This window comes from Salvia hispanica, chromosome 4 (genome assembly GCF_029641045.1).
Source record: "Salvia hispanica isolate PSC_SH4W2 chromosome 4, Shi_PSC_v1, whole genome shotgun sequence".
Taxonomy (NCBI): Eukaryota; Viridiplantae; Streptophyta; class Magnoliopsida; order Lamiales; family Lamiaceae; genus Salvia; species Salvia hispanica.
In genome coordinates this window covers 52845524-52900227 of record NC_142695.1, presented here as the reverse complement: position 1 = coordinate 52900227, position 54704 = coordinate 52845524, and the positions used below count along the sequence as shown (strand labels likewise).

Genomic DNA, 54704 nt, shown 5'->3' with positions numbered 1-54704 from the left:
GATCAGAACACACATTTCAGATTATTTTTTGTTATAACTCCAGGATAGATGAGGCAAAATGTGACATTTAATTGCAAACGGAGAGAGTAATATTATTACAAGCTTATGCATGAAAACATAAGATCAGTACCATGTTTGGAAGCGGATACTTATCAAACAAACATTCAGCAACATAGGAGTAGAGTAACTGATCTAAGAATGTAAGTAGATTTTGCAGTCCAAACATGGAAACAACAGAGCTTATCAGGCTTCGCCTTTCCACGATTCCAACGGGGGCGTGTCTGCATTTTTCCACGTTTTCGCCATGGAAGCGTACCTTTCTCCCTTGACGTTGTCAGCCAAAGTAGAGAGCTGAGCCATTTCCTCCCGAGCCAGTTTCACAGAGAGCGCTCCGACATTGTCCTTGAGGTTGTCGATCTTGGTGGTGCCCGGTATAGGAGACACATCGTCTCCTCGGTGATGAACCCATGCTAACGCCAGTTGTGACGGGCTGCACCCTTTACTTGCTGCTATTACACATATCTTCTCATAAATCAGCTTGTTGCTCTCAAGATTTTTGTCGTGAAACCTCGGATAAAAGGCCTAGCATATAAACCAGACAGATCTGGTTCATCATTTTTCACAAATAAAACAAACTGAACAAAGTCATTGATATGCACCAACCTTACGAATGTCGCCCTGTGAAGCAGTCTCGAACATCTTGGGTCCGACTGAAAGGAAGCCACTTCCAAGTGGGCTATACGGGACAATTCCAATACCGAGCTCTCTGAAATTCATCACACAAGCCAAATGAAATGCTGATACAACATCAGAAATCAACAAAAAGGGAACTTAGTTACCTGCAAGTAGGAATCAGCTCTTCTTCAGCATCTCTCGACCACAACGACCATTCGATTTGAACAGCAGTTATTGGATGAACAGCATGAGCTCTTCTAATAGTTGAAGGAGAGGCCTCTGAGAGGCCAATGTATTTTACTTTTCCTTCTTCAACCAGTTTCTTAAGTTCCCCCATCTTCATAATCATGGGATGGGAAACATTCAGGCCAGGAAAAATGAGGAAATCGAATTTGAGATGGAGCTGCTTACTGTGATTTCAATGGGCACGCTTGTGTCAATCCGATGAACATAATACAGATCAATGCAGTCGACATCAAGACGTTTCAAGCTGGACTCGCATGCCAGCCTGACATAGGCAGGGTCGCCACGAATCTCCCATTTGCCATCCTGATGGAATACAGCAAACTTGGAAGCAAGTTGCACTTTTTCCCTCATTCCCCCTTTCAAAGCCTGCAGGATGATTAATAGAAACGGGAAGAGTTGTGGCGCGAATAGTTATGGGGTCGGAGGTGGAGATGACATAGATTTCTGGCCATTTAACGGACGACAGAAAAGTCAATCAAAGAGAAGAGTACCTTTCCGATCAGGACTTCGTTGGTGTGAGGGCCGTAGACGTCAGAGGTGTCGAGAAAGGTGACACCAGAGTTGATGGCGTGGTGGATGAGTTTGATCATGTCTGACTCGGACTTCGGAGGCCCGTGAATAGCCGACATGCCCATGCAGCCGAGGCCTTGTTTGGACACCTCAAGGCCCTGAGACCCCAGCTTGATTCTCGGCACAATCATCCCCATTTTTCAGAATTTTGAGTGATTGGTCGGCTGGAACTGGATTGAGCATTGGTGCATCTGTTGATCTTTAAATAAAGACATCACCATCGCTGCCGCATCAATGTTGTCGCCAATAAACCTTTTTGTATGTTTGTTTTTTTGTATATAAGCCGCCTTTGGCTATTGGAAACAGAGAAAATTAACAACATAATTGCTGAGTTTGATAAGAACAACACAAAACAGTACCGATAAAATTCGAACCAGAAAGCAACATAAAAAAAAGAACAGCAAATATTATTGCAAAAAAATCAATGCCTCCCTTTATTCCACAGCTCAAGAAATACTAGAGTAACAAACAAACACAAAGGGAAGAATTGGATTCTCAAGTAGTTAACAATACTACAAGAATGATTGGAGTGTTGAGGAGCATGCATATCAACACTCAGCTTTCCACGATTCCAATGGGGGCGTGTCTGAGTTGTTCCATGTGTAACTCATGGCCATATACCTTTCTCCTTTGACATTCTCAGCCAAAGAAGATAGAAGCGACATCTCTTCTGGAGTTAGTTTCACAGAGAGCGCTCCTATATTATCGTTAAAATTGTCGATCTTGGTGGTGCCCGGTATAGGAACCACGTCATCACCTTGGTGATGCACCCAAGCCAACGCCAATTGGGATGTGCTGCAACCTTTACTTGTAGCCATTTCGCAGATCTTTTCGTATATGAGCTTGTTGCTTTCGAGATTTTCACCATTGAACCTCGGAAAATAGGTCTAGCAAATGCAAAAAAAATAAAAATAAATAAATTAGACATTGTCCTTGTTTTTAGGGAGATACGAGATGCATATCATATCACGAACAAAGCTAACCTTGCGAACGTCACCCTCTGATGCCTCATCTAGCAACTTGGGACCTACTGAAAGGAAGCCGCGCCCAAGTGGACTATATGGAACAATTCCAATACCAAGTTCTCTGAAAATCACAAGACAAACCTATTGTTTCTTCTTTTTCTTTAAAATATCAGAATTCAACAAAATTTATCCCTCTTTACCTGCATGTAGGAACCAATTCTTCTTCCACGTCTCTTGACCACAATGACCATTCGATTTGAACAGCAGTTATTGGATGAACAGCATGAGCCCTTCTAATTGTTGAAGGCGATGCTTCTGAGAGGCCAATGTATTTTATTTTTCCTTCTTTGACCAGTTTCTTGAGTTCCCCTATCTATGAAATCATGAAACAAAATTTAATCAAATGTAGTTTGTAATTTCCATTCCTATCTGCATAGATATGCATATGAAGAAACATGGAGTAGTATTATTCTGGTTTTGCAATGAATTGTAAAGGACGGCTTTACACAGCACCGAGATTTCAGTTTCAAATACAATCGTAATAATTCACTTCTCAGACAAACAAAAAGTCTTTTCCCACATACGTTCGAGCCTTCTCTCAATAGGCAATCTGTACATCATTACATCAAATTATAGGTTTCACCAGCATTGAACCAAGTTTTCTTCTCAAAGAATTAACAGGTTAAGAAGTAAGAACTTAACACAGACACAGTATTCCTCTATATGCTACTGCTACAACAGAATGCACATTCAAAACAGTACTCACAGTGACTTCTATAAGTAAACGGGTGCCAAACCGATGACCATAAAAGAGATCAATACAAAATCACTAGGATTCAATCATCATTCATCACCACACTCAATACAATCACAAAAGTTCAGATAGAGCTTACTGTGATTTCAATGGGCATGCGTGTGTCAATCCGATGAACATAATACAGATCAATGCAGTCGACATCAAGACGCTTCAAGCTTGACTCGCACGCTGACCTGACATACGCAGGGTCACCACGAATCTCCCTCTTGCCATCCTGATTAACAGCACCAAACTTGGAAGCAAGCTGCACTTTTTCCCTCATTCCCCCTTTCAAAGCCTGCAATCATGACTCATTCAACCCCAAGCCCCATTGGAACACACAGAGAGACAGAATTATATACTAATCTCTAAACAAACCACACAGAGAATTAATTATATGAGGAGAAGTAAGAAATTCAAAAACAAGTTGGAGTTACTCTTATTTCTGGAAAAACATGATTATCAGATATACGACAACTAAGAATCAATCAAAATGAGTTTTCAAATCAATTAAAAGAGAAGAGTACCTTTCCGATAAGGATTTCGTTCGTGTGAGGGCCGTAGACGTCGGAGGTGTCGAGAAAGGTGACGCCGGAGTTGATGGCGTGGTGGATGAGTTTGATCATGTCGGGCTCGGGCTTCGGAGGCCCGTAGGAAGCCGACATGCCCATGCAGCCGAGGCCTTGTTTGGACACCTCAAGGCCCTGCGAGCCTAGCTTGATTCTCGGCAAATTCACCCCCATTTTGTTAAATTAGGGTTTGAGAATTTCGAGTGATTGAACTGAATTGAGCATTGGTGCAACCGTTGATCTTTAAATAAAGTACTGGAGATAATGACGCTAACGCTGCCGGCATCAATGCTGTCGCCATTCCACTTTTTTGTTTTACTTTTTTGTAGGTAACCCGCCATTGTTGCTTGCTGCCCAGATTCTTCAAAGTTCAAATTCATTTTTCAGACACGGGTCCCATTTATTTTTATTTCATTATTTATTACATATTACTATTATTTGATAAATAACTAAATAGTGAGTAAATTTTAAAATTAAATATTGTTTTCGATTTAAAAAAAAAGGGTAAAAATGAAGCTTAAATACGTAAAATAGATGTTCTTTTTAAAAGTATCAAAAATATTAGAATATTGCTAGAACTTCTATGCACGAGTTTTGTTATTAGTCTTGCTTGTTCCCCTTTCTTGTTTTGTTTTGTCATGAAAACTATCGCTAAAATAGTCCATTCTCATTATTATTTAGGCTTTTGTTTGTAATATTCAATCTTTTAAATATTCGTGAGTTCCACATGTTTATTTTTTATTCATTTTTTTCTTTAAGTTTATTTATCATGCATTCTAATAAAATTATTTTTTCAATTTATTAATACACTAATAAACATTTTTAAAAACTTAGCAAAAGACCCAATTCCAAAGAAACAAAAATAAATAAACATAAAACTATGAATTCGATAAATTCAAAACTTATTTAAAATATGGCACTCAGATATATTTTCTGGAGTAATACATGAGTACAGAGCCATCTTACAGAAAATGTTCACACCGATATAAAGCAAGAAAGTACTATCAAACTATCTTCGAAGTGTAAAAACGATCAATTACCCATCTTACTGCCCCAACTCAAACAAAAAACTCACAAACAAACAGAAAGGGAAGAAGATAGATTTTCATGTAGTTAACTATACTACAACAACTATTGGAGGCGTGGACGTAGCAGGTGCAGTCATGCATATCAACCCTCGGCTTTCCACGATTCCAACGGTGGCGTGTCTGCATCTTTCCATGTACGAACCATGGCTATGTACCTATCTCCTTTGACATTCTCAGCCAAAGAAGAGAGAAGGGTCATCTCTTCAGGAGTTAGTTTCACAGAGAGTGCTCCTATATTGTCGTTGAAATTGTCGATCTTGGTGGTGCCTGGTATAGGAACCACATCATCTCCTTGGTGATGAACCCAAGCCAACGCCAATTGGGATGGGCTGCAACCTTTACTTGTAGCCATTTCACAAATCTTGTCATATATGAGCTTGTTGCTTTCAAGATTTTCACCCTGGAACCTCGGGAAATAGGTCTAGCAAATGCAACAAAAATTTTAGACATTATCCTTGTTTTTTTCGAACAGAGCTATTAGATAAGAACCAACCTTGCGAGCGTCACCCTCAGATGCCTCCTCCAGCACCTTGGGACCAACTGAAAGGAAGCCGCGTCCAAGTGGACTATATGGGACAATTCCAATTCCAAGTTCTCTGAAAATCAAAAGACAAGCCAAAGGCTGATATAGTTTTCTGTTTTTCTTCAAAACATCAGAATTCAACAACATACATATGTATTTTACCTGCATGTAGGAATCAAATCTTCTTCCACGTCTCTTGACCACAGTGACCATTCGATTTGAAGGGCAGTTATTGGATGGACAGCATGAGCCCTTCTAATTGTTGAAGCAGATGCCTCTGAGAGTCCAATGTAGTTAATTTTCCCTTCTTCAACCAATTTCTTGAGTTCCCCCATCTACGCAATCATGAACCACATTAAGAAATACATCCACTCTTTTTAAGTTAAAACGAATGTATCTTCGAGAGAGTACTCACAGTGACTTCTATGGGCACACGGGTGTCTATCTGATGAACATAATAGAGATCAATGCAGTCCACATCAAGACGCTTCAAGCTCGCCTCACATGCTGACCTCACATATGCTGGGTCACCACATGCCTCACTCTTCCCGTCCCGGTATACTAAACCAAACTTAGTAGCAAGTTGCACCTTTTCCCTCACTCCCCCTTTCAAAGCCTGCAACAATTCCGAAACATCAAATCCGGTAACAACGCAGCTCATTCAACACTAAACTCTACACACACATGATCCATGTAATGTTTCAGGTATGTATGTATAAACAGTGAGTTTTCATTCAATCAAAATTGAAACACAAATATGGAAATTAACAGCATGGATATGAACAACTCATAGCACAAACGATCAAAGAAATGTTTGATAAGAAAGTAGAATCAAATTAAAGTGATTGAACAGAATTAACATGACAGAGCATGGCAAGTAAAAGGCCTGAATATCAGACTTTTCCGATGAGGATCTCGTTGGTGTGGGGACCGTAAAAGTCGGAGGTGTCGAGAAAGGTGACGCCGGAGTGGATGGCGTGGTGGATAAGTTTGATCATGTCAGGTTCGGGCTTGGGCAGGCCGTAAAAGGCGGACATACCCATGCATCCAAGCCCTTGTTTGGAGACCTCAAGGCCCTGCGATCCGAGCTTCATCTTCGGTCCCATTTTAATTGAGAAAATCGCAGTGGAATGGTGACCTTAATATAGAGAGAAGGTGAATGAGAAGAGCAAGTGCGTCATCGATGCCGTAAACGATTTTGACATGTTGTCAAATCTTCCTCCTCCTTTTCTTCGATGATTATTCTTCAATCAACGTGTAGACTTATCTAATGAAGCACTACTGTTTGAATTCAGCCGCCTTTCTCAGCAGCACGACACAGTGGAAAGTGGAAATATACTCCGTTCGTGATTAAATGTCTTATATTTGACAGGCACAGATTTTAAGAAATTATTTGACTTTATGTAGTAAAATTGGTAGAAAAATTAGTGGAATGTGTAACTTACTTTTATATATATTTGTTTTATAATAAAATGTGAGTGAAATGAGTTAGTGGGATGTAGTGTCCACTTACCAAATATAGTAAAGTGAAGTGGGACATTTATTGGCGGACGGACGAAAAAGGAAAAATGAGACATTTAATGGCGGACGGAGGAACCAAGCAGTGGCGGATCTAGGGGGGCAGGAGGGGGCGGTCGCCCCTCCGTGCGACTATTTCCCCTTATCGAGACGTAAAATTACCATGTCCGCCCCCCGTTTGCCTCCAGCGTCGCCCCAAACAACGAAAAAAATAGTCATGTCCGCACTAAATCAAGCTAATACTATATATTCTGCCCCCTCCATTTCTGTATCCTGGATCCGCCACTGGAACCAAGGTAGTCCAGTCTAGGGCTGGGGAATTATACCGAAATACCGGAATACCGGACTTACCGTACCGAAAAAATACCGAAAATACCGTTTTTTCGGTATACCGTAGTTTTCGGTACGGTATGATACCTTACCGATAGAGATCGGTACGGTAACGGTATAAGATTTCCCATACCGCGGTATACCGCGGTATACCGAAGATTCGGTATGCTGGTATATACCGGTATACCGAAGATTGGTATATACCGATGCTTCGGTATACCGTGGTATACCGGTATACCGATTGATATATATAATATATAAATATAGAGTCCTATTGTCCACAAATCCACTCTTAAAGACCGAACCACCGAACCCTACCAAATTAGGGCTTTTAGATCTAGTTTTTTATGGATAAGATACAGAAATTTATAAATTATTTTCGCCTTCATCACGAGCCTATTTTAATTCATCTGAAGGTAAATAAGTCATACTAACATGTTACGAAGATTTAACTTCGTTCCAGAATATATTACTTCATTCTAGTAGGTTTTTACTTCATTCGAGTAGGTTTTTACTTCATTTCAGTACGTAAATGTGGTTTCGCCGTCGCGTGTCGGTCTTTCTCTCTACAATATCTATCACCAACGCCATGACGCTAATATGGTTTAATAAACACATGGAATAATGTAATAAATTGTTGGAATGAAGTATGTGTAGAAGCATTTGAAGTGCAGAATGAAGTAATAAACCTATATAATGAAGTAAAATGGGCTTGTAATGAAGTCGAAAAAAATTTCACAGCAGCATATCTCATCAAAAAAACTAGATCTAATGGCCAAGATTTGGTCTCTAGTTCGGTCTTTAAAATTGGTTCGACATTGATCACAACTCTTATATTTATATATGTTATATTTAAAATAAATTTTAAAAAATAAGAATTTTTATTATACAAAAAATAAAAGAATCAAAATTGGGAACCCTATTTTTTGAAGTAGTTGAAAACAAGATTTTATTTTAATATTTTGGATATAATAGATTTTTTCACGGTATAATGGTATAACGGTATGTCGTACCGCAAAACACGGTACAACGGTATATCGGAATGTCATATCGCAGTTCGGTATATACCGAAATGCGGTACGGTATACCGATAACACGGTATGGTAACGGTATGGAAAACTGCCATACCGAATTTCCGGTATACCGAACTCCGGTATACCGAAACTTACGGTACGGTATCGGTATGGTTTTTTTCATACCGTAATTTTTGGTACGGTATACGGTATGGCACTCTCGGTACGGTATACCGTACCGAACCACCCCTAGTCCAGTCTAGGGTATCCACCCGAACTTCCGAATATGAGTGTAGGAACCCGTGGATCGAGGTTGCAGTTTTAAATTAAAAAATATTATACTTGCTAAGTTTTATGGTTTTTGTTGTACTTTTGAATTTCATGGGCCATAGTTGCAAATCTTGGTCTTCTTCGATCTTTATTCCACGTCTTTCCACTCGATTCCACATCTTTATTTTTTATTGGTTTGCCTCTTCGGTTTGGGCATGAATCTAGCCTTGAATTAGCTAATACGAGGCAAAAAATACATCAAGACACAAAAAAAATCTTTTTTTTTGGAATCACATGATATAATCTGCCCACAAGAATAACACATTATGTGGCTACTTCATTTGTCCAGTATACAAAGCAAGGTAGTAATACAGAACCAAATATTTCAACCTAATACAACTGGAGTATCAAACTTTTGGCAGCAAATTTCACACTATATTGGCAGCAAATATTATTCAAACAATCCATTACCTTCCTTATTCCCCAACTCAATTAAAACACTCACAAACAAACAGAAAGGGAAGAAGATAGATTATCAAGTAGTACTATAGTTAACTATTCTACTACAAGAACAATTGGAGGCGTGGAAGGAGCAGGTGCAGTAATGTATATCAACCCTCGGCTTTCCATGATTCCAACGAGGGAGTGTCTGCATCTTTCCATGTCATCACCATGGTCCTTTCCCCTTTGACATTCTCAGCCAAAGAAGATAGCAAGGTCATCTCTTCTGGAGTTAGTTTCACAGAAAGTGCTCCTATGTTGTCGTTAAAATGGTCTATATTGGTGGTGCCCGGTATCGGAACCACATCATCTCCTTGGTGATAAACCCAAGCCAATGCCAATTGGGATGAGCTGCAACCTTTACTTGTTGCCATTTCACAAATCTTTTCGTATATGAGCTTGTTGCTTTCAAGATTTTCACCTTGAAACCTCCGAAAATAGATCTATAACAAATGCAATATAATTTTATGAGAGATACAAGATACATATCATATCACTAACAATGCTAACTGACCTTGCGAACGTCACCCTCCAATGGATCCTCTAGCAACTTGGGACCTACTGAAAAGAAGCCGCGACCAAGTGGACTATACGGGACAATTCCAATACCAAGTTCTCTGCAAATAACAAGACAAACCTATTTTTTTCCCCTTCAAATCATCATAATTCAACAAAACTTATGCCTATTACCTGCATGTAGGAATTAAATCTTTTTCCACGTCTCTTGACCACAATGACCATTCAAATTGAACGGCAGTTATGGGATGAACCGCATGAGCCCTTCTAATTGTTGAAGCAGATGCCTCTGGGAGGCCAATGTATTTTATTTTTCCTTCTTCAACCAGTTTCTTGAGTTCCCCCATCTACAGAATCATGAACCACATTCAGCATTAGGAACAAGGCAAGAAACCAGCATTGAACCAAGGTTTCTCCACATGAAAAGAAACCACCAGAGGCACTGCATACCTTTAAATAGACAGTAAAAAAGGCAGAAAAATGCCACTCATTTCAAGTACTATATGCTGCTAAAAAAGAATGTACTGTATCTTCAAGAGAGTACTCACAGTGACTTCAATGGGCACACGGGTGTCAATCCGGTTAACATAATAGAGATCAATGCACTCAACATCAAGACGTTTCAAGCTCGATTCACATGCTGATCTCACATATGCTGGGTCACCGCGTACCTCACCCTTCCCACCCCGGTGTATTATCCCAAACTTAGTAGCAAGTTGCACTTTTTCCCTCATCCCCCCTTTCAAAGCCTGCAACAATTCCGAAACATTAACTCTGGGAACATCGCCACTCATTCATCACTATGATCTGTAAACAAGTCCACCTATGACCTATCAATTCTTCATATGTATAAATAGTGAGTCTCAATAGTTTCCATCCAATCAAAATTTGAAACTCATGTATGGAAATTAGGCAAAATTCTACTGGAAACAGAGTAAATTAACAGCACAATTAAGAGTTTGACTCTAACAAATTAGATAAGCACAAATTATGAATTAAACTGGACAGAGATCAGCGCCACAAAATCCATACATCACAAAAAAAATTGGAGGGAAGGAAGAAGAGTCTCACTTTTCCGATGAGGATCTCATTGATGTGGGGACCGAAGAGGTCGGAGGTGTCGAGAAAGGTGACGCCGGAGTGGATGGCGTGGTGGATAAGTTTGATCATATCGGCGTCGGGCTTGGGCAGCCCATAGAAAGCCGACATACCCATGCATCCGAGCCCTAGCTTCGAGACCTCAAGGCCCTGCGATCCGAGCTTGATTTTGGGGACGTTTACTCCCATTTTGGCGGAAATGGTGATAAATCGAAGTGAATTGAGGAATGGCGAGCTTAAAATAGGGGATTGTGAAGTGGAATTGCGTCATCGCTGCCGCAACCCTCTTACATCATCTTCGCCCTTATCGTTTTATTCTTGGGCGATCATTCAACATTTCAACCTATGTAGTCTGTAGAGAATTAATCCAGCCGCCGATCTCAGATTCTCGCCACGTCACAACATTTATTCACGATGTTAAGAGAATCCACGTAGGGTATCTCAAATGCGTGGGCATTGAAATTCACGAGCTTGATGAAGCATTTGACGCGCCATTTCTTCGCCTGCTTCTTCTTGCGAGGGAATGGATACATTTTGAATAATGGATAATTTTAAAATCAAATATTAGTAATACTAGTAGTATTTTATTATTAGCCGTGAATCGTGATTGTTCATCTTATTTGTATTTTGTACTAATATGATGACATTCTCAGTAGTATGTCATTGAAACGGTTCATTCTCTTCACTATTTATGATCTTCGGGGCTTTTTAAATAACCCATCACTTAAAATTCACCTTATATTACCTTCGTCCTAGTTATGACACAGGTTTTAGGAAATTATTGGAGTGTGTAATGATTGAAGTAAGGTAGTGGTTGTTCGAACGCAATGATTGAAGTGAGGTAGCGGAAAGTGAGACCCTTTTGACTTCTAGTATGTCTAGGATTTTGTTTTGTTTTATTTTTATGAAAATAATGGTATTTGAGTGTAAATTCTATCAACAATACGAATAAATTTTATGTCCAAATATGGTAAATTCTAAATGAGACTCTTAAACTGGGACGGACCGAAATGACAAAACATGACTCTTAAACTGGGACGGAGGGAGTATAACGAAAACTCGGAAAGTGAGTTAAGGGGTCTCACTTTATAGATTTGTTTTATAGTAATATGCGTTAGTGAAATGTGTGACCTACTTACTATTTATAGTAAAAGTGAAAGTGAATTCTTATTGTTGGACGGACTAGAATAACAAAAATGGACTCTTATTGTGGGACAGAGGTAGTATATTCGTAAGTTTCATATTTTTATTTTCCATTCATTTCTTACTTCATTAATTCATTAAGTGTTTAGTAAAAAAAAATTTAATTTATTAAAATACAAAATTCATTAAAAATTGAATTCAAATCCAGAAGAAAATAATTTTTTTTTGAAGATTGATATTCTGATTAAATTAATAGCCAAATTAAATGCATAAAATTATAAAAATTTTCTAAAACTTAGGAAAAAGTACAAGAGAAAATGCAAAACTAACGGAAAAACGAAACTAAGTAAAATAAATAAATAAAAACAAAAATGAGTATTGTGAATTCAATAAATTCAATATGTATCCTAAATATGACACTCGATATATTTTCTAGAAGTCAACTCTGTATTTGGTCTCAGAGATTTCAGGTAACAGTTTAAGATACTAGGTAACACAGTACCATCTATAGAAAAAGTTCACACAAATTTACCAAACTATATTGGAAGAATTATTCAAACAAGCCATTTCCTTTCATAAACAAACAAAAAGGGAAGAAGGATAGATTTTCAAGTAGTTAACTATACTACAAGAACTATTGGAGGAATGGAAGGAGAGGAGCAGTTATGCATATCAACCCTCGGGTTTCCACGATTCCAACGGGGGCGTGTCTGCGTCTTTCCATGTGTGCTCCATGGTTATGAGCCTTTCTCCTTTGACATTCTCAGCCAAAGAAGATAGAAGGGTCATCTCTTCTGGTGATAGTTCCACAGATAGTGCTCCTATATTGTCGTTGAAATTTTCGATCTTGGTGGTGCCCGGTATAGGAACCACATCATCTCCTTGGTGATGAACCCAAGCCAACGCCAATTGGGATGGGCTGCAACCTTTACTTGTAGCCATTTCACGAATCTTTTCGTATAAGAGCTTGTTGCTTTCAAGATTTTCACCCTGGAACCTCGGAAAATAGGCGGTCTAGCAAATGCAACAGATATTTTAGACATTATCCTTTTTTTTTGGGTTAGATAACGAGATACATATCATATCACGAACAATCACTAACCTTGCGAACATCACCCTCTGATGCCTCCTCTAGAAACTTGGGACCTACTGAAAGGAAGCCGCGTCCAAGTGGACTATATGGGACAATTCCAATACCAAGTTCTCTGAAAATCACAGGACAAACCTATTGTCTTTTTTCCAATCAAAACATCATAATTCAGCAAAATGTATACCTCTTACCTGCATGTAGGAATCAATTCTTCTTCCACATCTCTTGAAAACAATGACCATTCAATTTGAAGGGCAGTTATTGGATGAACAGCATGAGCCCTTCTAATTGTTGAAGCAGATGCCTCTGAGAGGCCTATGTATTTTATCTTTCCTTCTTCGACCAATTTCTTGAGTTCCCCCATCTACGAAATCATGAACCACATTCAGCATTAGGAACAAGGCAAGAAAAATTGAATCAAAGCCATGGCTTTATACTGCATGAAAATTTTTGTTCCAAACACAATCGTCATAATTCACGTCTCAGACATAAGCACTTTGTCTTTCAGTGCATCAAATTATATGTTTTACCAGTATTGAACCAAGTTTTCTTCTCCAAATATTAACAGGAAAAGAAACCACCAGAGGCACTGCAAGTTTGAAATACAGTAAAAGAGGCAGAAATATCCATTCTTTTCAAGCATATGCTGCTAAAACAAAAAGTACTCACAGTGACTTCTATGGGCACGCTTGTGTCAATCCGATGAGCATAATAGAGATCAATGCAGTCCACATCAAGACGCTTCAAGCTCGACTCACATGATGACCTCACATATGCTGGGTCACCACATATCTCACCCTTCCCATCTCGGTAAATTATCCCAAACTTAGTAGCAAGTTGCACTTTATCCCTCATCCCCCCTTTCAAAGCCTGCAACAACTCCGTAACATCAAATCCAGTAACATCGCGACTTATTTAAGTATTCAACACTAAACTCCACACACACACACACACACACACACATGCCATGTAATGTTTCAGCTTCAACTGGAATAATCTGTAAACATAACATACAAAGGAGAATGGTAGACCTCAACCAATCAACACTTTATATGTATAAATAGTCAATCTTAAAAGTTTCCATCCAGTCAAAAATTGAAACATACATATGGAAATTAAGAGCATGATTATGAGTTTGACTAACAAATCAGTACGAACAGTATAGCACACATTATCAAACGAGCAGAACATAAACATTTCAACCTCTCTGATATGAAATTAGAAACAGATTAACATCACAGAGCAACTAAATCGGATTTATCCATCTCTTTTCTGGCATATAAGAGCAGCACAGAACAAAACCCCTAAAATCTAAATCGAATTAAACAGAGATCGAGAAACGCTGACTTTTCCGATGAGGATCTCGTTGGTGTGGGGACCGTAGAGGTCGGAGGTGTCGAGAAAGGTAACGCCGGAGTGGATGGCGTGGTGGATAAGCTTGATCATATCGGCGTCGGGCTTGGGCGGGCCGTAAAAGGCCGACATACTCATGCATCCGAGGCCTTGCTTGGAGACCTCAAAGCCTTGCGATCCGAGCTTGATTTTGGGCACGTTTACTCCCATTTTGGCGGAATTGAGAATTCGAGTGATGAATCCAAGTGAACTGAAGTGGCGGACTTAAAATAGGGGACAAGTGTAGTTCGTCATCGCTGCCGTAAACGATTTTGTCGCCACACACCTCAAATCTTCCTCCTCCACTCCTCCTTCAATGATTACTCTTTTTCCAACATAGCTTTCTCAGCTGCACGACACACAGTGACACATCATGGACTATTTTACTACTAAGCTTCCCTGAGACCTTGACCATATCTCAAATGGTGTGTTCAACCAATCATCGAGTATTAGATATCGAATCAGGTTTGGGTATTTATATTTCGAAAAAATCTAGTAACGGATAATACTCAAGTGACTAATTTCACAATATAATTATTACCTCTGTCGCGGAAAGTAAGTCCACCACATATCGCCATTTCCATCTGTCACATTTCGTGTTTATTATTTTTGGCTGCAGGCCCTACATTTCACTAACGCGCATTCTGTATCACATTTTATTACTATTAGGGCTCGTCTGGTAGGTGGGTAAATAATTAACATGAATGTATGGTTATGGGCTTTTCATGAGTTGATGGGTAGAATTGTTAGTTGTTTGGTTGAGTCCAAGAAATTAGTATAGCCCAATTTGGAGAGTTTGGTTGAATGGGAGTAGGGCTGAAAACAATTTTTACATACTAAACTACCCCTCTTCTGCTCCTTTACATGCCTAGCACTCTTCATCCCCAACATCACCCTTCCTTCTCCGTCTTCGTCTCTGCGCTGTTTATTCCTTCACCCTCTGCCGCCGCCGCCTCTTCTTCCTTCACCTTCCTCCGCCTCCCCTCCCCCCCCCCCAATCTCTCGCTCAACTCCAATTAAGCAAATCGAACAGATCGATGTTAAAGCTCAACAAGTCGAACGAATTGAACGGCGCAATCGTAGATTCTGATTTGGATTTCAACACCAAAATGTGTGACGGTCTGAAATTGGGGAGACGGTGATGACGATACCGTCAATTGGAGAAATAGTACCGCCAAAAAAAGAGGGAGAGACGAGAGCAACGGTTGCTTCTTTGTGGAGGGAGCTGAGGGTAAAAATGGGTAAGAAATTATATTTCAGCCAAACCGTTTCTAATACCTGCTTTCAACCCTGATTCAGTTTCTCACATACATGAATACTAGTATACAGAAGCCTGAAACCCGCTTGCTTTTACCGGGTCCTTTGAGTAGTTTTGGTGCTACCAAACGGAAGATTAGCCCTGTTGGAAGAGGTGTTTCATGGCTAATGAGGGTTACCAGACGAGCCCTTATAAAATTAGAATCTACATTTCACTAAGTTTTTAATCTATTTTTTATTAAACTCTCTTCTTTCTTTGTTTGTTAATTAAGTCACTCCTTTTCGGTATGGAGATCATAAAAAACTGTTTAGTATCTTAAGTGGATGAAGAATAAAAGTATGTGAGATCATAAAAATAAAGTAAGAGAGTGCATTACTTTTTGCCAAAATAAAAAATTACGCAATTATTTTAATGAAAAATAATTTAATTAATCAAGAACTGGAGTATTTTTAATAAACCACGTCGAGTCAAAGTGTGGTAAAGTTTATGAAATGGAGTTTGGAGTCCTATTCAATGTTTTAAAAAACGGATCGGTGTACGAACCAGGGTAGGTACTGATTCACACTTCAACTGGTGCGATTGATCGAACTACTGATTGAGCCAAAATATTGTAGCAACATTTATATATATTTAATTAAATATATTTTATACAAATAATTATAAACATTAATAAACAAAATTGACAATTATAATGCATAAATTTGGGCATTTGTAATGTGAAACATCAATAAGCCAATGATATATATGTATAAGAATGTACTCTCTCTATTTCTTTATAGTTGAGGCGAAATTTTTTGGCATAGAGTTTTAGGTCATCCACAGTGGTGGTTCTCTTGAGCATGCTCAACAAATTTGGTCCTGCCCATGAAAACTTGGCCACTACAATGGTGGCCCAAAGGGCCACCATTTTTTGTTATATTTCAAAAATTAAAATTATTTTCATACATTTTTTATTATATTTGAATATTACTAAATAAAAATTATATGCCTATAATAATTTTTTAAAAATGCATACTTTAAAAATGAGTGAATTGAAACCAAATTTTCGAAAGAATATTTATTATATTTGAATTAAAAATGCATACTTTAGAATTGAGAATGATAAAAAATGCATACTTTAGAATTGAGAATTAAAAATGCATACTTTAGAATTGAGAATTGAGAATTGAGACCAAATTGAAACCAAATTTTTTTTATTATATTTTGAATTAAAAATGCATACTTTAGAATTGAGAATGATAAAAAAATCGGAGGAAGGAATATTTATAAAATAATTTAAAAAAAAAAAAATCGGAAATGGGGGAGGGCCGCGGCTCTCGGCCCGTGCAGTGGCGAGCCGCGCCTCGCGCCCAAGGGCCTCGGCCTAGCCGAGAGCTCGCCTCTCTCTCGTCCACCCCCTTGGCTGACTCCTTCTCTCACCTCGGTAGTGGGGGGCCGCGCCTGGGCCGACTCTGGGCCAAGGGCCGCGGTCCTCCCACTGTGGATGCTCTTAGAAAAGAATGTTAGGTGTTTTAAATAAATAGATAAAAAAATAAGAGAGAGAATAAAGTAGAGAGAATAAAGTAAGAGAGAGTAAGTAAGAAGGAGAAAAAAAGTTACCATATATGAAAATGACTCAACTACGAAGAAACTTTCCGAAATGGAAAAATGACTCAACTATGAAGAAACGGAGGGAGTAGTACTTACTGGCGTTTGGAGATTTCTAAAAATAATCATAATACAAGACGGAAAAGAAAACGTTTTTAAATTGAAGACAAATTATCTTAATCTTTTGTTCATTTTAGGATGTTTCTATTTGTGTACCCTATTTTTAGTTGGGACACCGGACACCAACAATAAGAACATTTTATGAAGTGTTGTTGGTATAATTAGACACTCAAATTAGTGTCCTTAGTTGCATTAAAAAGTGTCCTTAATAATAAATATAATTAAATCTATTATAGTATTAAAAATATTAACTGAAATTGATTTTTAACAATATACAATCAAACACGAATAATATTGGGCTTATAATAATATTAACTGAAATTTAATTATAAACAATATACAATCTCTTAGTCGTGACCTAGTATTTGTTTAGTTTGACACTTATGATCCTGTGGAGCTTTTTACATCATTCATCACTTAACATTCACAACCTTCCCTTAAATATACGTAAGTTTCATATGTTTATTTTCCATTCATCTTACTACTTCATTTATTCATTAAGTGTTTAGTAAAAATAATTTTTTAATTTATTAAAATACAAAATTCATTAAAAATTGAATTCGACAAATCTAGAAGAAAATATTTTTTTTTGAAAGATTGATATTCTGATTAAATTAATAGCCTAATTAAATGCATACAATATTTTCTAAAATTTAGCAAAAAGTACAAGAGAAAATGCAAAACTAATGGAAAAACGAAAGTAAGTAAAAATAAATAACCCAAAAAAAAAAATGAGTACTATAAAATTGTGAATTCAATAAATTCAGAATGCATCCTAAATATTATATTTTCTATAGAAACTACGTATTTGGTCTCAAAAAGAGATTTTAGGTAACAGTTTAAGATACAACAAGATGTCAGGTAACACAGAACCATCTTATAGAAAAAAGTCACAAAAATACACATATCAAACTATCTTGGAAGCATTATTCAAGCAAGGCATTACCTCTCACAAGCAAACAAAAAGGAAAGAAGGATAGATTTTCAAGTAGTTTACTACAAGAACTATTGGAGGCATGGAAGGAGCAGGTGCAGTCATTCATATCAACCGTCGGGTTTCCATGATTCCAACGGGGGTGTGTCTGCGTCCTTCCATGTGTGCACCGTGGTTATGAGCCTTTCTCCTTTGACATTCTCAGCCAAAGAAGAGAGAATGGTCATCACTTCTGGAGTCAGTTTCACAGATAGTGCTCCTATATTGTCGTTAAAATTTTCGATCTTGGTGGTGCCCGGTATAGGAACCACATCATCTCCTTGGTGATGAACCCAAGCCAAAGCCAATTGGGATGGGCTGCAACCTTTACTTGTAGCCATTTCACGAATCTTTTCGTATAATAGCTTGTTGCTTTCAACATTTTCACCCTGGAACCTCGGAAAATAGGCACTCTAGCAAATGCAACAGAAATTTTAGACATTATCCTTGTTTTATTGGGGATATAGGAGATACATATCATACACGAACAATCACTAACCTTGCGAAAGTCACCCTCCCTTGCCTCCTCTAGATACTTGGGACCTACTGAAAGGAAGCCGAGTCCAAGTGGACTATATGAGACAATTCCAATACCAAGTTCTCTGAAAATCACAAAACAAACCTATTGTTTTTATTTCCTTCAAAACATCATAAAAGAGCGAAATGTATCCCTCTTACCTGCATGTAGGAATCAATTCTTCTTCCACATCTCTTGAGAACAATGACCATTCGATTTGAAGGGCAGTTATTGGATGAACAGCATGAGCCCTTCTAATTGTTGCAGCAGATGCCTCTGAGAGGCCAATGTATTTTATCTTTCCTTCTTCGACCAATTTCTTGAGTTCTCCCATCTACGAAATCATGAACCACATTCAGCATTAGGAATAGGCAAGAAATACTGAATCAAAGGTAGTTTATTTGAGTCTTTTCTATTTGTGATGGATGTGCATATGAAGAAACATGGAGGATTATTAATCTTTTTTTATTTGTGATGCATGGCTTTATACTGCACAAATATTTCTGTTACAAATACAATCGTCATAATTAGCGTCTCAGCATAAGTGATGTGTATATCAATACATCAAATTATAGGTTTCACCAGCATTGAACCAAGTTTTCTTCTCCAAAAATTAACAGGAAAAGACACCACCACAGGCACTGCATAAGTTTAAATACACAGTGAAAGAGGTAGAAATATCCACTATTTTCAAGTATATGCTGCTAAAAAAGGGAGGACTCACAGTGACTTCTATGGGCACACGGGTGTCAATCCGATGAACATAATAGAGATCAATGCAGTCCACATCAAGACGCTTCAAGCTCGACTCACATGATGACCTCACATATGCTGGGTCACCACAAATCTCACCCTTCTCATCCCGACCCCGGTATATTATCCCAAACTTAGTAGCAAGTTGCACTTTATCCCTCATCCCCCCTTTCAAAGCCTGCAACAACTCCGAAACATCAAATCCAGTAACATCGCGACTTATTCAAGTATTCAACACTAAACTCCACACACATGATCCATGTAATGTTTCAGCTTCAACTGGAATAATCTGTAAATATAACATACAGTATAAAAGAGAATGATAGACCTCAACCAATCAACACTTTATATTGAAATTAACGGCATGATTATGAGTTTGTCTAACAAATCAGTACTAACAGTATAGCACAAAATTATCAAACGGACAGAACATAAACATTTCAGTTTCACCCTCTCTGAATTGAAAGTAGAAACAGATTAACATCACAGAGCAACTAAATCTAATTTATCCATCTCTTTTCTGGCAAATAAAAGCAGCACAGAACAAAACCCCTAAAATCTGAATCGAATTAAACAGAGATCGAGAAACGCTGACTTTTCCGATGAGGATCTCGTTGGTGTGGGGACCGTAAAGGTCGGAGGTGTCGAGAAAGGTGACGCCAGAGTCGATAGCGTGGTGGATAAGCTTGATCATATCGGCGTCGGGCTTGGGCGGGCCGTAAAAGAACGACATACCCATGCATCCGAGGCCTTGCTTGGAGACCTCAAAGCCCTGCGATCCGAGCTTGATTTTGGGCACGTTGACTGCCATTTTGGCGGAACTGATGATGAATCGAAGTGAAGTGAAGTGAAGTGAGAAATAGCGACGTTAAAATAGGGGACAAATGCGTCATCGCTGGCGTAAACGATTGTGGCGCCTGAAATGGATTGAGAAATAGCGACGTTGTGCTTGTGCGTCATCGCTGCCGAAACGATTTTGTCACCACGCACCTCAAATCTTCCTCCTCAACTACTTCTTCAATGATTGTTCTTTAATTATAATGTGTGTTGACTTATGACTAAATCAAAGTAATTCGCTCCGCGACACAAAGCAACATATTTTAAATGGCGTGTCGATCAAATCCGAAAATCACCCGGTATCCCCTATATCGAATATTCCCGTCTCTTGATAAAAAAAAATATGGGTGTTTCTATTTATACAAAATTTTCGTAGTTATTTATAAATTATAATGCATACCACGATCAAACAGCTAATAATAATAATAATATGGTTTAAATAACGCTATTTTAAAAACTATTTTCTTGTCTCTCTTATTTTATCAATTTTTTTTTAATTTTTGTGTCATATCAAACGCTCATATCTTTATGGGACAAAGGAAGTGTCAGATATCAATCAGATCAGGTTCAATATTTGTATTTCAGGAAAATCTAGTATCAGATAATACTCAATTCCCTAATTTCACAATTTATTGTCAAATTTATTATTTCATCCTTCACATAAAGTTTGTCAAATTTCATGATTACTATTATTTTTTTGTTATAGACCCCACATTTCACTGGAGCAGATCTCCTACTCCACCTTTCCTATTCCCACCTCTCACAACTTAATAAAATAATTTCATCCCGTCATCACTTAACCATCACTTACATGTTATTCCCTCCGTCCCAGATTTGTAGTGACATTTTGCCATAAAAGTCCGTCCCACATTTGGAGTAACATTTAGAATTTACCATATTTGCACATAAAATTTTACCCCCATTATTCACTAAAATTACACCCAAATGTCATTATCTATATTAAAATAAATCAAAACAAAAATAAAAAACCAAAAAGTCAAAGAGGGACCCACTTTCAACCAACTCACTTAATTTATTACACACTCCATCATCTCACTTCATTTATTACACACTTCATCATCTCACTCCACCATCTCATTTCATTTATTACACATTCCACCTCTCACTTCATTCATTACACACTCCACCAATTCCTTAAAATCCGTGCCATAACTAATTGTCACTTCAAATATGGGACGGAGGGAGTATAAGATTATTTTATTAAGTTGTGGGAGGTGGAGTAGGAGATCCACGCTGATATTTTACTGACTCATTCCACGTCTCATTCACTAACTTTTCAATACTCTCTTTTTTCTTTGTTAATTGAGTCGCTTCTTTTTAGTATTGAAATTAAAAAAAAATAAAATGAGAATAAAATAATAGAATATTACTTTTTATCAAAATAAAAATTACTTAAGTATATTAGAATTTTACAAAATGAAAAATATAATTTAATTACTAAAGAACTGGTTTGTTTTAAAAATCTCCGTGTTTTTAAAAATCTCCGTTGGGTCAAAGTGTTGTAAAGTTTACCGCATGGAGACATTAATTTACAGTTGGTTAGATTTTCTAATGTTCTTTATTCTGAAAAACACATCCATGCGTCACCATTTCTCTCCCTACGTTTCTACAATTTCCAGTTGATATTGTTTAGAGTTAACCTCAGTTACTTGTTTATTGAGGTATCCACGAGAAATAGACAAGATTGTGAATGCTACGGGTTTTAATTTATAATTGGTAAAGTAAAAGAGAAATAGGAAAAAGTAAGAGAGAGGGAGGAAAAAGGCAGTTGAATGAGTGTTAGTGGATTGTGAGATCCACATTTAGAAGTGTAGGGTTAGTATTAGTTGAAAATTTTTCTTTTTAAACTTTGTTTATTTTTGTCGTGGACAGACCAAAATAGCAAAACTTGCTTATTTTCCGTGGATGGAGGGAGTATTATTTTACTGGAAAAGTGAGGGATTTAATAAGGCTGTGGGACTAAACCCTCTACAAGTCTATATACACGTTTTCTGAGTGTGAAGCTCACGTCCAATTATCAGCCCTTTATTAAGTCTTAACATTATTTTCTGCACAATAAAGTTAGTAAATGACACAACCTATAACATTGATTTCTGTTCAAACTTGGCTCAGGCATTTCAGATACATTATTGACTGGGGTACGAATACATTCATCGAGTAATCGGGTATCCAATATAAGTTTGGAGTCGGATGTTGGGTATAGACTCGCGCAAATTTTGGGATCGGGTATCCAAGGATACTCTATTTGACACACCTAGTCATGTCTTATGTGTTGTGAGAGAAAGGTCAATGTGCTAGGTTGGGGGTAGAACCGCATGTTTCTTCACTTGCACATCCATCACAAATAAAAAAGACTCAAATAAACTACCTTTGATTCAATATTTTCTAGAGGTGAACTGTGTATTTGGTGTCGGAGAGAGAGGGAGAGGATTTAGGTAACAGTTTAAGATACAATAAGATGCTAGATAACACAGAACCATCTTATAGAAAAAGTTCACGCAAATATATCAACCTATCTTGGAAGCATTATTCAAGCAAGGCATTACCTCTCACAAACAAACCAAAAGGGAAGAAAGATAGATTTTCAAGTAGTTAGCTATAGTACAAGAACTATTGGAGGCATGGAAGGAGCAGGTGCAGTCATGCATATCAACCCTCGGGTTTCCACGATTCCAACGGGGGCGTGTCTGCGTCTTTCCATGTGTGCACCGTGGTTATGAGCCTTTCTCCTTTGACATTTTCAGCCAAAGAAGATAGAAGGGTCATCTCTTCTGGAGATAGTTTCACAGATAGTGGTCCTATATTGTCGTTAAAATTTTCGATCTTGGTGGTGCCCAGTATAGGAACCACATCATCTCCTTGGTGATGAACCCAAGCCAAAGCCAATTGGATGGGCTGCAACCTTTACTTGTAGCCATTTCACGAATCTTTTCGTATAAGATCTTGTTGCTTTCAAGATTTTCACCCTGGAACCTCGGAATTTAGGCGCTCTAGCAAATGCTACATAAGTTTTAGACATTATCCTTGTTTTTTGGGGGGAGATACGAAATTCAAATCATATCACGAACAATCACTAACCTTGCGAAAGTCACCCTCTGATGCCTCCTCTAGACACTTGGGACCTACTGAAAGGAAGCCACGTCCAAGTGGACTATATGGGACAATTCCAATACCAAGTTGTTCTCTGAAAATCACAAGACAAACCTATTGTTTTTTTTTAACTTGAAAACATCAAAATTCAGCATAATGCATCCCTCTTACCTGCATGTAGGAATCAATTCTTCTTCCACATCTCTTGAAAACAATGTCCATTCGATTTGAAGGGCAATTATTGGATGAACAGCATGAGCTCTTCTAATTGTTGAAGCAGATGCCTCTGAGAGTCCAATGTATTTTATCTTTCCTTCTTCGACCAATTTCTTGAGTTCCCCCATCTACGAAATCATGAACCACATTCAGCATTAGGAAAAAGGCAAGAAAAATTTAATCTATAATACATGTTATTACTATAAAATTATAATCTACATTTCACTGCCTTTTTAATCTACTACTCCCTCAGTCCGTGAAATATTGTTCAGTTTTGCCATTTTGGTTCGTCCGTGAAATATTGTCCACTTTATTTTTTTTTCCATTTTTGGTAAATGGACCCACTTTCCACTAACTCATTACACTCACATTTTATTATAAAACTAATATATAAATGTGAGACCTACATTCTCCGTATGCCAACTGCCTAATTGCCGTTGTGCACTTCTGCAGTGGTGATAGTCCAGGCTTGCCGGCGGCATCCCAACGCTGCTGGAAGTCCAGGTAACGCGCCGACAACTCGTTAACCATGCGCAAGAATAGCTCTTTCCGCATTCTGAAACGCTGACGGAAAATCATCGGGCCCCAACATGGGTCATCGGCAAAGTAATCCGCGTACAGCCGGTTGTGAGCATCAGTGTGGTCACGGTCAACCGATTGACGGCGGATTGGCCTTGGAACCGCCTCCTGGTTCGCTTCTTCACGACGTCGTGCTGCCCTTGCAAGCACGCGCTGCACCACTCGGTTTATGACTTCATCATTGGAATCACTGATGGAAGACATTCATAGTGTACTAGAGAGAGAAAGTGTGTTGAGATAAACTGAGAGAAGATAAGATGTTGGTGTGGGAAATGTAAATAATGAGATTTACTACCCTTGTCCCCCAAATTTTGACACAGTTTACTATTTCGGTCCGTGCCTGAAAATTTGACACACTTCACTTTTTATCATTTTTGGTACATATTCCACTAACTCATTTCTATACTCACATTTTATTATAAAACTAATACTTTAAAAGCAGGACCCACATCTCACCAACTTTTTCAATTAACTTTCCATTACTTTTCTTAAAACCCGTGCCGGGTCAAAGTGTGTCAAAATTTGGGGGACAGAGGTAATAGTATTTATAGTAGAAAAAATGGAATAAAAATAAATATAAATAAAAAACGAAAAAAAGGGAAGGGCTGATGATCGGCTCATCCTCCACAATGGATGGCCGATCATCGCCTCATTTCATCGGCTTTGGCCGATGTATCGGCCCTTGGGAGGGGGCGGTTGATCGGCCCACTTCCTGCAATGGTTGGTCGATAGGGCCGATCGGGAGGGCCTCTCCATCAACCAACCATTGCTAATGCTCTTAGTCAGGATTGTTCACCTATTTGTTTAGTTTGACACATACGATCCTGTGGAGCTTTTTTACATCATTCATCACTGAACATTCACAACCTTCCTTTAAATATTCGTAAGTTTGGTAAAAATATTTTTTTAATTAATTAACATACAAAATTCATTAAAAATTGAATTCGACAAATCTAAAAGAAAATAAATTTTTTGAAAGATTGAATAATAAAAATTTTCTTAAACTTAGCAAAAAGTACAAGAGAAAATGCAAAACTAATGAAAAACGAAAGTAAAAATAAATAACCAAAAACAAAAATGAGTACTATAAAATTGTGAATTCAATAAATTCAGAATGCATCCTAAATATGGCACTCGATGTATTTTCTAGAGAAACTACGTATTTGGTCTCAAAAAGAGATTTTAGGTAACAGTTTAAGATACAACAAGATGTCAGGTAACACACAAGTGACAGAACCATCTTATACATATCAAACTATCTTGGAAGCATTATTCAAACAAGCCATTACCTCTCACAAATAAACAAAAAGGGAAGAAGGATAGATTTTCAAGTAGTTTGCTACAAGAACTATTGGAGGCATGGAAGGAGCAGGTGCACTCATTCATATCAACACTCGGGTTTCCACGATTCCAACGGGGGCGTGTCTGCGTGTTTCCATGAGTGCACCGTGGTTATGAGCCTTTCTCCTTTGACATTCTCAGCCAAAGAAGATAGAAGGGTCATCTCTTCTGGAGATAGTTTCACAGAGAGTGCTCCTATATTGTCGTTAAAATGTTCGATCTTGGTGGTGCCCGGTATAGGAACCACATCATCTCCTTGGTGATGAACCCAAGCCAACGCCAATTGGGATGGGCTGCAACCTTTACTTGTAGCCATTTCACGAATCTTTTCGTATAAGAGCTTGTTGCTTTCAAGATTTTCACCCTGGAACCTCGGATAATAGGCGGTCTAGCAAATGCAACAGAAATTTTAGACATTATCCTTGTTTTATTGGGGATACAGAAGATACATATCATACACGAACAATCACTAACCTTGCGAAAGTCACCCTCTGATGCCTCCTCTAAACATCTGGGACCTACTGAAAGGAAGCCGAGTCCAAGTGGACTATATGAGACAATTCCAATACCAAGTTCTCTGAAAATCACAAAACAAACCTATTGATTTTTTTCCTTCAGAACATCATAATTCAGCAAAATGTATCCCTCTTACCTGCATGTAGGAATCAATTCTTCTTCCACATCTCTTGACCACAGTGACCATTCGATTTGAAGGGCAGTTATTGGATGAACAGCACGAGCCCTTCTAATTGTCGAAGCAGATGCCTCTGAGAGGCCTATGTATTTTATCTTTCCTTCTTCGACCAATTTCTTGAGTTCCCCCATCTATGAAATCATGAACCACATTCAGCATTAGGAACAAGGCAAGAAATACTGAATCAAAGGTAGTTTATTTGAGTCTTTTTTATTTGTGATGGATGTGCATATGAAGAAACATGGAGGATTATTAGTCTTTTTAATTTGTGATGCATGGCTTTATACTGCACAAATATTTCTGTTACAAATACAATCGTCATTATTAGCGTCTCAGACATAAGTAACATGTATATCAATACATCAAATTATAGGTTTCACCAGCATTGAACCAAGTTTTCTTCTCCAAAAATTAACAGGAAAAGACACCACCACAGGCACTGCATACGTTTAAATACACAGTGAAAGAGGTAGAAATATCCACTCTTTTCAAGTATACGCTGCTAAAAAAGGGAGTACTCACAGTGACTTCTATGGGCACACGGGTGTCAATCCGATGAGCATAATAGAGATCAATGCAGTCCACATCAAGACGCTTCAAGCTCGACTCACATGATGACCTCACATATGCTGGGTCACCACGTACCTCAACCTTCCCATCCTGGAATATCATCCCAAACTTAGTAGCAAGTTGCACTTTATCCCTCATCCTCCCTTTTGAAGCCTGCAACAACTTCCAAACATCAAATCCAGTAACATCGCAACTCATTCAAGTATTCAACACTAAACTCCACACACACACACACACGATCCATGTAATGTTTCAGCTTCAACTGGAATAATCTGTAAACATAACATACAAAGGAGAATGGTAGACCTCAACCAATCAACACTTCATATGTACAAATAGTCAATCTTAACAGTTTCCATCCAATCAAAATTTGAAACATACATATGGAAATTAACAGCATGATTATGAGTTTGTCTAACAAATCAGTACTAACAGTATAGCACAAATTATCAAACGGACAGAACATAAACATTTCAACCTCTCTGATATGAATGTAGAAACAGATTAACATCACAGAGCAACTAAATCTGATTTATCCATCTCTTTTCTGGCAAATAAAAGCAGCACAGAAGAAAACTCCTAAAATCTGAATCGAATTAAACAGAGATCGAGAAACGCTGACTTTTCCGATGAGGATCTCGTTGGCGTGGGGACCGTAAAGGTCGGAGGTGTCGAGAAAGGTGACGCCGGAGTGGATGGCGTGGTGGATAAGCTTGATCATATCGGCGTCGGGCTTGGGCGGGCCGTAAAAGGCCGACATACCCAAGCATCCGAGGCCTTGCTTGGAGACCTCAAAGCCCTGCGATCCGAGCTTGATTTTCGGCATGTTGACTGCCATTTTGGCGGAATTGAGGATTCGAGTGATGAGTCAAACTGAAGTGAGAAATAGCGACGTTAAAATAGGGGACAAATGCGTCATCGCTGCCGTAAACGATTTTGTGGCCTGAATTGGATTGAGAATTAGCGACGTTGTGCATCATCGCTGCCGAAACGATTTTGTCGCCACGCAGCTTAAATCTTCCTCCTCCACTCCTTCTTCAATGATTATTCTTTATTTTCAACGTGTGTTGACTTATGATTAGATCAAAGTAATTATCTGAGTCCGACCCTCGCAGCTCGGAGCAGATCTCCTACTTGTGCATCATTCCTGCTCCAACGCTCACAACAATAGTGCACCATTCCGTTCCAAGAGCGTGCGACACACAACAACATATTTTAAATGGTGTGTCGATCCAATCCAAATATCATCCGGTATTCGAATATTCCCTCCTCTTGATAAAAAATACTCCCTCCGTCCCAAGATAAGTGACCTACTTCTTTTGGGCACGGGATTTAAGGAATGGTATTTAAATAAGTTAAAGTGGAGAGTGTAAAGTATGAGAGAGGGAAAAGTAGAGGAGAGAAGAGAGAATAAAGTAGGTGGAGAATAAAGTAAGAGAGATGACTTTTTGCTAAAAATAGAAATAGGTCACTTATAGTGGGACACCCAAAAAGGAATACAAGTCACTTATCTTGGGACGGAGGGAGTATGTGTGTTTCTATGTATAAAAAGTTATCCTAATTTATTATCATTATATATCAAGTTATTTATAATATATACATTTTTAAAAAACTAATAATAACAAGGTTTTACTGTTCACTGACACTATCATTTTTCTCATCTCTCTTACTCTACCAATTTTTTATTAGTTTATGTGCCAAATCAATTGCCCATATCTTTATAAGTCGGAGGGAGTGTCATATATCGATCGGATCAGATTCGTGTATATATATTTCGGAAAAATCTAGTATTGGATAATACTCAATTACCTAATTTCACAATTTAATTACTACTTTTATTGCTGAAAGTTTGTCAAATATTGCTATTTCATCGTTCACATAAAGTTTGTCAAATTTCATGGTTATTATTTTTTGTTATAGACCTCACATTTCACTGACTCATTCCACGTCATATTCACTGGCTTTTTAATCTACTCTCTTCTTTCTTTGTTAATTGAGTCGCTTTTTTTCGGCATTGAGATTTAAAAAATTAAAGTAAGTGAGAATAAAATAAAAGAATATTACTTTTTATCAAAATAAAATTTACTTAAGTATATTAGAATTTTACAAAATGAAAAAAATAATTTAATTACTAAAGAACTGGTGTGTTTTTAAAAATCTCCGTGTTACTGAATATGGACGGACCAAAGTAGCAAAACTTATCTATTTTTTTTGGACGAAGAGAGTATTATTTTATTGGAAAAGTGGGATTTAATAAGGCTGTGAGATTAAACCCTCTACAAGTCTACATACACGTTTCTTAGTGTGAAGCTCACATCCAATTATCAGCCTTTTATTAAGTCTTAACATTATTTTCTGCTCAATAAAGTTAGTAAATGACACAACTAATAACATAAATTTCTGTTCAAACTTGGCTCGGGCATTTCGGATACATTATTGACTGGGGTACGAATACATTCATCAAGTAATCGGGTATCCAATATAAGTTTGGGGTCGGATGTTGGGTATAGACTCGCGCAAATTTTGGGATTGGGTATCGAAGGATACTTGATTTGACACACGTAGTCATGTCTTATGTGTTGCGAGAGAGAGGTCAATGTGCTAGGTTGGGCGTAGAACCGTATGTCATGTAGGTCAGGGGTGGGTTGCGGTCTGACCCAGCAATGGCTCCATTGCAATGTGTGGAACCACACAACCACATTTGTACCTTTTAATATAAAAATAGCAATTTAAATATTTTTTATTTTATTTTACAGATACAATACCAAATAATTATTGCTAATTACTAATTTACTATCTTTTCGAGACAAAGTTCACACTAATACAAAGCAAGAAATCATTGGAGTATCTAACTATCTTGGAAGCAAATATTATTACCTCCCTTATTTCCCAACTCCAACGAAAAAACTCACAAACAAACAGAAAGGGAAGAAGATATATTTTCAAGTAGTTAACTATACTACAAGAATTATTGGAGGCATGCAGGGAGAAGGTGCGGTCATGCATATCAACCCTCGGCTTTCCACGATTCCAACGGAGGCGTGTCTGCGTTAGTCCATGTGCTCGCCATGGTTATGTATCTGTCTCCTTTGACATTCTCAGCCAAAGAAGATAGAAGGCTCATCTCTTCAGGAGTTAGTTTCACAGAGAGTGCTCCTACATTGTCGTTGAAATTGTCAATCTTGGTGGTGCCAGGTATAGGAACTACATCATCTCCTTGGTGATGAACCCAAGCCAACGCCAATTGGGATGGGCTGCAACCTTTACTTGTAGCCATTTCACGAATCTTTTCGTATAAGAGCTTGTTGCTTTCAAGATTTTCACCCTGGAACCTCGGAAAATAGGACTAGCAAATGCAACAGAAACTTTTTAGACAGTGCCCTTGTTTTTTTGGGAGACACAAGATACATATTATATCACTAACAATCACTAACCTTGCGAAGGTCACCCTCTGATGGTTCCTCTAGCAGCTTTGGACCTACTGAAAGGAAGCCGCGTCCAAGTGGACTATATGGGACAATTCCAATACCAAGTTCTCTGAAATTTACAAAACAAGTCAAAGGTTGATTTCAATTTTTTTTTCTTCAAAACATCAGAATTCAACAAAATATATAGTCTCTATTACCTGCATGTAGGTATCAAGTCTTCTTCCACGTCTCTTGAGAACAATGACCATTCGATTTGAAGGGCAGTTATTGGATGGACAGCATGAGCCCTTCTAATTGTTGAAGCAGATGCCTCGGAGAGGCCAATGTATTTTATCTTTCCTTCTTCGACCAATTTCTTGAGTTCCCCCATCTACGAAATCATGTACCACATTCAGTGTTAGGAACAAGGCAAGAAAAATTGGATCAAAGCCATGACTTTATACTGCACGAAAATTTCTGTTCCAAATACAATTGTCATAATTCACGTCTCAGACATAAGCAATTTTTCTGTCAGTGCATCAAATTTTAAGTTTTACCGGCATTGAGCCAAGTTTTCTTCTCCAAATATTAACAGGAAAAGAAACCACCAGAGGCACTGCAAGTTTGAAACACAATATCCACTCTTTTCAAGTATATGCTCCTAAAAAGAGAGTACTCACAGTGACTTCTATGGGCACACGGGTGTCAATCCGATGAACATAATAGAGATCAATGCAGTCCACATCAAGACGCTTCAAGCTCGCCTCACATGATGACCTCACATATGCTGGGTCACCACGTACCTCACCCTTCCCATCCCGGTATATTATCCCGAACTTAGTAGCAAGTTGCACTTTCTCCCTCATCCCCCCTTTCAAAGCCTGCAAAAACTCCGAATCATTAAATCCAGGAACATCGCAACTCATTCAACACCAAACTCAGACAAAAAAAACACCCACACCACACATGATCTGTAAACAAATCCACCTATGGACTCTTTATATGTATAGATAATGAGTCTCAATAGTTTCCATCCAATCAAAATTTGAAACTCAGATATGGAAATTAAGTTAGGCAAAAATCTCTTGGAAACAAAGTAAATTAAGAGCATAAACATTTCACCCTCCTCGATAAGAAAGTAGAATCATGGAGTATTAAACAACTAAACATATAAGAACAAGAGTTGACTAATTAATTCTCCTAAAACCCGAAAATACCGATATGAATTGTGATTATCAGAGATAAACAACTGAGAAACTAAATCAATCTGTTTTGTAGCAACTAAGATCATTATAAAACAAAACCACTAAAAGCTGAAACAGATTAAACAGAGATCGGCGCCAGAGAGTAACAGCAGAAGAAATCGACAGAAGGAATTAAGTAGAGTAGCAGAAAACGCTGACTTTTCCGATGAGGATCTCGTTGGTGTGGGGACCGTAGAGGTCGGAGGTATCAAGAAAGGTAACGCCGGATTCGATGGCGTGGTGGATGAGCTTGATCATGTCGGCGTCGGGCTTGGGAAGCCCGTAAAAGGCGGACATACCCATGCATCCGAGGCCTTGCTTGGAGACCTCCAAGCCCTGCGATCCGAGCTTGATTTTGGGCACGTTTACTCCCATTTTGGCGGAATTGAGAATCCGAGTGATGAATCCAAGTGTGAATTGAACCGAATTGAGTAATTGTGAGGTTTAAATAGGGGATTGGGAAGGGGAAGTACGTCATCGCTGCCGCAATCATTTGACGTAAACTTCCGCCTTATCCTTTTTCTTCGACGATTAATCAACCTACTTCGAACTTTCAACCCATGTAAAGACATATTTCGGCTTGCGTTCCACAATTTGTTTCTAAATTCAATTTTCAAATTTTGAATCATGAAATTGTCAGTATTTAATTAATGTAATTTTAAAATTATTATGGATTATTTTGTTATCTATTCCATTTTTACAAGTAACAAAAATTGTTCAAATTGGAGATTATAGAAATATAAAATGATTTTTTTAATTATGGTATGATTTGAGGTATAAGATATAGTACTTCTATGTATCGTGATACGATGAGTTTTGAATGAAATTTTGGCTTTAGATTTTGAAATGAAATTGAGTCTGTGGAACAGTGAAAACAACTACATTTCCTGTCGAATTCGTTCGTTTAATTGTTATTACTAGTATTTACTACTCCCTCCGTCCGCGAATAGAAGTTCCGGTTGAGTTGGGTGCGGGCTTTAAGAAAAGTTTGAGTGTAATAATTAAAGTGTGTGATAGTGGAATGTGAGACTCATTTATATTATTATTTGCTTTATTCTTTGGAATAATGAAATCTAATATTAAGAGAGAGAGAGAAATTGCAATCAAAGTGGATTAAAATTAATTGCAGCTTCTAAATTAAGGGAACAATGGGGTCATTTTTTATACTCTCAAGATAAAATGTCTAACCGGGACTCCTAATGACGGACGGATGAAAATGGCCAACCGAGACTCCTATTCGCGGACGGAGGGAGTAACATTTTTGTTGACAATCCTTGACTTTGGTCATTAGATGCATTGGCTACTTCCCATGACTTCCGCTTATGTTTCTTGTAGTAGTATACTACTTTGGTTCATATAGAAAAAATAAGGATTTTTGGCCTTAAAAATCAAAAACTTTTCCCGAATTCTGGTTTTTCCCATGTACTTCGAAATTTGTTTTTAAAATCACCAATTTTCGGTCCGTCTGCAATTTCCCAACCCGACCCGAATATGCAATTTCCACTAAAATTCCGGTATGAGATTGTCCATCCGGGACGCCGTAAAAATGACTGTGCAACGGGCGTCGTTTTCTTCAGCTCAGGGTTTATTGGACAGAGCTGATTGATTTAGGAGCTATAATTTCCCCAAATATTCTGTTCCAAGCTCAATTCAATCCCTAATTTAGGAATTTAGGCACCATTCACTCTCAATTTGAGTTGACTTTTCCATCGGCATTCCCAATTGAATATCCAGAATTTGGGGGCGAGATCGAGCCATGACGACTCGAGGGAGCAGATCGGAGAAAGAGAAGAGAATATTCCAGCAATTCGACGTGAACATAGACGGGGGCTTGGACCGGGAGGAGATGCCGGCGCTTGTGGTGGTCGTGAATCCTAGGGTTAAGTTCATCGACGGCGAGAAAGGCCTCACCTTCGACGGACTCCTCCGTACCTACGACGAGGGTGCCGGCGACGTAGACAGAGATTTCGACGCCCTCGGCCTCGAGCTGAAGGCGTCGGAGGAAGAGGCAGCGGCGTCTTCCTCCGTCGTGATGGAGCCTCACAAGAAGCAGCGCACTGCTGCCATATCACCCTAATTTTGCCAAATAGGATCCAGCTAACCCTTGATATGCCAAATAGGATTAAATATGACAAGCCGGGTTTCACCGTTGACCCGCCGTGGGAAATTGCAGACCGACCTAAAGTTGGTGGTTTTAAAAACAAATTTCGAAGTTCATGGGAAAAACCGGAATTCGAAGAAAGTTTATGGTTTTTAAGGCCAAAAACCCAAAAAATAACGTACGGCTATTCAGGAGATAAATTTTTTATTTTAGCTTAAAGTATTAGGTTTGCCTCAATACAGTAATCAGGAGTACAAATCATGGGTGGTGGATTCTCACACCCAGAGGCATTACGACCGTCACTTACTTCACAATTCACTACAAAACCTCCAATGCTGAATTGTTGAGCTTATTGGTTTGTTTATAGTTAAAATTAACAATAAACAAACAAACAGAAAGGGAAGAAGATAGATTTTCAAGTAGTTAACTATACTACAAGAATTATTGGAGGCATGGAAGGAGAAGCTGCGGTCATGCATATCAACCCTCGGCTTTCCACGATTCCAACAGGGGCGTGTCTGCGTTAGTCCATGTGCTCGCCATGGCCATGGATCTGTCTCCTTTGACATTCTCAGCCAAAGAAGATAGAAGGCTCATCTCTTCAGGAGTTAGTTTCACAGAGAGTGCTCCTACATTGTCGTTGATATTGTCAATCTTGGTGGTGCCGGGTATAGGAACTACATCATCTCCTTGGTGATGCACCCAAGCCAACGCCAATTGAGATGGGCTGCAACCTTTACTTGTAGCCATTTCACAAATCTTTTCGTATAAGAGCTTGTTGCTTTCAAGATTGTCACCCTGGAACCTCGGATAAAACTAGCAAATGCAACAGAAATTTTAGACATTATCCTTGTTTTATTGGGGATACAGAAGATACATATCATACACGAACAAGCACTAACCTTGCGAAAGTCACCCTCTGATGCCTCCTCTAGCAACTTGGGACCAACTGAAAGGAAGCCGCGTCCAAGTGGACTATATGGGACAATTCCAATACCAAGTTCTCTGAAAATCACAAAACAAACTATTGTTTTTTCCCTTCAAAACATCATAATTCAGCAAAAATGTATTCCTGTTACCTGCATGTAGGAATCAATTCTTCTTCCACATCTCTTGAAAACAATGACCATTCGATTTGAAGGGCAGTTATTGGATGAATTGCATGAGCCCTTCTAATTGTTGAAGCAGATGCCTCTGAGAGTCCAATGTATTTTATCTTTCCTTCTTCGACCAATTTCTTGAGTTCTCCCATCTACAAAATCATGAACCACATTCAGCATTAGGAACAAGGCAAGAAAAATTCAATTAAAAGCCATGGCTTTATACTGCACAAAAATTTCTGTTCCAAATACAATCGTCACAATTCACGTCTCAGGCATAAGCAATTTGTCTATCAGTGCGTCAAAATTATACGTTTTACCAGCATTGAGCCAAGTTTTCTTCTCCAAATATTAACAGGAAAAGAAACCACCAGAGACACTGCAAGTTTGAAACACAATATCCATTCTTTTCAAGTATATGCTCCTTAAAAGAGAGTACTCACAGTGACTTCTATGGGCACACGGGTGTCAATCCGATGAACATAATAGAGATCAATGCAGTCCACATCAAGACGCTTCAAGCTCGCCTCACATGATGACCTCACATATGCTGGGTCACCACGTACCTCACCCTTCCCATCCCGGTATATTATCCCGAACTTAGTAGCAAGTTGCACTTTCTCCCTCATCCCCCCTTTCAAAGCCTGCAAAAACTCCGAATCATTAAATCCAGGAACATCGCAACTCATTCAACACCAAACTCAGACAAAAAAAACACCCACACCACACATGATCTGTAAACAAATCCACCTATGGACTCTTTATATGTATAGATAATGAGTCTCAATAGTTTCCATCCAATCAAAATTTGAAACTCAGATATGGAAATTAAGTTAGGCAAAAATCTCTTGGAAACAAAGTAAATTAAGAGCATAAACATTTCACCCTCCTCGATAAGAAAGTAGAATCATGGAGTATTAAACAACTAAACATATAAGAACAAGAGTTGACTAATTAATTCTCCTAAAACCCGAAAATACCGATATGAATTGTGATTATCAGAGATAAACAACTGAGAAACTAAATCAATCTGTTTTGTAGCAACTAAGATCATTATAAAACAAAACCACTAAAAGCTGAAACAGATTAAACAGAGATCGGCGCCAGAGAGTAACAGCAGAAGAAATCGACAGAAGGAATTAAGTAGAGTAGCAGAAAACGCTGACTTTTCCGATGAGGATCTCGTTGGTGTGGGGACCGTAGAGGTCGGAGGTATCAAGAAAGGTAACGCCGGATTCGATGGCGTGGTGGATGAGCTTGATCATGTCGGCGTCGGGCTTGGGAAGCCCGTAAAAGGCGGACATACCCATGCATCCGAGGCCTTGCTTGGAGACCTCCAAGCCCTGCGATCCGAGCTTGATTTTGGGCACATTTACTCCCATTTTGGCGGAATTGAGAATTTGAGTGATGAATCGAAGTGAATTGAGGAATGGTGAGCTTAAAATAGGGGATTGGGAAGTGGAAGTACGTCATCGCTGACGCAACCATTTGACCCGCCTCATCCTTTTTCTTCGACGATCAATCAATCTATGCATAGACTTATTTATGTCAGCGTCGGCTTCTACAGTGCTTCCACTATCCCTTTAAATTTTACTAGTAAAATCACATCATCCCAAATCGTCCTCAATTCTAGTTGTTTCTAAAATTCAATTTCGAAATTTTAAATCATGTTATTATTAGTATTTAATTAATGTAATTTTAATTATTATGAATTAATTTTTGTTATCTATTCCAATTTTACAAGTACCAAAAATTGTTAAAATTGGAGATTATAGAAATATAAAATGATCGTGATAACGATGAGTTTTGAATGAAATTTTGACTTTGGATTTTGAAATGAAATTGAGTTTGTGGAATAGTGAAAACAACTACATTTCCTGTCGAATTCGTTCGTTTAATTGTTATTAGTATTTCCTAACATTTTGTTGACAATCCTTGACTTTGGTCATTAGATGATTTGGCTACTTCCCATGATATTATTCGCTTATCTTTCTTATACTACTACTTTAGTTCATACCGTAATTAACGTACGGCTATTTGGGAAACAATTTTTTTATTTTAGCTTAAAGTATAGGTTTGGCTTGATTCAATACAGTATCATACAAATCATGGGTGGTGGATTCTCCAATGCTGAATTGTTGAGCTTCTTCAATTGTTTAGAATTAAAATTAACAATAAAACATGAAATGTAATCAATTAGACATTTTATTTACTAGATATCTCAATTCATAGAATTCCAAACAAGTACTCCCTTCGTTCCATAATAATAGAGTTATTTTACAATAAAGTAGAGATAAAATGTTTCCATTTTAAGTAATGGGTCATCTTAGTTGGGACAAACTAAAAAGGAAAGTGAGTCATCTTCAATGGGACGGAGAGAATATATCTGCCTTTTTTCTATCTTCATCTCTCTACCTTTTTCATTTTCTACTTTATTCCCTCTTTACTTAACTCACCTAACACTATTTTTCTTAATCACCGTGTCGAAAAGAAACACCTCCGTTACTATGAAACGGAGGGAGTACTATATCTACTACTCCGTCCCAAGATATTAAAGCCATTTCTTTTGTGCACGGAAATTTAGGAGATAGTTATTTAGTGGTGTAAGTGGAGTTGCTTGTAGAGTAAATTTTTAGCATAAATAGAAATGATTCAAGTGTATTGGGACACCCCAAAGTAGAATAAGGAACGAATATCTTGGGACGGAGGGAGTATCAATGAATGGTTGCTTTACATAAGTGCCACCTTTCAATGAAGGCAACGAGTATTAAAATAGCAATCAAAAAATCCTAATCCAATATTTTGAAGAACAGACTAATTAAGAGAAAGATATAGAGATGGTAAAAAAAATGAGGCTCAAAACAAGACGGAAACATGCAATGAAAACATTACAAGTACCAAGGTACTCATTCGGCCTCATGACTCTCATCAAAGTTGAGTGCGTTTACTTTGAGACATAGATGGAATAAATGGTTGAAAATTAAGCCAAGAGAATAAGGTGAGAACAAAGTAGAATAGAATAGGTAGAAGACTAAATACGTTGATTTTTGCAATGAAAGGAAATGCCTGAACTGCAATAGAACCGTCCAACAACTACTAAAGTGGATAAAGAAAGTATATCCATCTTAAAAATTCTATCAGAAGGGATTGATATCTTAACAAGGAGCTGGAAGAGAAGTATCATATCACAAGAGGGAAAATGTACATCTTTTAACAAACTGGAGGAACATTTCCAGAAATCTACAATGAAAAAAATAAACACGATTCCTTCCTTTCTATCAAATGTTAGTTGAGTAATTACGATTAAAGGGATAACAGTTAATTCAGGATTATTAAATTCAATAATTGTGAGGATAACACTAGAAGGTTAATGAGGTCTAAATCTAAATCCACAATCAGCTTAGTTCAAAATTCTAGCTTGCCTTGGGTAAATAATTATTAACATTATATACATTTGAGAATTTTCAAATGAAGTTCATTCGCCCAGCTAGATCAAACAGCAACTTAAACATAATTTCCATCAATAATCACTCAAACTAAATCCAGTACACCAACTTCCGAAATTGAAATTGAAATCCACACACAAAAAACATTGCAACACTAAAACATAAGAAGTTCAACGCATCTGAGATTAAAATTCAGAGACAAAATCATCTCCTTCAAAAACATAAATATCGCAAAATTACTCAACAAAAGAGTAGCAGACAGTAATTCAATTAAAGCCCTACCAAAACATGAATAAAACACTCAGAACCTGAGCTTGGTGAAGAACCAGCGGTTTTTCCCTGTCTTGAACCGCTCCTCGAACCGCGCCTTGGTCTCCTTTGCCGCAGTCACCTTCTTATCCTTGGACTGCAGACAATCCGCGGTGACGACATCCTTCAGATCCACGTCGAGCGTGTAGCGCGTGGGCATGATGTGGTTGTAATTCACGAGCTTGATGAAGCACTTGACGCGCGACTTCTTCGCCTGCTTCTTCGCCGAGTCCTTGCGGATGACCTTGCGAGGGTACTTGGTTAGCCCCGCGACCAGGCAGTGCCCGTAGGGGCGGTCGCGGGTGCCGTCGTCGAATGACCGGACGATCACCGCCTTGCGGCCGGCGTAGCGGCCCTGGAGGACCACCACGGCCTTGTTTGGCTTCAGGAACTTCACCATTTCCGCCGCTCACGAAGCTTTCTCACTCTAGACCTACCTCTCTCTCTCTCTAGAGACTCAACGCAGGCGAATTGAAAACCCTAGCTAGGTATTTATACAGATATTTGGGCTTGGGCCGATCTATATGGGTGAAGTGGGCTATTTACTAATTTTACGACTGGGCCTAAGGCTCTCCACATTAGGCAATGTTTTTTTTTTCATAATTGTACTTAAATCAATGTCCCTCTCAAGATCTATGAAAGTGGGGTAGTATTGAATGATTATTTTAGGCACAAGATTTATGAGAATAGTGTTTCATTATTATGTAGTGAGAATAAAATATGAGATTCAATATAATTTTTTCATAAAGAACAATAATTAAATAATGCGAAACAATTTGAAACTGAATACTCTCTCCATTTCATAAAAATGGAAACTCTTTTCATTTTGTTCCGTTTCTTAAAAATTAAAAAAAAATTGTTTTAGAAAATGTGGGACTATTTTTTACTAATTTTGTTTTAAAATCCATATTATTTTAAAAGTTCTTATTTTTAGGAAAGGTAGTAGTATAATAAGTTTGAACGGAGAGTTTATTGTTTAAATTTTTTTTATAGTACAGTTGATTGTATAGTATAAGATCTGGAAAGTGACTCAAACCGGCCCAATCCACTAATTTTTTTATTATAGTACAAGATCACTTAAGCATCTTGTTCATTAGTATTATACAAGATTACTTGGGCTTCTTAATCTTAGCAAATTTATCTTTCTAATCGTTGGGTCAAATACAATTGTCTCGGTCGTAATTAAAGACGCCACCCAAAACCCTTTATATTTCATATTTTTGTCATTTTATTGAATTGTCTAGTTTGTTGCTCACTTTCCACTTTTCAGCAGCTAAATAAGATGTTGATATGTTTTACCACCATCCATCATTTTTATGCTTCCATTTTTTGTGAAAATCGACAAAAGCAAATTAATTGCACAAGATCAAGGAAGCAACTATATTTAATCCACGGAGTTTATTTTATTATTTATCCTCTTTATATATTTTTAAAATGATAGTATTATTAGTATCATTATCTGTGAGAAATTAATATTATGGTATTATATGTGTTGAAAGTAATCTACACTTTCGATATTTTAAGTATTCATTCCTCGTACTTATTTCAAGGTTTACTTCAATTATTTGTACTCAAAATGCTTTTGGTATGGTACGGCTTTACATAATTAGTTGATGTATGTATGTATTGATAGATCTGGAGATGTGCAATGTAACATGATCGAGAATAGTAGACCATATTAGATGATCCATTTTTAGTAAAGTTTCTTGGAGTTGTATAGTTAGTTGTGTTCTAGACAATTATGTTCATGTACGATTTGTTCTAGACAATTATGTTCATGTACGAATTGGCATGACCATATCCTGTATACATAATAGGGCGTTTAGAAATCTTGAATTAACTATACATACATCGAATTAATAGCTGATATAGTTCATGAAATCTTTATCTTACTATTCCTTTGCCTGAGTGTTTCATCCTAATTACTACTCCAATATTCTTTATCTCATTTTGTTACTTCAGTAGTTAAACACCCCCCCCCCCCAATACTATTTATCTTTAGATAATACTACTAGTAGTATAAGATATTCAAGATGCATTACTTAGAGTTACATATAGTCCATACAGATACGATACCAACAGTTATCTGTCTCCATGCAGTCGATTTTAGCGCTGATAAATATAGTGCATCAAAGATATGTTTAAATGACTGATAAAATGATTACCAAGTGCATAGTCGGATTTATCTGATCTCCTTTTCACGCATCAAGTACGTTTCAATGAATAGGATCTCATATATATAACCAAATCTAACAATAAAGTCATGGACGATATTTTACACAAGAAAGATTCAAATTAATGAAGAACCCCTACTCATAGTCAAACATGGGATTTTAACCCTAACCCCTAAAGTTATAAATTTATAGAGACAAATGACAAGTTGCAATATAGTAAGCTATTTAATCAAGTGGTCTCTAACAACACTCCAATTCTTGAAACACCCACCTCTACCCCAATCACTCTTCCTAGACTTTTCCCTTTGCAACTTGCAACACAACCCCACTTTTTTAAATATCCCACACCCTCTCTCCCCTCTCTCTCCCCCCTAACCGAATATGCATCCCTCCTCCGCCTCCTCCTCCTCCTCCATGAGCAGCGGCGCCGCCACCAACGGCGGCGGCAGCCTCATGCGCTACGGCTCCGCCCCCGGCTCCCTCCTCACCGCCGCGGCCGACTCCGTGGTCGGGCCCCCGACCCGCGAATTCTCCGCCCTCGGTCCCGGCCCGGCCCGATTCTTCCACCCCGACGCCTCCGATTCCGCCGCAATGCAGCGGCGCGGCGAGGAGGAGCACGGGGCGGCCAACACGACCATTGGCTTGCAGCCGTCGTATGGATTCGGAGGCGGCTCTTCGACGGCGCTGCTGAGGCAGAGCAGCTCGCCGGCGGGATTTCTCAATCACTTGGCGACGGCGGCCGGAGATAGAAACGGTATGTGTGTGTGTATATATATTAATATTTTATTTATTCTTTGAGCATTTTTGCACTGTATTCGTTTTTCATTGGTTGCTTGCTGAAATTTATATGATGCTTCTTTGTTTGACGTTAAATTACCTTTTTGTCCTTCCTATTTTGAGCTTTGCTGTTTATATAATCGCTAATTTAACGAGTGATTAATTTTGTTGTTTGATTTATGTTTGTGTCTGCATGCAACTACGAATATTATGTTCTTTTGTTACTTAGGACGTAAATAAATATGAAATGATTGGTCGAGTTCAAGAATTAGGAAAATATTCTGAAAAATATGTTGATTTTTTATATTTTTTTTAATCCAATTGGGTCGACCCGCTCGGGTTCGGGTCAACCCATTCTGGTTGTTGGGCTATTCAAATCATGATTTTTGGGGTTAAAAATTAAACCCTAATCCTTCGGGTTTCGGGATATCCCGTATAGATATAAATTTACTCATAGTAGGCGTCACGAAAAAAATTATAATTTGCAACTTGACAATTATTCAGTAAGTCATATTGTTGCTTTTATAAAAAGTAATGTCTCATAATCACACTCAGGTATATATTCCTTTTTTAGACAAAAAAAATCTTAAAAGGAGTAATTAGTTTGGTTTTTAGACTCGATGTCATACCATTGAACCCTAATTACAATGGCTATACTGCTAAATATTTCAACATTGTAGAGCGTGATAACATTTACCATGAAATATTTATTTTTGACCTAACAATCCCTCTAATTTTGAAAAGATATAAATACATGCAACTACTACTTATTTAATTTAGTATCCAATTATCAAATTAACTAGTGTAATTGTTGAGTAATAAAGAATGTAGGATGAAGGGGCAAAGTAGTAAATTTATATGGGGTTAACACCAACTTGTCTCACAATATGTGACAAATAGTGAAAGACCCAACACCCGATATTTAGTAGTCGTACTATAGTAGTAATAAATATTGACTTAAATTAAATAAACCAAGTCGCTCAAATTTTAGTTTTATTTTTTTATTACTTATTTTCAGTGAAAATTTATATATATTTAATATTGAAGTGTACCATATTTACAATCCTTGATAGAAATTTTGGGTTTTCTATTATTTAAATTTGTTATTGTTGTTATTATCTACTCGTGAGTTTGATATGAATATATAGTTCGACCTAAAAAGTATATTAGAAACTATGAAATTCATGACTTTAGCCAAAAAGTATTAGAAACTATATTAAAATTCTTAGACTTTTAGGTCTCTCGTTCCATCAACTTGCTCACCTTGAATTGGCCAATTTTTATTTTGCTATAAAGTATTCACCACTTGGGCAATTAAAAGAGGCATGTAGGATGAGATTTTTAATTATATTATATCATGTACTACTATTATTATTATTATTATAGGAGTACTTTATTAATACTCCATATTTTCGTTGTATAGCTCGTTGCAACAAAAATCATGCAAGAAAATTTATGTTGTCTTTCCTATCTTTTATTTGTGATGAAATTAACTCATAATTCTAAATTATTAGACAACAGTGCAAATATATATTTGTGCTAAAAATAGGTTTTTTATACTCATTGAACTAAAACCTTATATTGTGTCAATATACATAGTATAATTAAACTCCTGATTAAATTTGTGATGAATCGTGAAAATGATCAAATTAAAATAATTTTTTTTCTATCATAATATATATTGTTGATAATTTGGAATCTTAACTTATAGATATTCCTAAATAATTTTTTTTATATACTGTACGTATTATTTTCTGTATCGATTTTGTATCCGGGAAAAGATAAATTACAGTCTTTTTGTTGTCACTTTTACGACCTAAAATTAATTTGTCATTGCAAGTGGATGATTTATTTGTATTTCTTTTTAATTTTAAAATTTTTGAAGGAATGCAAGTTGCAGATTTAAAATTTATACAAGGGGGCAACGCCCATAGGTGACTGACAGTTGAATTTTGCATGGATGGTATATATTTTATATAAATAATTATAAATAATCACTTTGTTCAATAATTCATAGATACATTGTATTTGTATTTAGTGAGTGCCTCTCACGTGCCTTGCAAGTGGCCTAAACCACCATCATCAGCCCAACGTTTCTTACAAAACACCCAACATATACAATATAGGATCGGAGTACGTATATAATATCATAATTAGTTGTATTTGTCCAAATTATATTATATACTACTAAAATGATAAAAAAAAAAAGCTGGGTAAATAGTTATGAAAATTTGTAATTACTATTGATTTACTGATATATAGGAGTAATATTAAAAAAAGCCACTCTTAATTTGTTGTGATTGGCTTGCTCTTTAATTTGTTGTGTAGTTGTTTGGCATAATTTATGTTTCAAGTGTACACTAAAAAAATGTCTTAGATTAGGGTTTTTATAATTTGATCACCTAATCAGGCTAAACTAATTGCAACTATTAAATTCTTATGACCTTTTCGGTGAAACCCTAAATGTATGTAGTAGTAATAGATTTGTTTTTTAATCGATTGAATATAATCCTTAGTTCATCTTAAATATCTCATTTTTATTTTTACTATTTTTATTGAACGAAACTTATATCCTATTCATCCTACTCCCATTTTATTTTTGAATAAATATACTATATAAAGAGGTATAATTCAATGTTTCTACTAACTTTTTTTAACTTACATTTCTTAGAATCAAAATGTAACATTCATTAGTTTTATGGAACAGTAGACCCTAATTTACATGTCTTAATTTCCACGCAACAAAACAAAAATTCAAAATATTGACAATAACAGCAGGGTTTTCAGTCACGAGAGGCATCGGCAGCTACAACTCAAAGGGGGTAGCGGAGACCGGCGGCGGCATTTCCAGATTGAATTCACAGCTGAGCTTCACCGGGAAAGAATCGCTCTCTCGCATCTCGGAATTAGAAGCTGCTGAGGCCGCCGCCATGGACAACCACCACCAGAAGAAGTCGTACGCCACCACCAGCAGCGGCGGCGGCGCCTTTGGAATGTGGGAAGCAAGTAGTAACAATCCTATAATGTTTTCAGTCGCGCAGCCGAATCGAGGCAAGCACGTCGCCGACAGTCTTGACGAATCTCAGGTGTCTATATATAAGCTCTTTTCGCAACATACTCCGTTCGTTTAGTTTCATTTTTTTTATTTTGGCCTGTCCATTAAAATTACTTTTACTTTTATTTGTAGAAACTTCGTTCCACCACTATATCTCTTATGTTACACATATTTTATGTTTCTCCTTCATATTTTACCATCTGTGCATTAAAATTTATATCGTCCAAAACATGATAGTATCTCTATTTATTTTGTTTGTTACTTTCTATTGATATCGATCATTATATATGAGATTCAACTTACAAATATTGTTGCATTGACTCTGCGGGTTGTAGTTTCAGTTTAGCATTTCGCAAACAGCACAAGACATGGAGAAGTTGATCAACATACCACAGGATTCCGTTACGTGCAAGATTCGAGCTAAGCGTGGCTTTGCTACGCATCCTCGTAGCATTGCAGAACGGGTATTTTTTTATTTGTTCTCTTTTAATTACTCCATATTTTAGATATGCATATAATTAGAACTTCAAGTCTTCTCTAGTACTAGATTTTCATTGAAGTGTACTTCATACGTGAAGTCGAGACTAACCAAACCATAGTTATGATCTGAAACCAGTTGGTGAAAGAAGAGTGACTCATTAGGTATTTAGATTAATTTATTTTACTTCAATTTTTCAATACATAACAACTAGCATGTGATTTGTGAATATCTCAACATGCAAGATCAAAGGATCCATGGAATATGATCCTAAAATATGTTCGTTAGTTATGATTTAGAGTTTATAACATATATATATGTTATGTATATATATAGGGATGTATAGTCATGCATGGTGAGTTAGAAATAATGCCTTTAGGTGTCTTAAACATGGATAGGGTTGAACCTCTCTCTCATTAAGTTGTTTTCTTGTATTATGTAGGAGAGAAGGACACGAATCAGCGGCAAGTTGAGGAAATTACAAGATCTTGTTCCAAACATGGATAAGGTTGAACCTCTCTCTCATTCTTTCACAGAGTGTGTGTTTGTGCGCGTTCTTGGTGTTTTACATGTATATATATGTTGGCTGCAGCAAACCAGCTACGCCGACATGCTGGATCTAGCAGTGCAACACATCAAAACCCTTCAAGATCAGGTTGAGGTCAGTATAAATGTCCCAAAATCAATTCAATAAATTGCTGAAAATTGTGCTATAGTTGTGTTCACATTCCCACCCTTCTAAAATAAGAATAATATTATAACATTACATGAATGTTTTGTTTCTTACAGTTGTTAATTCAACAAAAAACCATGTGTTCAAATATCATAAATTAATTTCTGTGTTAATTTTCTAGAAATTGAACCATGATCTTGATAACTGCTCATGCGGGTGCAAGAAGACGCGGGACAACTAGCTAGCACGACGAATGAAGACGAAGAAACGTAGTCCACCTGAGAAGAAAAGAGTGATTGAGTAGAAAAAGATGTGTAAATACAGAAGCAACTCATCATCTAAAGCTATAGCTATGAGGAAATCTCTATGTGATCTTTGCTTCTGAGTTTTGGAGAATTTGTGTAAATTTGTTAATCTAGTTTTCACTTAAGAATTCTAACTCTTGTTCATTAACAAACTTTTTCATCATTTAAATTTTCGATCTTGTTGGTATGAGATTCTTTGAGGATATGACTCGATCTTGTTGTTTACTGTCTACCGAGGTTTTGGTCTTAATTATTCGTTTGAGTCATGTATTTTTCAATAAATTAAATGTTAGTATTAATATTGACTGATATCTTGGTATTTTTATTGCCTCGCTTTATTTTGTAATCTATAGTTGGCATTACTACGTTCTTTTTTTGTTTTTAAGATTTGAAGAGATTTTTATGTTCAGTTTTTAATACTGCAGAGGAGGTAATTATTTTCTTTCTATTTTTTCTATTAATCTTATATATTGACAATCATTTTTTTCAAAACAATTAATTTAAAAATGATAAAATAAATAATAAAAATCAATTCTAATCTCTCATTCCAAACATAAATATCAAAGTAAAATTACAGGATTTTCAACCACAATATATACACCTTAAAATTAGTTGAGACTATGTATATAATAAATATCATTAAATATTTATCTAGTTTTCAATAAAATAAATAAGATGTAAACCACACTAATATTTTCCCAACACTATGTAAATAAAATCATAAATAAATGGAATTCAAAACATATAAAAATATATTAGTGACCAAAACTTTTAAATTTCACAAGTTATTGATCTTATTCAAGCTTGTAACTCTTATATTACTTTTATATAATAGAGTTTCACAAAATATTAATTTTTTATCTTCATTATTTTTAAAATTTATAAATAAATAATTCTACATTTTTTAAAAATTACTATTGACAATGCCAATAAAACTTTATGATAAATCCCCATTTTCCCCCCACGGGACACCATTTTTTGACTTATTATAAAATACTACTCCTAGTATATTTTGTGACAATAAATTTTGATTTATAAATTTGAAGTATTAATAAATTAAACTAAATTCGTAGTACCAAACATTATTGAAGTACACATGACAAATTGAATTATATAATCTAAAAACAATAAATTTAAGCCACGTGCATGACATGTAACCTGTTTGGATCAATAGCAAATGACGAACACAATAATTTGGTAAAACATAATCAAGAATAATTCATTTCAGAACAAGTAAGTCGCTTTTTGGCAGAGTTTTAGAGTTCATAATAATCACTTTATTTCAAACTTTTGTACATGAAAACCGTGATGATAGATGTCGACCGTTAAGCAATTATATGCATGTGTATTAATTTGATAATATGTTTTTTGATAGACAAATTTACATTCCATTATTGATTAGAATAATATTTTAGAAATACCCTCGAAATATTGATATGTATTCGTCACAAATGTTTTAAAATATTGCTACAATTTTATTATCTATTTAAACAATTAATTGTGTTAATTTGGTACAGGTGATTAGAGTGTATATATATAGATTTAATATCCATTAATATTTAAGATATATTTTTTAATACCCTCATAAATCATACTAATATTTTGATATATATTAGTCACAAATGTTTCAAAATTATACAATTTAATTACATATTTAAACAATTAACTTCAAAATCTAGTAATAATGACTTTTTTCAATATATCACCCTCTTCATCCGTTATTAATTATCTCATTTGAAATTGACACGATTTTAAGAAATCTTTGGCATGATTAAGACAGTTGAAGAAACATAAATGAAAAAAAATAATTAAATACAAAGTTTCATTTACATAGAAGTGTAAGTGTAATAAGCTAATTGAAATAACGTGACTTATACAAGTTAGTACTACTCTTTACATTATTCCCCGTTTTATTTTATTTTATACTTTAATTATTTATTATTATTTTTTCAAAATATGTGTGAGAAAGTAAATGTTTCATATTTAATAGGACAAATGGAGTATAAAAATAGAATAAAATGTATATTTTAAAATAACAAAATGAGAGCACGTGAATGGAGTAATAATTAATGAAATTTGGAAGATATTTGATTACCATAATCACAAATGCCGAATATTTCATACACGCGATAATTAACTTCAAATTATAGAGACGTTACCATTAATCTGTATTGCCAAAATCGTAATTTAATAAACAAATAAAAATATATTTAATTAAATACCGCGCGCTCTCTCTCCTTGTACAGCAATGGCGTCTTCTTCCGATGACGAGGGAGAGGAGTACCTCTTCAAAATCGTCATAATAGGCGACTCCGCCGTCGGAAAATCCAACCTCCTCTCCCGCTACGCCAGAAACGAGTTCAGCCTCCACACAAAGGCCACCATTGGGGTCGAGTTCCAGACGAAAACGCGCCAAATCGACGGAAAGGAAGTCAAGGCTCAGATTTGGGACACCGCCGGCCAGGAGAGGTTCCGCGCCGTCACCTCCGCCTACTATCGCGGCTCCTTCGGCGCGCTCGTCGTCTATGACATCTCCAGGAGATCTACCTTCGACAATATTCCCCGATGGCTCGAGGAACTCAAGAGTACGTCTCGTTTCACCCCCCCCCCCCCCCCCCCCCCTCTCTGCTTGCTTAATCTGAATCATCAATTTCGTTTCTCGAAATCGCGGATGCTATAAACGACTTCATTTGTTCTGCTTGCTTAATCTGGAATGATCAATTTTGAAATCGAGGATGAGATAGATTAGTTCATTTGTTCTGATTGGAAGTAAAATGATAGAAGAGTCGATTTGCTTGATTGTATACAAATTGCTTGAGGAAATTGGAGTCCGTTTCAATGCTCCTGTTTCATAACACACATTCCAGCCAGGGCACAAATTTGAAACAGATCTGACTTTTTTTGGATGTCGAAAAAATTGAACTATTTCCGGCATTGATTAGGTGCTGATATGAAAACTATATACTCTGATAGAATATATGGTTATATTTGATTAGATTGTCTGTCACACATTTATGCTTTGCATATATTTGCAATTTTTGACATTAAAGTGTGTCAAATCTTTGGTATTCTTCATTGCGCAGTCTTTGTATGTGAAATCATAATGTGGTGCATATCTACTTCATTTTTTGGGGGGGCTCATAGATGATTTGATTCAAGATTGGATCATTGGAGGCCTATGCTAGATTGAGTTGGAGCCAGTTTTATAGTAAATTGCATTGCATATAAGCTCGAGCTTCAACCTCTATGTTCTAAAATTGATTTATATTCATGAACCTTTATGCTTAGATCTACTCTGTTTTACATTTGCACCTTCCATAGCTCATTAACATTTGCTGAATGAGTTGAAAATACAAGAGAACAATACATATATCTGATGCACATGATACTCTTCATCCACAGCACATTCCGACACAGCAGTTGCCAAGATTCTTGTGGGGAACAAACTAGACTTGGACAATATCAGGGACGTGAGCGTGGAGGAAGGCAAGAAGCTCGCTGAATCAGAAGGATTGTTTTTCATGGAAACCTCAGCACTGGACTCGACAAACGTTGAGAAGGCTTTTGATGTAGTCATCCACGATATTTATAACAATGTCAGCAGGAAGGTCTTGAATTCAGACTCGTACAAAGCACAATTGTCTCTCAACAGAGTGTCCCTCGACCACGTCCACGATGACACTGATCAATCGAAGCAAAAGGGAGGATCATCTTGTTGTTCTAGTTGACTCTGAAGCAAAGTGCTCAATCAAAAGCCATGGCATTACATTCTTGATTTTGGTTCTATTTTCATAGAAAGGGATCCTACAATGACCAAATATGTTTTTTACTTTTTTTAATTGAATTGAATGTTGCTTTATACTTGAAACATCTTTTCTCTGAAAGTGTAAATTATACTCTTAAGGAGTAACATTTATTTATAGAAATCATACAACAGTTGTTTTAATAGCAACTCATTTTAGTTTCTTCTCTGTCTTGATTTGGAGCTCCAACTTTGTATTGAGAATGTCTAGATATCCCATTATGGATAAGATTGTGCACTCTGCCCACCTCCACCCCACCACCAGACCAATGAAAATAAGTGGATTTTTGGAGATAAGGAATTTTGACATTAGGGCATCTTTAACGGTGCACGAGCACATCGTTGCATCTAGTGCGCGCACAACAATTTGTACCGTGTAAAACACAGACGTGCGCATCACTCGCACGACCCATCCAATCAGCGTTTGACCAGCTCCCCCTTAAAAAGGAAATTTAGCTAAAATGTCCAAACCCACAAAAATTCAACAAGTCACCAATATAAATGCTTCAAGATACCCTGTGGCTTATTGCTTAGTGGGCTAGTCACACAACATTTTTGGTGCAATCCCCCATTTTTATTCCACTGTTTCTATCAAAATCTAACTTCCAACATTTACAATTTTTTCTACTTCTGTCACCTTTGTGTTTGTTCCACTAATAAGCAAGCAATTTTCCATTCTATACATTCATGTTTGATGCATCTTCTAGAAACAATGTGACAGACCAACTAAAACACCACTTTTGAGTTCCAGCGAAAGTTGTAAAATGTATCAACACAAAAACGCAAATGTATATGGATAGTGTACAATATTTCAGCGCTTGATCAAAGTCAATATCACAATATCATTATCAATGAATATCCAATGAAATCTCCTAAAAAAAAAACTGATTTATTTTCAAATCAATTTCTGCCACATTTAATAATCTAAGTGGTTCCACCAATCACTCTCTATTGGTAATTTGGTATGATAGTTCCCAACTCACAAGAAAAGCTTTTTTGTTATCCAAACCGAAAAAAAATCATCAGTGGTCACAAGAATAATGCAATTATTAGGAGATCTTATTCCGACAAGAATAAACTTGTAGTAAATCTCAAAACTAATTACACAACCAAAAGAAAAAAATAATAATAGTACAAGAATCAACATGTTCTAGAAGCAACCTGACCCCATCAAACATAGAATCTCAGTGCTGCATACTTTCTTAGCTTCTAGAAGCTTTCTGTCCACATTACTATGATAAAATCTTAAATCAATGATGATGGTGTATGTGTATGTGTGTGAAAATGTGTTGGTGAAGATAGAGATTGCTAGTGACAGAGAGAAACTTTCACAACCTAATTAGTTTGACTTAGTTGTTTCAACAGCACTCATTTAGACCTCCAGTTTCTTGCCATCTCAAACCCATTCTTGCCATAGTAGTAGTCTTCAATGGTCTTCTCGATTTCGGCTTTCGTGTTCATCACAAAGGGACCATGCTGAACCACTGGCTCACCGAGTGGCTCACCGCCCACAAAGATAAACCTCAGTGGCTTGGCTGCCTTGTTCCACACGCTCATTCCCTCACCCGGGCCCAAAACCAAGATATGGTGGGCTGACACGGGAGGCGAGTTGGGCGTCCCAAACACCCCTTCCCCTTCAATAATGTATGCAAACGCATTCCATGACTCCGGGATCCTCTGATGATGCTGAGAGTCGGGCTGTAGGGTGAAATCAAGGTACATTGTTGGAGTTCGCGTGTAAACCGGGGAGTGAACCCCCATGGACTCCCCTGCAATAACTCGAACTCTAACACCGTCTTCCTCTGCACTCGGGATGTCATCCCTCAGCAATTCTTGATATCTAGGTTCAATCCTGCAAAAGTAACAAACCATTTTATTCATTCAAACATAGATTTCATCAACTGTTAAGCATCAACACAAAAGGAAATAGAACTAACATCTTATCCTTGGATGAGAGATTGATCCACAGTTGGAGGCCTGTGTGAGTACCTTCCCCTGCAGGCATTTCTGAGTGGACTATACCCCTCCCTGCAGTCATCCACTGCACAGCTCCAAACACAAAATTTAAACCTGAAATTCGAAGAGCCAAACAAAACACATAGATAGATAATGAATCAAGTGTTATTCAAATACTACCTGCACTTCACCGGCATGAATTGTACCCTTGTGACCAGCAAAATCCTGATGTGTGACACCTCCCTGTATACAAATAGCAAGTTTAATTTAATTCATTCCATCCAAAGATGGCTACAAAAAGACCTCTCTCAGCTATGAAAACAACACACAATTACCTGTAACACATATGTAACAGTCTCAAACCCTGAAAACAGAGCCATAAATGTCAATATTTTGTTTTCATTTGTTTGAATTTGCATAGGAAATTTATAATCATAGCAGTATTTGATAATGGTAGATACCACGGTGGGGATGATCAGGAAATCCAGCAGGCGGTGTAACTACAATGAAAATAAGATCATTCAAATTCAATAACTAAATTAAATAATTCAAATTAAATTCATCATAAAAATAAAATGTTACCAGAAAATTCATCCAGCATGAGAAAGGGATCCACCGACTTCAATTCAGGTCTACAATTTTCAAGCACCAAATCAAACCAAAATCTCGATTCAATAACAACTCATGCTTCAAGTTAAAGTAGCTAATTACTTGATTCCCAAAGAATCAATGATTTTCTTCGAAATCAAAAAAATGCCCAATTAAAAAGATTAGAATTTGAAGAAATTAGGGCGCACCTTCCAATGCTTCGTCTAACAACAGCACCTTCTCCCTCGCTCTGGGGCTTTGCCAGGACTTTCTTGGCGACCAATCTTGGCTGCTCGAAGCTTTGATCGGACACAGACATTATGCTTCTAATAGAAGAAGAAAACGTTTGGCGAATTGGAGAATTGGTGATGATGGGTTTGTGATTCAACAATACGAGTTTGGTTGCAGAGATCATATAAAAATATCTTGTGTTTTGTGTCTACAAAGTCTGCTCTCACATCTCCTATTTATACACTCCAAATAACGACCTTTTTAAGACTGCGTAAGCTATAAAAAAAACTATACAATTCAATACTAACTTTTTAATCGGATTGACCTTTCGGTTGCAAATCTTGTTTTTTTTCTTCAAATAATCGATAATGGTTACTCATCTAATTTTACAATTATCTAATTTTACAATTGTGAAATTTTGATTAATTGTTCGAGAGGGAAAATGAATTGGCGCGTTGTCCAGTTTGATTTGGACAATAATGAGGAATTCGGCCGATTCGACCGCAAGAAGAAAAGAGATCATTATTGAAATATTTGAATAAAAAAAATTTATATAGTAGTTTTGATATTTGAATTTATATGAATAACTTGTAGATTTGTTCTTCAACCAGTTAGATCTTATAAATATAAACCGATGATTTTTCTACTTCATTTGTCATTTTTTAGAACATTAGAGTTATTGTCAACGAGGGGAAATAAAGCGAATTACCATTGTAAAAACTAGTACTACTACTATATTATAAATTAGTAATATCATATTATAAAGATAGAAGTTAAATTAAAATATAGAGTGTCGTGTGTTGGGATTAAGAAAATATATAAAATGGGGACCCAATTTTCATCATAATGACGTCATACCAATGTCACAATGATGCAGCCTTTTATTTTAAAAAGAAAATTTGCTTTCTTACGCACAAGTCTATTTTCCAAACGTAGACCCAATGTAGACACACGCAATTAATGTGACAATTCTATTTTTTTGTATTTTTTTGACAAGTTAAAAAAATTATGAATTTGATTAAATTTTATTTATCCATAATTTTTGAAATAGTCTAAAAATTATAAAATTTGAAATTTCTCGACCTGTCATATATGATATAACCTCACTAAAATTTATGTTATGTTATAACTGAAAAGGAATTCAATTTTTATGATTTTTCTATATATTTTTAGAGTTATATAATTGTAGAACATATCAAAATTTAACCAGGATTTAATGTTTTTTTGGACGTGTATAATGAATACAATACGTTGTTTTATAACTACTATTATAGTCAAGTAAGGCGATAATTGCCACGTGTGATTAATAATATCGACCCATTCATAAAAATACAAAAAATGTTGAAGAATCTTAATTTATAATTCAGCAGCTAAAAATGATAATAATATAAAACATAAAAAGATATGCTTAGACGTGAGGATGGTGTCATTTATTGTGTCATTGACTGGCTATAATTTTTATTTCATTTATACGATTCATCACTTTCATTTGATTACCAGTGATGTCGTCAATGTTACATAGTATAATATATTTGAAAATTTATTATAAAGTTTGAGAGAATCATCTTGTTACAAGTTTGACTACAACTAATTAGAGTAAAAAAAATCCCTAAAATTTGAGTAATTTAATGAATCGGGTAACCAAACCATATTAAACTACTTATTGTTTCAATTTTAAAAAACAATAAATGCAAATTAGCCACCTTGTGTTTACAATAATATACTCCGTAATTAGTTTAATCTATGTATTTAGAATCGTATATTATCTCATGGTGATGACAACTATGATGCTCTCATCATAAGTAACTAAATGCTCCACTTAAAAGCCACAAACTTAAACTATAGATTAATTGGAAAATAACAAACTATGTTAATATTATATTGTGTGGGTTCCCATCAATTGGAGTTTTAATTTTACCAGGGCTAAAACCGATCAAGATTATCGTATAACAATTAAGGTTGAAAGCAAAGACTATTGAAGAAGATGTGTTTTTTTTTCCAATATAGTAGTATTGTTTAAAACTTTGTCCCTAATTTTGCTTGTTTTATGGCTTTGTTGTGCGCTTTGTTGAAGGAAGTGTGTCATTTTTAGTTGTTTGTTGGTTATGTATTGCTATGATCAATATTGAATTGACTTAATCTAGAATTAGGTATTATGAAAAAATTAAGCATTTAATTGTAAGTTGATGATCAAGATAT

At 36.7% G+C, this 54704-nt stretch overlaps 13 protein-coding genes across 16 annotated transcripts; 2 read left to right on the top strand and 11 right to left on the bottom strand.

Annotated features, from left to right (window-relative positions):
• Positions 1-47: 47 nt before the first annotated feature.
• Positions 48-1735, bottom strand: LOC125194400 (putative aldo-keto reductase 4). The gene is made up of 5 exons (XM_048092590.2): positions 1413-1735; positions 1087-1287; positions 840-1012; positions 664-766; positions 48-582 (listed from the first exon to the last, which is right to left on the bottom strand). The coding sequence occupies exons 1-5, from the start codon at positions 1626-1628 to the stop codon at positions 244-246; spliced, it is 1032 nt and encodes a 343-aa protein (XP_047948547.2). The 5' UTR covers positions 1629-1735; the 3' UTR covers positions 48-243.
• Positions 1736-1877: 142 nt separating this feature from the next.
• Positions 1878-4183, bottom strand: LOC125194398 (auxin-induced protein PCNT115-like). Its single transcript, XM_048092587.2, has 5 exons — positions 3780-4183; positions 3350-3550; positions 2657-2829; positions 2475-2577; positions 1878-2378 (listed from the first exon to the last, which is right to left on the bottom strand). Exons 1-5 carry the CDS (start codon positions 3993-3995, stop codon positions 2040-2042), a joined length of 1032 nt encoding a protein of 343 aa, XP_047948544.2. The 5' UTR covers positions 3996-4183; the 3' UTR covers positions 1878-2039.
• Positions 4184-4706: 523 nt separating this feature from the next.
• LOC125194402 (auxin-induced protein PCNT115-like) lies at positions 4707-6573 on the bottom strand. Its single transcript, XM_048092593.2, has 5 exons — positions 6332-6573; positions 5848-6048; positions 5595-5767; positions 5403-5505; positions 4707-5330 (listed from the first exon to the last, which is right to left on the bottom strand). The coding sequence occupies exons 1-5, from the start codon at positions 6536-6538 to the stop codon at positions 4992-4994; spliced, it is 1023 nt and encodes a 340-aa protein (XP_047948550.2). The 5' UTR covers positions 6539-6573; the 3' UTR covers positions 4707-4991.
• Positions 6574-8831: 2258 nt separating this feature from the next.
• On the bottom strand, positions 8832-11152 carry LOC125194401 (auxin-induced protein PCNT115-like). The gene is made up of 5 exons (XM_048092592.2): positions 10652-11152; positions 10129-10329; positions 9755-9927; positions 9579-9681; positions 8832-9507 (listed from the first exon to the last, which is right to left on the bottom strand). Exons 1-5 carry the CDS (start codon positions 10865-10867, stop codon positions 9175-9177), a joined length of 1026 nt encoding a protein of 341 aa, XP_047948549.2. The 5' UTR covers positions 10868-11152; the 3' UTR covers positions 8832-9174.
• Positions 11153-12181: 1029 nt separating this feature from the next.
• On the bottom strand, positions 12182-14713 carry LOC148929418 (auxin-induced protein PCNT115-like). Its single transcript, XM_048092586.2, has 5 exons — positions 14259-14713; positions 13581-13781; positions 13103-13275; positions 12924-13026; positions 12182-12835 (listed from the first exon to the last, which is right to left on the bottom strand). Exons 1-5 carry the CDS (start codon positions 14472-14474, stop codon positions 12494-12496), a joined length of 1035 nt encoding a protein of 344 aa, XP_047948543.1. The 5' UTR covers positions 14475-14713; the 3' UTR covers positions 12182-12493.
• Positions 14714-18125: 3412 nt separating this feature from the next.
• On the bottom strand, positions 18126-20364 carry LOC125194397 (auxin-induced protein PCNT115-like). Its single transcript, XM_048092585.2, has 5 exons — positions 20107-20364; positions 19483-19689; positions 18920-19092; positions 18741-18843; positions 18126-18654 (listed from the first exon to the last, which is right to left on the bottom strand). The coding sequence occupies exons 1-5, from the start codon at positions 20320-20322 to the stop codon at positions 18313-18315; spliced, it is 1041 nt and encodes a 346-aa protein (XP_047948542.2). The 5' UTR covers positions 20323-20364; the 3' UTR covers positions 18126-18312.
• A 5030-nt stretch (positions 20365-25394) lies between these two features.
• LOC148929417 (auxin-induced protein PCNT115-like) lies at positions 25395-27951 on the bottom strand. The gene is made up of 5 exons (XM_089057157.1): positions 27482-27951; positions 26812-27012; positions 26248-26420; positions 26070-26172; positions 25395-25983 (listed from the first exon to the last, which is right to left on the bottom strand). The coding sequence occupies exons 1-5, from the start codon at positions 27695-27697 to the stop codon at positions 25642-25644; spliced, it is 1035 nt and encodes a 344-aa protein (XP_088913283.1). The 5' UTR covers positions 27698-27951; the 3' UTR covers positions 25395-25641.
• A 1670-nt stretch (positions 27952-29621) lies between these two features.
• LOC125194399 (auxin-induced protein PCNT115-like) lies at positions 29622-31936 on the bottom strand. The gene is made up of 5 exons (XM_048092588.2): positions 31670-31936; positions 30947-31147; positions 30485-30657; positions 30294-30396; positions 29622-30205 (listed from the first exon to the last, which is right to left on the bottom strand). Exons 1-5 carry the CDS (start codon positions 31883-31885, stop codon positions 29867-29869), a joined length of 1032 nt encoding a protein of 343 aa, XP_047948545.1. The 5' UTR covers positions 31886-31936; the 3' UTR covers positions 29622-29866.
• Positions 31937-33796: 1860 nt separating this feature from the next.
• LOC125194403 (auxin-induced protein PCNT115-like) lies at positions 33797-36214 on the bottom strand. The gene is made up of 5 exons (XM_089070222.1): positions 35878-36214; positions 35155-35355; positions 34691-34863; positions 34514-34616; positions 33797-34427 (listed from the first exon to the last, which is right to left on the bottom strand). Exons 1-5 carry the CDS (start codon positions 36091-36093, stop codon positions 34092-34094), a joined length of 1029 nt encoding a protein of 342 aa, XP_088926348.1. The 5' UTR covers positions 36094-36214; the 3' UTR covers positions 33797-34091.
• A 2001-nt stretch (positions 36215-38215) lies between these two features.
• Positions 38216-38939, bottom strand: LOC125194404 (large ribosomal subunit protein eL27x). The gene has a single exon (XM_048092595.2). The coding sequence runs from the start codon at positions 38864-38866 to the stop codon at positions 38459-38461; it is 408 nt and encodes a 135-aa protein (XP_047948552.1). The 5' UTR covers positions 38867-38939; the 3' UTR covers positions 38216-38458.
• Positions 38940-40913: 1974 nt separating this feature from the next.
• Positions 40914-46118, top strand: LOC125192745 (transcription factor bHLH128-like). Of its 4 annotated transcripts, none has more exons than XM_048090378.2 (6): positions 40914-41394; positions 44193-44503; positions 44814-44936; positions 45393-45458; positions 45543-45611; positions 45805-46118. In XM_048090378.2, exons 1-6 carry the CDS (start codon positions 41022-41024, stop codon positions 45862-45864), a joined length of 1002 nt encoding a protein of 333 aa, XP_047946335.1. In that variant the 5' UTR covers positions 40914-41021; the 3' UTR covers positions 45865-46118. The 4 variants fall into 4 exon arrangements, with proteins under 4 accessions (XP_047946335.1, XP_047946336.1, XP_047946334.1 ...); XM_048090379.2 differs by having other exon boundaries at positions 40919-41394; positions 44205-44503; positions 44808-44936; XM_048090377.2 differs by having other exon boundaries at positions 40919-41394; positions 44196-44503; positions 44808-44936.
• A 2042-nt stretch (positions 46119-48160) lies between these two features.
• Positions 48161-49892, top strand: LOC125194341 (ras-related protein RABA5e-like). Its single transcript, XM_048092510.2, has 2 exons — positions 48161-48513; positions 49331-49892. Exons 1-2 carry the CDS (start codon positions 48177-48179, stop codon positions 49654-49656), a joined length of 663 nt encoding a protein of 220 aa, XP_047948467.1. The 5' UTR covers positions 48161-48176; the 3' UTR covers positions 49657-49892.
• An 876-nt stretch (positions 49893-50768) lies between these two features.
• Positions 50769-52734, bottom strand: LOC125194340 (pirin-like protein). The gene is made up of 7 exons (XM_048092509.2): positions 52484-52734; positions 52269-52318; positions 52148-52186; positions 52022-52050; positions 51867-51929; positions 51668-51771; positions 50769-51582 (listed from the first exon to the last, which is right to left on the bottom strand). Exons 1-7 carry the CDS (start codon positions 52687-52689, stop codon positions 51099-51101), a joined length of 975 nt encoding a protein of 324 aa, XP_047948466.1. The 5' UTR covers positions 52690-52734; the 3' UTR covers positions 50769-51098.
• Between the last annotated feature and the right edge of the window lie 1970 nt (positions 52735-54704).

What these genes read in the sequence shown, in the direction of transcription:
- LOC125194400 (XM_048092590.2), bottom strand. Translation starts at nt 1,628, where the DNA reads ATGGGGATGATTGTGCCGAGAATCAAGCTGGGGTCTCAGGGCCTTGAG. An exon ending in GCGTGCCCATTGAAATCACA is followed by an intron (nt 1,013 to 1,086) that starts GTAAGCAGCTCC and finishes ATGATTATGAAG; the next exon opens with ATGGGGGAACTTAAGAAACT. An exon ending in CACAGGGCGACATTCGTAAG is followed by an intron (nt 583 to 663) that starts GTTGGTGCATAT and finishes TTTATATGCTAG; the next exon opens with GCCTTTTATCCGAGGTTTCA.
- LOC125194398 (XM_048092587.2), bottom strand. Translation starts at nt 3,995, where the DNA reads ATGGGGGTGAATTTGCCGAGAATCAAGCTAGGCTCGCAGGGCCTTGAG. An exon ending in ACGAAATCCTTATCGGAAAG is followed by an intron (nt 3,551 to 3,779) that starts GTACTCTTCTCT and finishes TCATGATTGCAG; the next exon opens with GCTTTGAAAGGGGGAATGAG. An exon ending in GAATTGGTTCCTACATGCAG is followed by an intron (nt 2,578 to 2,656) that starts GTAAAGAGGGAT and finishes TGTGATTTTCAG; the next exon opens with AGAACTTGGTATTGGAATTG.
- LOC125194402 (XM_048092593.2), bottom strand. Translation starts at nt 6,538, where the DNA reads ATGGGACCGAAGATGAAGCTCGGATCGCAGGGCCTTGAGGTCTCCAAA. An exon ending in ACGAGATCCTCATCGGAAAA is followed by an intron (nt 6,049 to 6,331) that starts GTCTGATATTCA and finishes GAATTGTTGCAG; the next exon opens with GCTTTGAAAGGGGGAGTGAG. An exon ending in GATTTGATTCCTACATGCAG is followed by an intron (nt 5,506 to 5,594) that starts GTAAAATACATA and finishes TTTGATTTTCAG; the next exon opens with AGAACTTGGAATTGGAATTG.
- LOC125194401 (XM_048092592.2), bottom strand. Translation starts at nt 10,867, where the DNA reads ATGGGAGTAAACGTCCCCAAAATCAAGCTCGGATCGCAGGGCCTTGAG. An exon ending in GTGTGCCCATTGAAGTCACT is followed by an intron (nt 9,928 to 10,128) that starts GTGAGTACTCTC and finishes ATGATTCTGTAG; the next exon opens with ATGGGGGAACTCAAGAAACT. An exon ending in TGGAGGGTGACGTTCGCAAG is followed by an intron (nt 9,508 to 9,578) that starts GTCAGTTAGCAT and finishes CATTTGTTATAG; the next exon opens with ATCTATTTTCGGAGGTTTCA.
- LOC148929418 (XM_048092586.2), bottom strand. Translation starts at nt 14,474, where the DNA reads ATGGGAGTAAACGTGCCCAAAATCAAGCTCGGATCGCAAGGCTTTGAG. An exon ending in GAATTGATTCCTACATGCAG is followed by an intron (nt 13,027 to 13,102) that starts GTAAGAGGTATA and finishes TGTGATTTTCAG; the next exon opens with AGAACTTGGTATTGGAATTG. An exon ending in CAGAGGGTGATGTTCGCAAG is followed by an intron (nt 12,836 to 12,923) that starts GTTAGTGATTGT and finishes TGCATTTGCTAG; the next exon opens with ACCGCCTATTTTCCGAGGTT.
- LOC125194397 (XM_048092585.2), bottom strand. Translation starts at nt 20,322, where the DNA reads ATGGCAGTCAACGTGCCCAAAATCAAGCTCGGATCGCAGGGCTTTGAG. An exon ending in GAATTGATTCCTACATGCAG is followed by an intron (nt 18,844 to 18,919) that starts GTAAGAGGGATA and finishes TGTGATTTTCAG; the next exon opens with AGAACTTGGTATTGGAATTG. An exon ending in GGGAGGGTGACTTTCGCAAG is followed by an intron (nt 18,655 to 18,740) that starts GTTAGTGATTGT and finishes TGCATTTGCTAG; the next exon opens with AGTGCCTATTTTCCGAGGTT.
- LOC148929417 (XM_089057157.1), bottom strand. Translation starts at nt 27,697, where the DNA reads ATGGCAGTCAACATGCCGAAAATCAAGCTCGGATCGCAGGGCTTTGAG. An exon ending in GAATTGATTCCTACATGCAG is followed by an intron (nt 26,173 to 26,247) that starts GTAAGAGGGATA and finishes TGTGATTTTCAG; the next exon opens with AGAACTTGGTATTGGAATTG. An exon ending in CAGAGGGTGACTTTCGCAAG is followed by an intron (nt 25,984 to 26,069) that starts GTTAGTGATTGT and finishes TGCATTTGCTAG; the next exon opens with ACCGCCTATTATCCGAGGTT.
- LOC125194399 (XM_048092588.2), bottom strand. Translation starts at nt 31,885, where the DNA reads ATGGGAGTAAACGTGCCCAAAATCAAGCTCGGATCGCAGGGCTTGGAG. An exon ending in GTGTGCCCATAGAAGTCACT is followed by an intron (nt 30,658 to 30,946) that starts GTGAGTACTCTC and finishes ATGATTTCGTAG; the next exon opens with ATGGGGGAACTCAAGAAATT. An exon ending in GACTTGATACCTACATGCAG is followed by an intron (nt 30,397 to 30,484) that starts GTAATAGAGACT and finishes TGTAAATTTCAG; the next exon opens with AGAACTTGGTATTGGAATTG.
- LOC125194403 (XM_089070222.1), bottom strand. Translation starts at nt 36,093, where the DNA reads ATGGGAGTAAATGTGCCCAAAATCAAGCTCGGATCGCAGGGCTTGGAG. An exon ending in ACGAGATCCTCATCGGAAAA is followed by an intron (nt 35,356 to 35,877) that starts GTCAGCGTTTTC and finishes GAGTTTTTGCAG; the next exon opens with GCTTTGAAAGGGGGGATGAG. An exon ending in CAGAGGGTGACTTTCGCAAG is followed by an intron (nt 34,428 to 34,513) that starts GTTAGTGCTTGT and finishes TGCATTTGCTAG; the next exon opens with TTTTATCCGAGGTTCCAGGG.
- LOC125194404 (XM_048092595.2), bottom strand. Translation starts at nt 38,866, where the DNA reads ATGGTGAAGTTCCTGAAGCCAAACAAGGCCGTGGTGGTCCTCCAGGGC.
- LOC125192745 (XM_048090376.2), top strand. Translation starts at nt 41,022, where the DNA reads ATGCATCCCTCCTCCGCCTCCTCCTCCTCCTCCATGAGCAGCGGCGCC. An exon ending in GGCGGCCGGAGATAGAAACG is followed by an intron (nt 41,395 to 44,192) that starts GTATGTGTGTGT and finishes TGACAATAACAG; the next exon opens with CAGGGTTTTCAGTCACGAGA. An exon ending in CCCTTCAAGATCAGGTTGAG is followed by an intron (nt 45,612 to 45,804) that starts GTCAGTATAAAT and finishes TTAATTTTCTAG; the next exon opens with AAATTGAACCATGATCTTGA.
- LOC125194341 (XM_048092510.2), top strand. Translation starts at nt 48,177, where the DNA reads ATGGCGTCTTCTTCCGATGACGAGGGAGAGGAGTACCTCTTCAAAATC. An exon ending in ATGGCTCGAGGAACTCAAGA is followed by an intron (nt 48,514 to 49,330) that starts GTACGTCTCGTT and finishes CTTCATCCACAG; the next exon opens with CACATTCCGACACAGCAGTT.
- LOC125194340 (XM_048092509.2), bottom strand. Translation starts at nt 52,689, where the DNA reads ATGATCTCTGCAACCAAACTCGTATTGTTGAATCACAAACCCATCATC. An exon ending in TCCTGATCATCCCCACCGTG is followed by an intron (nt 52,051 to 52,147) that starts GTATCTACCATT and finishes CTCTGTTTTCAG; the next exon opens with GGTTTGAGACTGTTACATAT. An exon ending in TTCATGCCGGTGAAGTGCAG is followed by an intron (nt 51,772 to 51,866) that starts GTAGTATTTGAA and finishes GGAGCTGTGCAG; the next exon opens with TGGATGACTGCAGGGAGGGG.